General features: G+C 39.1%; 1 protein-coding gene across 1 annotated transcript; it reads right to left on the bottom strand.

Moving 5' to 3' along the window:
* Positions 1–14,908: 14,908 nt before the first annotated feature.
* Tmem106b (transmembrane protein 106B) lies at positions 14,909–42,073 on the bottom strand. The gene is made up of 8 exons (XM_038318735.2): positions 41,793–42,073; positions 40,012–40,233; positions 37,155–37,218; positions 32,579–32,738; positions 23,422–23,562; positions 23,145–23,194; positions 22,217–22,270; positions 14,909–20,485 (listed from the first exon to the last, which is right to left on the bottom strand). Exons 2-8 carry the CDS (start codon positions 40,229–40,231, stop codon positions 20,347–20,349), a joined length of 828 nt encoding a protein of 275 aa, XP_038174663.1. The 5' UTR covers positions 40,232–40,233; positions 41,793–42,073; the 3' UTR covers positions 14,909–20,346.
* Between the last annotated feature and the right edge of the window lie 21,200 nt (positions 42,074–63,273).

Below are 63,273 nucleotides of genomic sequence, written 5' to 3'. Positions count from 1 at the left end.
AATCCACTATGGCAACATGGTGAGACCTTGTCTCAAAATAAAAAAGGGGGAAGCGACTGAGCTACAACTCTCGTGGTAAAGCAGCCTGTGGGAGACTCTTGCTTCAGTTCTCACCACTACACAAGCAAACAATAGTTAAAAAATAAAATGTAAAACTGCCACAAAGCTGGGTACTGTGGTGTATATCATGGCACTTGGGAAACAGAGGCAGGAGGATAAGGAGCAGCCTAGGGCTGTGTGAGAATCTGTTACAAATAATTCAACAAAATATTAAATAAAATAGCTTGTCTTTTCCCTACATAGGAACAAAACAAGTTTCATAAGAACCAAGGATTAGCAAGAACTAGTACAATTCCAAGTTAATTCCATTGTCTATCTAGAACACCGTGAGGCAAAGGTACACGTAGAACTGAGGGAAAATGGTTTCCTGTGTCTTTGTGGTATGCCTGTAATGAACTTGTCCACGTTATGGAATCATCTACCCTCATGGAGACTCCACTGCTAAACCCATTCTTGGCTTGTGTTTTAAAAAAAAATCATAGAGCAGCATGAATCTATGAATCAGGTTCTATTTCAGATTTTCCAGCCCCTTTGTCCTATAACCAAATGGAGTACTGACAGAATCTGGACTCAGACTCTACTTTCCACACTCATTATTTACAGGTCTTCCCTCGTTTCCCATCACAACAGCATCCTAGACTGACCTTGGTCTCTTGCCAGCAGGACACTGTCAATGCCAAGATTAGTGGTCACCTACACTAACAGCGGTTTCTAGTGCATTACATATGTGGACCATCCTTGCATGCAAGCTAGCAGGAGACTCCAGGAAAGTGTTCAGGGGGTTGGGTAGGGAAATGGGTTTGAGGATTATGAAACAGATATTCTGTAGTTTTAGGTTCTAGGCACTGATGGCACGGTCCGGTAATGCACGATTAAGAAAAACTCAGAGTCAGAAGTTGGGGTTCAATCTGAAGGTCTGAAAAGCAAAACAGCCAGCCACTGGCTCTTACTTTGACCTCAGTCTGAAATGCTGATCCTACCTCCAGGAATCTCAGAACTAGACTGTGTGTTGAAAGCTGTTTCCTCCTGTTTTATAACCCTTTCCAGGGCTGGGATTAAAAGTGTGCACCACTATAATTAAAGGCAGGCACCACCCGGTTTCTATGGCAACTAGTGTGGTTAATGGGATTAAAGGTGTGTGTTATAAGCATATCCAGTCATTACCTGATGTATTTGAAAACTTGCAATTAGTTCAGGTTCTGCCTGACCAATAAAATATATTTTTTTTTCTGATGATTCAGGAAACTAATAGAAAAAAAGGTGTGTGTTTGTGTGTTACCATAACCTGGACTGTAAGGCCGACCAGTGGGACTGTTTTACTCTCAGATCTTCAAGCAGTCTTTATTTACTAAAATAAAAATGAAATGCCACTACAGTCCAGAAGGCAGAACACAGGTGTGGAGGTCGCATACCTTTGGACTATGTCCCCATCGACTTTGTATTGATGTCCTGCCATCAGTCTCTCTTGTTGTGTGACATTTTCCTGGAGACACACAAACAAGTGTCTACTCACTGCTGATAGGGAACCAATGGGCGACCAAAGTACAATTTAATCCCAGTCCAACTTGGCAAACAAATGAGTTTATTAGGCCTGCATACAGAACACGGGTGAGGGTTTGCTTACAAGAGTGTTGGCGACCTCAAAACATACACTACCAAAACATCTCACCAAAGCATGAACAATGACTCTCCCATAGCTATATAGATGGAGTCCCCCACTTCAATTAACTTCAATTCTTTGTAAACTCTGGACCCTCTTGAGACCATAAGACCATGTGCAGTTAGGGCAGGTTGCATATAGCAGAGAGAAGGAAATAGGCAGCAGTGACCTATATGAGAGGACAGTCAACAGCTCCAGCACTGAGTGCTTTTGCCTGTAATCTTAGCTGCTTTGATGAAGTTATTAATGAATAGCTGTGAACTTGGATGACAGCAATGTTCAACACCTGCCTTCCTGGGGGAAGACAAAACTCCAAAACTTTGTATGGAGCTGTTCTAAAACAAATTCCTCTCCTCACAAAAAAGGTGATCCAAATGTTTTTCCATTTCTTTTTACCCCTAGAAGCTTTTTCTGTCTGTGGGTAAGTGGTATTAGCTGGGGTAAGGGGAAAGGTACAGATGAAGATAGTTCTTGCCTTCACAGAATCCCTTTGGAGTTTTCAAGTTACAGGATGACGTTTCTGGCCATAGTGAACCTTTGCAAGGTGAAAATCTGGGTGTTCCATAAAGCTTGGTGAAAAGATAGTTGTGTTCTCTGAACTTTATTTTTAGCTATCTCAGCTGAAATATTAAGCACTATTATAATTCAATAGTTCATGCTAATGATATATATGGCTGTGGATATATTTCCAACTGATTGGTTATGAGTACTATAATATCATATGGACAGTGTTAGTGATGGAGGTGAAGAAGCATGGTGGAAGGCTTACAAGGACCAAATATGAAATTTATATCAAGTGATCAATTACACAGTGAAAACAAAATTTCTTCAATACAAAGAACTGCCAAAAACCCCTTCTGTCTCCTTCATAAGAAAAATAAAGCAAGTGTGTTTCCAGGGTCTTACAGACATTTGTATCAGAAATTTTTATTCCACAGTCTCATTTTCTTGTATTTTGCAGAGTAGAAATTACTTTTTAGAGGGGGCAATTAATGACCTCATTCTCTTTCAATACTATGATAGTATAATTATTTTATTATTTCTCCTGGAACTACTACCATATATTATTCCATATTTTATTTCTCCCATAGCTTTTCATAGAGTCCCGCCTTATAAAGTAGTCAGGAAAGATTTAATGCAGAAATAACAATGGAATACAATGCCTCTACTTATTCATTTATGCTTATATAACTTCGGAGGTGCTCAAAGGTTTCACAAATATTGAGTCGTTAAAGCATAGTGTCCCTGAGAGCTGCACTTGCTATTACCATTATGGTTTATTATTATTATTCAGACAGACCAAGTTTCCCCCGGAGTCCAGAACAACTCTTGCAGAAAGGGTTGGCTTTTTAACATTCCGCATCAGAGAGTCACGATTTAAGTTGTTAAAATTAACTCATTTTTCCTAGGATTGTCTCTGGTGAGATGTCAGGCTTCATCTGCTTCAGGTATCATGGCTGAAATAGTGCTTACTTGGCTCCTAGGAAATTTCTAGTTGAAATGCTATTTCTTCCCTTTTCAGAGCTACAAAGATGAGACAAAATGCTTTAGGAATTGAAAGTACTTGGTGCTTGAAATGAAAATTACTGATGTATTTGCTTGACTAGCATATGGAAGGTAGTGAGTTTGATCCTCACCACTGTGAAAGAACACACACTGATATACACTCATCGATTCTAGTCTCTCCCAAGAATGTGACAAGTCTATGTAAAGCACAGACCTCCATGCTTCTTTAAATTGTTTCTTCTCAATCTTGTTTCTACCATAATCACACTCAGTCCCAGTGTCAGTCCTAGACCTTGTCATTACCAATTTCTGGTATGAGCCCCCACACAATCTCAGTGTCCAATCTCCCCAGCATAATCTTTGAGCACCACCCACAGAGGCTTGCAAGCCTTCAACTTTCTTATTTATAAATGAACATCAAGCACCTAGTGTTATAAGTATAGTTATGCTGGCCTGCCCTGCCACCTGGGTACCCTGTCCCTTTAAGAGACAGGCTCTGCCCACTCCCAATCTCCCCTCCCCTCCTCTCAAGCCTCTTCTCCTCTTTTCTCTCTACCTATTCTTCTTCTGAAGAGGCAGCCTCTGCCTTCCTTCCTCCCCTTCTTCTCCCCCTTCTCTTTCTCTGTTCCACTCTTTCTCTCTCTCTTTCTCCCCCCATACCACCTCTCCTCCCATACCCTCCAGTACCCACTAAATAAAACTCTGTACCTAAGCTCTCTCCACAAGGCTTATCTGTCTGTCTCCCACTGGCTGTGGTCTCCTACCCTCAATGGAACCTGCCAGCGTCATCAGCTCCATAAATCCTAACACGCAGCCCCTACCATCATTCCCAATTATAGCATCTTCTTGACTTTTGTATTTTTCTTCCTTTGTCATTTTCTCTTCAGAAACCAAATTTATAGTTAAATCTCTTTCTCCAATTACATTGGACTCGAATATATGACTGGAGAGGATCACTGAATGTGCCTAGGAGACAAACTATGTTAATTAGTTTTAATTTTATGAATTTAATTTCATTAGTTAATGAAACAAGTGATTGGAGCAATCAGTCATTTACTTCCTGACTCATTCAACTTTCTCATTTCAAGAGAACTTATTACTTGTGGAATCTCAGGTCTGTTGGAGATGCACTGAGGATCTGAGTTTTGTAAAGAGAGCAGAGAATTGTTAATGTTTGATTAAGGGGGAGATACTAGGCTTAAAGGACTCTTTTCTTAAAGCCTGGGAAATGCTTTTCGATCCACACTCCCTGCTGGAGCTAGAATCTTCACCATAGCAAAGCACCCACTGTCTTTGTGAAGCGCTGCCTCATTAGACTTATCAGACAATGCCAATGGGCAGATGATAGGATGTCAAGAAGACATTCCTGCAAAGGGCAGCTGCCTTATTAGTCCTTAACTGCTCTGTGCTTTGAGCTCAAATCAATCCAAGAGCTACAAAAAACTTTCACAGTGTCAGCATAATGCACCTGCATTATCTTGTTGGTTTATAATTCATAAATGACATCCTAAATTTAACAAGCATGTTTCATGCAATATCAAGTTGTTTTTGCATAATCTTCAGTTGTCAGGCCAGTGCATCTCATGGTTCTTACTCTCTGAAAATCATTTGCTAATATGGAGGACAAACATTACAGCATTCTCAAGTAGAAAGCAGATCTTAGGCACCACATTGCTTTGAATTTTATTGGTTGTGAAACCTAAGTTTAGTTGATTTTTGAAATATTTATATGAAAAATATTTAGTCAATATAGCCAATTTAGATCAGTTTTGATTGTAATTGTGAACAATTATAAAACTAAGCTTTAGTGACTCTGTTGCTTACACTGGATGGAACTAAATGATGATATATCTGTCTCTCTCTCATATATATATATATATATATATATATATATATCCTTCATATATATTCTTCTTTTATATATGTATGTGGGTGTTACAGTGTTAAAGATAAAATCCAGAGTCCCTTATATATCAGATTGAACTATACACTTATCTCAACACTTTTTCTAAACATATTCAAATGTAAAACATTAGGACAACTCTGAGGCCATTTCTGAGGCCTCTCAGCAGTAGTGCTCCCTCCACCCCTGGGAACCAAGGACCTAACAACTATACATGCACGTATTGAAATATTGGGAACTTTCTTTTTTTTTTTTTCCTCATGGTTTATTTTTTTTATATTTGAAAATTTCCATCTCCTTCCCTCCTCCTCCCCCCTCCCTTCCCTCCTCCTCCCCCTTCCCTCCCCTCCTTCTCCCCCTTCCCTCCCCTCCCCTCCACCCATACCTCCCCTCCCTCCCTCTCAAGGCCAAGGAGCCATCAGGGTTCCCCACTCTATGCTAAGACCAAGGTCCTCCCAACTCCCCCCAGGTCCAGGAAGGTGATCGACCAAGCTGAGAAGGCTCCCACAGAGCCCGTCCATGAAGAACAATCAGAGCCCAGAGCCATTGTCCTTTGCTTCTCAGTCAGCCCCCGCTGTTGGCCACATTCAGAGAGACGGGTTTGGTCGCATGATCCATCAGTCCCATTCCAACTGGAGTTGGTGATCTCCCATTAGTTCTGTCCCACCGTCTCCATGAGTGAACGCACCCCTCTCGTTCCTGACTTTCTCCCTCATGTTCTCGCTCCTTCTGCTCCTCATCAGGACCTTGGGAGCTCAGTCCAGTGCTCCAATGTGGGGCTCAGTCACCTTCCCCATCTGTCGCCAGCTGGAGGTTCCCTCACGGTCCTGACTTTCTTTCTCATGTTCTCTCTCCTTCTGCTCCTCATCAGGACCTTGGGAGCTCAGTCCGGTGCTCCAATGTGGGGCTCTGTCATTTTCTTCATCTATCGTCAGGTGGAGGTTCTATGGTGATATGCAAGAAATTCATCAGTATGGCTATAGGAACTGGCCTTTTCAGGCTCCCTCTCCTCAGCTGCCCAAGGAACTAACTGGGGGCGTCTCCCTGGAAACCTGGGAACCCCTCTAGGGTCAAGTCTCTTGACAACCCTCAGGTAGCTCCTTAAATTAAGATATATGCTTCCCTGCTCCCATATCCACCCTTCCTATATCCCAAGCACCCCATTCCTCCGAGCTCCCCCCCGTTCTCCCCTTCACACTTTTCTCTCCCCATCTTCCCTTGGCCCAGTCTCGCCCAACCCTCAAGTTCCCAATTTTGCCTGGCGATCGTGTCTACTTCCAATATCCAGGAGGATTACTATATCTTTTTTTGGGAGTTCACCTTCTTATTATCTTCTCAAGGATCCCAAATTTATAGGCTCAATGTCCTTTAATTATGGCTAGAAACCGAATATGAGTGAGTACATCCCCTGTTCATCTTTATGGGTCTGGGTTACCTCACTCAGAATAGTGTTTTCTATTTCCATCCATTTGCCTGCAAAATTCAAGATGTCATTGTTTTTTACCGCTGAGTAGTATTCTAGCATGTATATATTCCACAGTTTCTTCATCCATTCTTCCACTGAAGGGCATCTAGGTTGTTTCCAGGAGCTGGTTATTACAAATAATACTGCTATGAACATAGTTGAGCAAATGCTTTTGTAGTATGATTGGGTATCTCTTGGGTACATTCCCAAGAGTGGAATTGCTGGGTCCTGGGGTAGGTTGATCCCGAATTTCCTGAGAAACCGCCACACTGCTTTCCAAAGGACCTAACAACTATACATGCACGTATTGAAATATTGGGAACTTTCCATCTCCCTGAGTCCTTGTGAATGTTCTCCAAATAGAACTCACTTATTGGAATAGGGGCAAGATAACACTTAGGTGTTGACTCAGTTCCTGATGTTTTAACTTAGTCCTTGGGAAGGGGTCAAAGTAACCCTCAAATATTTCCTCTTACCTCACCTGATCTGGCAACCACCCTCCAGCCCTGGCTCAGACCAATCATTGTTAATAGCCCTTTGAGTAAATCAATCCTACTAGTTGAAGAACAACCCCCGAGTCCTCCCCTCATTGTTTCTATGGCTTTTTGCTTTAAAAATGGCTTGTGACAGGCATTCGGGGTCTTTTGGCTTCTCGAATGCTGAATGAAAGACTCTGTCGTGACAGAATTAATTAAATCCTCTTGCTTTTACATCAACTGCAGTGTGAGAGTGGTCTCTTGGGGCAACTCCTCCTCTGGACTTCAGGGCCCAACACAAATATCTTTCTCTGGAACATTTCTGATTTGTATTATTTGAACATATTGCTTTGAAAATTATATATAGCCATATAAAACTATAAATAATTAAGAATGATGAAGAAAAATTAAAATTATACATAATCACCTTATTGAAGATATCCACTATTCTAAATGGGTATATATGCTTACGAATTTTGGTATTTACAACTTTCCCCTATGCCACATGGTTATGGCTACTGCTGTATTATTTCATAGGTGAGATTCCTTCTGGGATAAAGGAACTCTAAGATACAGGCTCTGGAATGGAATTACAGGGAACAGTTCATGGGTCTCCATGGGTGTTCCTAAGGACCCTAACTAATTCCGCAGGGGAGCTAGTGGAATCATTTCTGCCAAAATGGAATGAATGGCCAATCTCTACCAACTCAAGGGAAATTAAATTACTACATCCTATACGAGAAGTAAACCAAAACAAAACAAAGTAATAAAAGCATTTTTGCCCTCTGATTTCTCTGTTTTGAATCCTCACATCTCCAAGTCCAAAACAATGAAGAGTAAAATAGATCAAGAATATGAGTGGGTGTATGCTCCTCCTCCCATTCAGATAACTTCTGATCGATGAGGCCTGAACTGGGGTTAGTCAGGAGCAGCTTTGAAGTCAGGGTGAGACTGAAGTTTCCATTAAATGTTAAGAGATATTTATAATGAAAACACCTATTTTTTTGGTTTTTAGTGGAATTGCTTATATTTCTCCTAGTGACTTTTGGAGTTTTAAAAGATTTAGTTATCTTTATGTCTCTATGACCAGATACCTAAGAAAAGTAAATCAAAGAAGGAATGAATTATTTTACTGGGCCATGGCTTCCAGGGTTTTAATCCATGATCACTTAGTCCCTTGAGCTTGGACAGAATATCACAGTGCTGAAGGAGAGCTGCCCACTTCATGGCAAGCAGAAAAGAGGCCAAGGACACAAGAGTCCAAGACCCAGAACCAACTTCCTCCAGTTAGGCACTGTTTACTAAACTTCTAGAACCTTCCAAAATAGTATCAACTGAGGACACATGGACCTTGCGAACATTTCAGATTGTGACTATACCAGTTATACCTGGGTATTTAAAATGTAATGATTTCAGAGGTATTATAGAGTAAATGGTCCAAAATAATTTCATAATTAAGTTACCTGTTGTTCAAATTTCCCGGTATATAATTTTGCTGATTTCTAGTTGTGCTGCATACAAGTGAACAGAAGTTACCTGTTATCTTGCCCCTATTCCAATAAGTGAGTTCTATTTGGAGAACATTCACAAGGACTCAGGGAGATGGAAAGTTCCCAATATTTCAATACGTGCATGTACAGTTGTTAGGTCCTTGGTTCCCAGGGATGGGGGGAGCACTACTGCTGAGAGTATAAGCTATGCAGGTTTGCATTAGTAATAGATGTTATAGTAACATAAAGTGTAAAGTTCTGACAATGAACACTTTTGGGTTTAGGTAAAACTTCCTGAGTTACAGGTTACAGGTAACCACAACTATATGAGTGTTCATTAACACTGCTTATTGGTCAGGTTCTCTGTGTGACATCATTTTGCTTTCTGTATTTTAGGAGTGGGCTTGGCAAAACTTACTGTTTATCCAGAGATGACTACACTGAGTTTCTCTTGGGCTTCTCTATTAGTTATATTTCTTGTTGCTGTGACAAAATATCTGCCAAAAGCAGCTTAAGGAAGGAGAGGTTTACTTTAGGCAGCCAGAGGCTGTGAGAACATTCTGATAGGGAACTCATGGTTCCCTATCAGGAATATGGGGTCATGTTGTGTCCACAGTCAGGACACAGAGAAATAAATGCTGGTGTGCAGCTTGTCGGTTTTTGTTTGTTTTTGTTTCCAGTCTGGGATTCCAGCCTGTGGAATGGGACCACCCACAGTCAGGTTAGGTCTTCTATTCTCAAGCAAACATTTATGGAAACACTCTCTGAACTGTTTCGTTTTGTTTTTTTCCAATGGTGTGCTCATCCATCTACATCAACTAGACTGCAGCTAGTCTCTTGGGTGGAAGCAATTGACTCCATCAAATTGGCCTGTTCTTCATTGTTGAATGATGGGGAAAGGGTCCAGCCTAAGTGGGTGACACCATTCTTAGGCTGGTGAACCTGAGTTGTATAAGAAAGATGTCTGAGTAATTAATGAGGAGACAGCCTGTATAGTGACTCTAGAGCCAGTCTGGGCCACTGGACCAGTCCTTGTCTCAGAATAAGAATGGAAGTACAGCTCAGTTGTAGAAGGCTTGAAGGACAATGGGAGTCCCCATTTCTACCCCTAACATCCCACCACTGCATAACACTTGAAAGCAAAGGATTTGAATCTATGTGTCATTTTTAAATTTGGTCTTTAGTTTGGGCTAAAACTGTAATAAGCAAATAAGCACATGATTACATTACCTATTTCCTAAAATAAAAAGAATTGATCATAGTAAGAGCAAACACACATGGTTCTATGCTGCCTTCATGTTCCAATCTCTAAGCTGCAAAGTAACTTAGCCTTGCAAAATAATTACAGCTGAATACATCTGTTATTTGCAGGAATCTAAGTTCCAATTAATTCTGGCTACAGCCAGCTGACCTGGTTAAATGCCTCTGCAGCTCAGCTGGAATCCTATTAGAGTGAATGTTCTAAAACTTTAAATAGGCAGCTTATAAAGCAATTCAGAGAGGCAGCCTGCTGCCAGTATTTCTGTCTGTAGTTCTAGATAAACTAAATAGAAATGCTTATTGTGGAGAGAAAATGCCATTGAACACTTCTTCAATTTGAAAGTTAAAAAACAAGTTGAGTCTTTCTAGTACTTAAAAATCTTGGTAATGCATAGGACTGTTTTCTGTGGCTCACCTGCAGAAAGGCCATCTTTCTGGGCTCCTTGTCAGTGCTCCTGGTCACCAAGTGTGTCGACATACAATGTGGTTGTCAGGGAAATGTTGTCTTACTACTATTTATGGAAGGATTTATATTTTAAGATATTTGCCTTTTTTAATATTTGTAATGATAAAGGCAGTTTAAAACCCCAGAGAGGACTGAAGAGGAAAAAAAAATCGTACAATCTATTTCTAACAAAAGATGGAAAATACACAACGCAGCTTATGTCAACATTAGTAGGATTAGTAAGAAAAGTTATTTTCTCCACCATTCCATAATGTACAGCCCTGCTCAACTCTGCCACCCATAGCTTACACAGAAAATACGTGTTCAACTTATGAAGATAGGCCAATGAGGACGCGCGAATGTAGATGGCCATCGGAAGCTGGCACACTACTCACTACCTATAGAGCATCAGTTGCTTGGAGAGCTGTTTGACGCCTTAGCATCTTCTTTACCTCAAATCCCTTTAAAGCGTTGCTTAAGCTTAGGCTTGTTCATCACAAGACAAATGTGAATGGGATGAATAGAGGAGCATGAAGTCTTTCCCAGATGGAAAGAACGTGGGTCACTTTATTTTTGTATACTAAATTGCTCCAGCCTCATTTTTTTTTAAGATTTTTTTTTAAATAAAATTCTAAATTCATTAGAGTTTGAATAAGAAGAAATGCATGAATTAGGAAATATGTGACAGACTAGAGGGCCAATGACAAAGGGTCAGAGTTCTCTAGTAGGAACATGAGAAAGGAAAATAAATTATTTAGAGCTGAGGATGGAGCTCAGTGGAATGCTTGTCCAGCATGCATGAAGCCACAAGTTTAACTTTCCACTCTGCAAAAACAATAAAAGTGCCAAAAATTTATCTATTTGGAAATCCCCAGTTACATAACCATCCTAGTTGGCTACTTATTGGCTGAGGTTGTTATATTTATCTAAAATAAGCCTTTATCAGAAATGAGCTAACTTTTGTTTATATTTACAGTTGTGACCAGGGGAGATCTTGCTTCTATTTTCAATTTCAGTTAGAGTTTCCAACACCCTGTGTGGGGCTAGGGCTTGGCTCCATTCCCACCCCCAAAGCTAGTTTTAAAACATTGATTGGTTTTTTAAAGACATTTGTTTTTAGCTGTCTTCATTTAAATTTTGGAATAGAAAATGTGCATTTTTTATTTGTGTATTAATGTAACCGGACACTTTGCCTTGTAGTTAGTTGCTGCTCAAAGTTCATTGGGTCAATCAAAATCTGGTATCAATATCTCCCCATGTTAATTAAGTTCTCAAAATTCTAAATATTATAGTTAGGGAATATCAGAGTTCCACAAAAAGGGAGATTCTGGTATTACGAAATACCTCTGCTTTTAATAGATCTCACAGTGGTGGGAACAGACTTAAGTCAAAACCCACTTACCAAAGCAATGGGTCATTTTCATTATTAGTAAGTTAAAATTAAAACCTCATATCCAAAGGTTATGAAGCCATAGTGCTACTATTTAAGAAAGGGACGTACAAGTGTGGCTTTACAGGTAAGCTGAACATCATGAAACAAGTAGTACAAGATACTTTCCCCAGTTTTCCTTTTAGGATAGCCATCAACTTTTTCTTCCAAACTCAAATAGTATCAATAAACGGGATACAAACACAAATATATTATTTCATCCATTAGAATGACTGTGACTGATAGTACTCTATCACAGGCATCTAGATGACATGTTTGTAATGTTGGGGCCTCCTGATTTTGGATCACATTACAGACGCCACATTTTAAATTTTTTAAAATTGGGGGTGGGAGCTCTGAGGTTTAAACGCCTACACCATGTCTGGTGTTTCTCTCTTCCTACTGCCTGCAGATCAGGATCAGGTTCTCACCTACTTCTCCAGCACCATGCCTGCCTATATGACCCAGTGTTCCCTGGCACGGTGATCATGGACTAACCCTCTGAAAATGGAAGCAAACACCAATTCAATGTTTTTTGCTTTTATAAAACTTGCCTCGGTCATGTTTTATGCCAGCATAGTAACCAAAGACAATTACTGTGTAGTAGTAAAACTATGCCAGCAAAAGACAAATAAGTCAACCACATTTTATGTAGGACTAAGTCTTACAAAAATGTGAAGCACACAAATGTTACGGGCATCCCATAGTCCCAGGGATCTAAAAGCACATATTTTCTGGAATTCTGTAGGTGGGATATCTCACCAGGTTTCCCAGGCAGATCTCAAATGCCCAAGATTGAGTGATCCTTTGGACTTGGTCCCCTGAGTACTGGGATGAGTGGACACTTCTATGATCAAATTTATTTTAATCTAGATATGAACTTACTCAAGAGTCACTATTTTAATATTTTGAAAGCTATTGTTTGGAGGTTATGTTTTTAAATTAATTGTGACAAGTAATATTCAAATAATTTCATTTTAGAAAATTCTGTATCTGAGAAACAAAACAAAACACACAAGACTATCTAGGCAGAAAACAAGAAAGGAATTTCAGATATTTAAAGATTTGTGTGTGTATGTATGTGTGTGTGTGTGTGTGTGTGCACCTGAGCATATGCAAGTGTGTCAGGTGAGCAGACTGCATGCACATGTGGACATCATGCGACGACACTGAGTCCCACCCTACCACTCCCCACCTATTCCTCTGGAGACTGGGTCTTCCTGAACTTGCTGCTTATTTTCTTGGTTTGGCTGAAATCTAGCAAGCTGCAGTGATCAACCACGATCCCTCTTGCTGGGATCAGATTCTAATCCTCCGGACTGCACAGCAAGAACTGTTTGACACCGAGTCTCTCAAGCCCCAATTTCAGATATTTGAAAGTTTGTATTCTGTAAACATCTTTAGTGAAAGAGACCATATGTGACCATTTTTTAAAATCAATTTTAGATTGTCAATGTCTCACTGATAGCTCATTTATGTTTATTCTAAAGAGCAAAAATAATTATAAGACAAAGTTGCTTTTATTTCATTGGGAGAAACATTCTTTTACATTTAAGGTCAGGATTCATTTTGTACTTGACCTGTTCAGGGAGACGTTTTTAAAATGCTGTAAATAGTGTGTCCCATTCCTAGTACTGGGCTTATGAAGTAAAGATAAATTTTGCCAAGATTGTGACGGCTAAGTGCTTACAGCACTGGATTCAAAGAGCAAATTTTGACTTACGATAACACCATAAAATATAATGCACTGTACAAATTTCTGAAATTTTCTGTTCCAAGACTAAACATTAAACACAGAAAACTATTTCTTAGAAAGTAAAAATCACACTTTTCATTGTCATTTGAAAAGCTATTTGTGAAACATACATTTAAGCTTAAATGTGCTCAATTATGGTGTGTATGAAAACACCTTTCTTGATCCTTAAAGCTGTCTCTGGACGCTGGCCTTTTGCTCCTCACTAAATCAAGGCAGACATGACGTCACACATTGGGGTTCTAGACAATATGCTGTCTTGGAAACTAAAATTTACATCTTAAAAAATATAAAGACTTTGATCAAAGGAATTTACCGGAATAAAAAGCTTCATCAACTTTTTGCTTCTTCCTTATTTCACTTTTTTTTAATAACAGACTTAAAAAAATAAAACAAACAATATTTTCTTCATTACTCTACCAATATACTTCAGGGCACACCTCATCTAACATCAGCTTATTCTACTTTTTACAGCACTTTAAAAACTGTGCTTAAAATAAAAACTCTATGTTGAGAAAGAAATTTGAATACACATAGACATAAATAAATATTTGAAACATTATTAAATTCAGTTTAAGAGAAAACATTTTAGGTTCAAATACAACTTTTTCCTTCGTGATTAGGCAACTGATTTAAAAGTAGGCAACGGGGAAAGTGTTATCAACTGTGAATCCATTGGAAAGAAAGGGAGCAAGAAGTGGGATACGAGCTGAGCATTAGAAAAGATATAATGGAGGCAAGAATAAATGAATACAGAATTATGTATAAATGTACGGGACGAGTTCCCAGTGGAGACTCACAGGTAGACACAGGTGTAGAGTTAGGCTGTGGTGAACAGATAATTAATGGTTTCAACACCAGAGAAAGGACCTAGGCCTTTTTTTTTTTCTTAGAAAGAACAAGGGAAGAGGAGCAATAGAGATTCCATACATAAGAATCCAGGGATATTATGGGTAGAACTTGAGTGATGTGGGATTCCCATCTGTGTGCTGTGATTACCACTGATTAATAAAGAAACTGCTTTGGGCCTATACAGGGCAGAACACAGCTAGGTGGGGAAAACTAAACTGAATGCTGGGAGAAAAGAAGGGGAGGTGGAGTCAGAAGAAGCCATGTAGCCCCGCCAGAGACAGATGCCAGATGGAACCTTGCCAGTAAGCCACAGTCACGTGGTGATACACAGATTAATAGAAATGGGTTAAATTAAGATGTATAGTTAGCCAATAAGAAGCTAGAGCTAAGAGGGCAAGCAGTGATTTAATGAATACAGTTTCGGTGTGGTTATTTCGGGGCTTATTTGGGAACAAGTAAGCGGCCTCCATCTAAGCTTGAGGACAAAAACAGAAGCTAGAGTGGATCAAAGAAAGAGATGTCAAAGATGAGGCTCATGCTCAGATTCTACAAAGCTGAGGGGACTAAAATATCTATATTTACAAAATTTCAAGAGCATAAGCCAAATAATTCATTGATATAAATTTTATTTTTCATGCTAAAATGATTTTACAAATTTTATTTTGTCATACACAAGTATAAGAGTACCAGTTACAAGTGAATTTAAAAAATAGCATTGAGGGGCATGTCTATGCTTTTGTTCCTATTATAACCACATTTTCCTACACAAATGGCAATCTTAACTATAATTCAGAACTGAATTGTACAAATAATAAATTTAATATATGTACCATGATGTAGACCACTAAAGAGCAAGTATACAGAACATATTTTACATTTTCTATTCCACGATTTGAATTGACATTTAGAGTCTAGCCAGCCTCTGTGTAACAATACTCTGCATCTAGTACAGCCTGGCTTTGTTTCTCCTCATCCTGGACAGCACTAAGAATCACCCAGGACAGCTGATGCAGCATCCCCCCGACTTCTAGTTTCTAAAATTCTCCGTGAAGTGGGTCAATTTGGACTTCTACATGGTAGTAATATTACCTTTGGCCATTGGCACAATACTATTCTTTTGTGTTTTGCAGCATACAAAATATCCTGAAAACATTTTTCCTAAACACATTTCAATTAATGTAATTAAACAGAAGGCAATAACTTCCTTCTAGGATAGTTAGACTCAACTATGAAAAGCTTCTCATAATCTTGCTAAGCTATCTATGCAGTGCTTTGAGGGTTGAACACCAACCACATTATGTTGTTCAACTTGGAGGCTGTGCTAAATGTGCAAAAAAAAAAAAAAACAAAACAAACTAGAAATGGGATTGCATTGACATTTGAAAACATGGGAATTCCATTTAGTAACCATATAACTATTGGTTTTACCCAAATTAAAGATAAGTTTCAAAATTCCTCCGTGAAACCTGTAACTAAGCAAACCAAAGACACACAATGTAGTTCCAATTACAAACTGTGAATGAATATTGCTATGTAAGTAAATCCTGGATATAGAATTTAAATTTTTGATCAAGTATATCACAAATACATTCGTTTTGATCAAAAATAAAACTTGAATAATGGTTCTTACCCAACTATCTCAGATATATAATAATTTTTCTTAAAAAGTTAAATATCTTATTTAAAACCTAGTTTCACAAAAAAAAAGTGAGAGGCATAAAGCTGGCCCCTCTAAGATGTTCTCTGGGCCAAGCAACTGTTGTATTTCAGTGTTCTCAAACTCTTACCTAAAAGACCCAGTTTACCTTGTGATAACATATCAATAACTTTAAGATTAACCCTTATTACTTGCCCAAAAAGACAAATAATGTATTTGAAAACCTATAGCTTGTATACTTTTAAAGTATATGAATGGAACAATCTTTTAAAATATGAAGCATTGTCTAAATGTCTATTAACTTAAGCACTTTAAAAACCAAAAAGAATGGCAAGGACTCAGCAACACACTTGCCAATAAAATATCCAACATTATTTCCCAATAAGGCTAAGAACCAAAAAGGACTCATTAGGGCCAAGTTTCAAGTCTTCTAAGACATTACTTATCCTGTGTTTTGATGTCACCTCCTACCCCTTTGTACACTGCACTGCCATTTCCTAAGTGCAAATTTCAAGATCTGAAGTAAGTTATATTTTATTCTTGTAACTTTTTTTAAAAATAAAATAGCTACTTAAGCCCAAGTAAACAGGAATCAAAAGAAAACTGAGCACAAAATAAAGTTATGGTCTATTAAATGTTACCTCAATATGGGCTTTCAAGCAATTTCAAGGAAATTATCTCGTGTAATATTTTCACACTGTATCACAAATCTCAAACATAATAATCTTACTTATAAATAATTCACACTGAAAAGGTTTTATTTTTATTGGAATTTTTGAGGAGTATTAAACATTGAAACAATAATTAAGTTCCAGGGTAGTCTTTAAAGTATTCTATATACATTGTTCAATTTAGTTTTAGAAATATTTTAAATAGCAATTTGAAGGTACCAAAATCTTAGCCCCTATTAACTTCAAGAAATTTTATTCTATTTTAACATGCATTTGTGTGTGTGTTATTTATGTGTGCATATACATGTGTACTGTGTGTGTGTGTGGACAACAGAGAACAACTTGTAGAAGCTAAGATCTCCCCTTCTGCTATGAGATGTAGAAACTGAACTCAGGTCATCAGCCTTGGCAACATCTTTATCCACTGATCCAGTTTACTGGACACTTCTAATTTTTAACAGCATTAAGTCATGGCTTTCTGATAGATATTTTAAATAATAGGGCACAAATATGAGAGACAGAGAACCTAGTTCTGGCCATAGGGAAAGTATTTGCTGAAATATAATTTTAAAGCAAATCCTCTCAGCATCCTGCTGAGAAATCACATAAGAGAAGGAGACAGGAGAGCAACAGCAGGGTATTGTACACACAACACCCACACAGTCTGGGAGAGTACGGGATTAGAACAGAACAGAATTTACTTCTGAGAACATGGAGCAATACTATAATGTCTTCATCAAGTGTCTGGCTAGGTTATGAAGGAACTCATAAACATATATTCATACCCACCCTTTCTCCATGCCAGGTCAGACTCAGCACTGACCCAAGAAAAGCCAACGTCTCATTCATACTCCCAATGCTTCTACAGGTACTGTTCAGTTTCTCCAATACCTGGGTTCTGCTGCCGTTTGCTGCAGTTTCACTAATGACAGCTTTTTATCACCCTGGCCTACCCAGGAGTTACTTGACTCCCCTTGAACACTCAGGCAATCTGCACCTCTCTTCCTTTTATCTTTTACTTGGGTTTAAATTCCAACTGTTTTTTTAATGACTCAAATATCATTAAAACTAGACATTAAACCTAGATGTCTATACGCAATTGAATTTTTTAAAGTTAAGAAAAAACTGCAAGTGAATCACTGGGAGCAAAGTTGCTTCCAGTTGCTGCACGGTCCTGCCCTTCAGGCCTTCCACAGGTACTCTAGAAGAAAGTGAAACAGACTTTCTCACTTACACAGTGCAATCCCAGACGAAAGCACACACAGAAGGAACACGGAAGGTGACTACTATATGATGCATATGGAAAGATTGATTCTGAAGAAATGAATGAATGATGATTTTGTACACCATGAAATGAGACCTGAAGGGTAGGGAAAAGCACAACAGAAAGCACAGAAAGATTTCTTTACATTTTGTTTTTACACATAGAAAGTCACTAAAGCATCAACGTTAACTGACCAAACATTAAACTACATAGTTTATTGGTCAAGATGAGACATAGTCTTGGAGGCCTAACTACTGATAACAGTGATTTTTCAAGAAATAGGATTAAATATTTCTGGACAAAAGGAAAATCAGATGAGTCACAGCCACTGGTTACATTAAAATGAGATAATACAGATAATGAAGTGAGTTTAATACAGAAAGAATAAGCCCAACAGGACATTTGTGCAATTTGTGCAGACTGAAGGAGAATGAATGTGGAAGGTGGTGGGGGAGAGGATGACCAGCAAGCACAGGAAAGGAAAGCATCCATCAAAGACTGGTTTGACTGGAGAATGAATGACTGCAAATATGGTCTGGGTGTGACAGGAAGGCCAGCCTTGTAACCCCTGGGAATGTAAGACACAAAAAAATATACGTTTGTAATGTTAACTCATAGTGAGCAATATGGTATGGGAAAGACATAAATGTGCTTAAAGGGCAGGATTAAGCCATTAGAATTTATGTTTGATACTTGAGAATCAGACTGGTAAATAGGCTAGACACCACAACTAAGGTAGGCACTTGGGTATGTGAAAGGGAAAACCCAATTTCTTCAATGAGAAAACAAAAAGAAATTAATCTGGTGATGTGGTATTTTCCTCTATATGTTGTGAATGCCATTGGTTAATAAAGGCCTGCTTTAGACTTACAGCAGGACAGAAGAGAGCTAGGCAGGGAAAACAAAACTAAATGCTGGGAGAAAGGAGGTGGAGTCAGAGAGAAGCCATGGAGCCCCACTGGACACAAATGCTGAAACTTTTCCCAGTAAGCCACAGCCTCATGTGATACACAGATTAATAAAAATGGGTTAAATTAAGATGTAAAGATAGCCAATAAGAGGCTAGAGCTAATGGGCCAAGCAGTGATTTAAATAATATGGTTTCTGTGTGATTATTTCTGGGCCGAGTGGCTGAAATGCCAAGCGGCCCTCCTCCAACATCTGGTATCATATTTAGCTCCTATGATTAGTGTTATATTTCTAAAAGGGTCTTAGAGTTTTCTGAGTGAATAAGGTAAAGAACCTTATAGAAAATGAGGCTCAAAATTTGTCACAAGGTGAACACATCCATCATACTTAAAAATAGTGCTAGATGAAATTTAAAAAAGGAAGAATTATTTAACTGCTAGAAGCATCAAATCAGTATGATTACAAAGACTAAAAATTTAAAAGCAAACTACAGGTTTTATTTTGATATAGCTATCAATGTTCAATGAAAGCATTTCTTGAATAATTTTTAGTAAAAAATAATTTCCCTCCATAAAGCATTCATAAAATTGATGATAACTAATCATTGTGAAAAATATTTATGTAATTCTTAATATGAAAAGCAACATAAAAGTAAAGCATCAAACTGTTTTATTATATATCTATTTTATGCCAGATCTAACAAGTAGTCAGAATCTACTAATACTTTATAGATTTCTGAATTTCATTGCCTTGTTTTATTTTTTATGAACAACTTGCTTTACTTCTCAATCAGTACCACGTCTTTTGACATTTATCAAAGCTGTATAAAAGCCATGCACTTTATTTACAATATTGTACACAAAAGGAATATGTTTGATGATAACACAAAGTTCACGAAACTATACATGAAGCACATACTAAGAGGTTCTTACAAAGTGTAGAACAGAATTTTGCATACTGTTATGGTTGGTAAATATTATGCAACCATTAGCTAAAAATAACACAAAAACATGCAAATGAGTAGAATTTCAACAAACTAAAGGTTAAAAACATTTAGCTAATAGTTAAGTGATCATATAGTCAAAAGACTACCATCATGTAAGAATGGGAATTTATAAAACAGGTTAGTTTTTAAAAGTCCTCCATGACTTTCAGTAATTTCATATAAAAATCTTCAGAAGTTATTTTTCAAATAATGTTCATGACTGAACTATATTATCAATAGAGCTATAGATTAAGTCTATGACTTTTATATAATTATTTATTGTATTTAGAGGAAGTCTCACTTTTCATCTTGGGAACAAAGATAAGAAGAAAGCCAATCAGTTAACTTACAATCGAATAAAGGCTCCTGGTATGAGCAAATCATCGACACAGAATAAGAGTCCAGTAACCGCCTAAGGAGCAGATTCTGTCATCTGAGCCCTCAGTGTCCTACGGTACACTTTAGACATGCTCAATTCGAGAGGTCCTTCTAGGCAGTGCGTCCTCACTGACAGTTCTGAGCAAACCTGCGTGTGTACTTGCTCTGTCACATCTTCAGGCTTTACTGCTGTGGCTGAAGGACATTTAGATACTCAGACTGAGCCAACTGGTGAGTTGTGTTCCTTCCACAGTCCACGTACTGGTACCTCTCCTGCGATAACTGCTCAGAGTGTCCAAAGTACGTCGTTGTTACAGTTACTCTGAAAAGGGAAAGAGTGGAAAGAATATTCAAGTTGTACGTAAAAATTATCCCAAGAAGATTATTTGAGGATAAAAATCAAGCTAATATCAATTTATATTTCATGAGTTAAAACCCTAAAACTACTTACTGTGAATTAGAATGATCAGTTACTGATAATTTGGATTTGGTATTAATGATGACAATATTATAGACATGGGATTTTTAGGAAACAGTTCTTCACCAGATCCAAAAATGGTAACTGAGCAACCCTGTCTAATTATCTGCTTAGATAATACATAAAAATAGATAATAATATATATTTCTTTATAACTACATTAAACATATTTCTAAAATATATATTTAAAAGTATGTCTTAAAATATAAGTAGTTATTTTGACTAAAAGTAGTTTATTACATTTTTTTAAAAGGATCACATGGTTCCCTCATGATAGGAAAAATGAAAATTAAATGCTAATCAATGACCAAAACATCAAATACAACCAATAATATTTTATGTACCTAAGTAACACCTTATGGGAGGCCTTGAGTGCCAGCCTCGGTACCCCCTCAGGGCTCAAAATTGGATGTCTATGGCAAGCAAGGATCTGAGGGTAAAAAAATTTACTCAGCACATTACCTCTGCATCTTCTTTATTTTTCATGTGAGGAGTAAAAGTGAAGTGAAAGGATGCGGAAAAGAAGAAGCATAAGAAAAAGGAAAATAAAGAAGAATAAGGGGAAGAAGTAGCGAGAAGAAGGAGAAGAATGGAAGATCTCCACAAATTTTCTAGTTTTTACAGACATAGTTGGAAAATTCCACGGGCAAGGACAATGATAATATGCATATCAAAATCACAAAAAGGGCAGGTAGAACTTAACAAAGCAGTACTTTGGAACAGGTGACATGACCCAGGAAAGAGCCAGCATCCAAGGGGAAGTACCTGACTTTCCAAACCATTAGATAAAGTTACCAAACATCCCTGATTCCTGGATTTACCCATTCTCCTCATCCAAACTCTTTGGTGATAACCAGTTTGGTGGATGCCCAGATTTGGTTGTTAACAAAAGTTGGGGCATGCTCAGTGCCTGTCTTCTATAGAAATTTCTATGTGGTCTATTAGCAGGTAGTTTTGTGGGATTGGCTCTATGTAAATTTGACTAAAGAGGGACTGTTATTGCTCTAAGGCCTCATGGTGTGGGTGAATGGGGGTAAGGCCTTTCTGTTGCCTAGGCAGAGGTTACACTGCTGAGTTGTTCTGGAAATGAATCCCATTTTGAAGGGAATAATCATAGCTTCACAAGGTTTCCACAGATATGACAGCGACTTTTACAACAGACAAGTGTTCCTGCAGCTCTGCAAGATGGGAGTCCTATAAGTTGTACACTCGTGGGTCTGCCTTGCTGAATCTGTCAGCTGTACATTTACTGTAGAGTCCTGTGGGCTCCAATAATACCCACCAAAGCATTATTCTTCCTTGGTGCTGTAAGTTTACTTACCAAGAAGAAAGGAACAGCTGTTGGTCCACACTCTCAGTGTTAACCCTGCCTTCTTCCCATAATGCCTGCAGGTTTTTGACTGTGTCTCTGAGAAACTATAGCTAGCTAAATGAGAAAACATTTACATTTTACATAACAATCTTGTAAGGCTGAAGGCCCAGCTGAGATGGCCTTCATGGGGATGCATCTCATAAAAGACTTTATAAACTCAAAGTATTAGCAAGAGCTATTTTTGCAAACATGACCATACTTACTGCATCATGAGTACTATGTTGTGTACTTTGATGGAGGCCAGTGTACAGAAATCGCTGTTAAAGAAATTAAAATGGGAAGAGAAATGTTATTATATTAACTAAACTTCTGGTATACCTAATAGACACTGAATATCGATTTTTGTTTTATTTTTCCCCTTTGAGATAGAATCTCCCTATGTTATGTAGGTTGGCCTCAATAATCTTCCCTCTCTCATCCTCCTTAATAGCTGGGAATATGGGCCCATGTGTTCATTATTAAGAATACATAAGAAGTGCTGAAGAGATGGCTTTTGGGTAAAACACTTGCTGGGTAAGCATGAGGACTAGGGTTTGAATACCAAGCACTCAGGCTGAAAGCCAGGCATGGCAGGATACACTTGTAAATTCAGTACTACAAGCTGGGGACAGGATATTAGGTGCTTGCTAGCCAGGCAGCATCACCAAATAAATGAACTCTAGGTTTTCATAACAGACCCTAACTTAAGATAAAGGTAGAAACTGATAATGGAAAACACTCAACTTCAACCCTGGCCTCCACAAATGCATGCATGGGTGTGTTTATCCTCACACATGCAGCACACACACACACATACACAATATTAAAAAGTCATCAGAACTATGGGTTCATAAAAAATTATTATGCATTAAAAATCTCAGTACTCCTATATTAATATACCATGAATATATTATAACTAAAATAAGTAATATACATATATAATATATATTGTAATATATATGCAAAATCTTGGAAATAAAGATGAATTTCATGGGTACAGGTACATATGTACATTTTATGTACACTGTAGAGTATAAAGCAGCAAAGCACGCTTAGAGAACGGAGCAAAGACTGAAAATGTGGTCATTTTAATGGATAATGTTATAAAAATTCAGGAAACAAAAGATAAAGCAACTAAAAATCAACACTTACTACATGTAACTCATTTCCTCAGCAATAACTGTGGGTACCGTATAATCAATCTGAAAGTAAAAACAACGGAATAACAAGGAAAACATCAACAGAGGATAGGATTCAAACACTAATCAAAACTTTCCAAGAGTTAGAAATCTTTTCTTTAACAAACTTGGTTTATACTTATATGGAACACATGTCCAAGTCTTTGAGGACATCCCCCCTCGTTCCCTTTTACAATACACAGGGTGCAGAACTATCTAACTCTCTCAGACTGTCCGTGACTGAGGCTTACCTGCTTCATATCAAGTGGGCCAATATTAGTTATGTTGTTTAAGCGTGCTTTTCCAATAACTGTTTTTGAAAACTGAACTTGAGCAGTGATGTTTTCAACTTCAACAGAATAATAGTTATTGTTTGTTATATTTAGTGTGTTCTGTAAAAAGAAAGGAGGCAGACAAAACAAATTATCTTTAAATAGGCACACAAATGTGAATTCAAAACTATAGATCAAATGATTTTAGTTGTGACTATGCCTCATTTATTAGGTATATTATAATATTAACAAAATATTAACATGTCAAATTAACAAAAATATCAAAGAACATTTACAGAGATCTATGTGTATATGAAACACAAAATTCAAAATTTTGAAAATCAGACACAGAAAATATATTACATAAAAATATGGAAAATTAAATTTTAGAACTTTTTTTTTAGTTTTAGAAAAAGTTGGACCAAATGTAATTTTAAAATTTCATTTAAATGCTTATGCATTATGTGTGTGTGTGTGTGTCTACCAACTACATACTTAGTACTTAAAAAAATAAACAAACAAAAAACACAGTCTTGAAATGGAAATAATTGTTTTCAAATAGGATATCAAGTTTCAAAAGTCCTGCAAACTTTGAACTCACTAGGTAGCAGCTAAGAATGACCTTGAATTTCTCCTCCTAGCTCTACAGTCCTCCTAGGCACCACCAAGTCTGGTTTTGTGTGGCAACAGGAACTAAATCAGATCTTTGTGCATAATAGGCAAAAGATACTACCAAATAAGTGGCATTATCAGCCTGTTCACATGAAAATGGCATTTTTCACTTACATGCTTGTAGAGATATATACCAAATTAGCATGCAGACAAAAAGGTTAGATTAAAGTTTGTCACTCAAACTGGCTTCTACTTTCATTCTTTTGCCCTAACCTCCAGTGGCAGCATCACGGACATATGCTACCATGGCCAGCTTTAGTTTGCATGTTTTAAATTCACAACTATTTATCAAATTACTTTGGAAAATAGTCAATGAAAAAGTCTTTCATGCAGAGAAATGCAGTGTGCTCTCAGCTGAAATCTGCATGAACACTCTACAGCAACCACTGCTGCTTGACACTGCACAGCACATTTCTCCAGCACTTTTCTACTTTCATTTTTAATGATTCTCACTATTAACGCCTTTCTCTTTAAGAAATTTCTTGTAAGCTTTGGTAAAAGATAAAAATGTATACAATGGTAGCTATAATGGTCTGTCCTGTCCCTTTAAGAGATAAGCCATGCCCACTCCCTTCCAGTCCACGGAGGCAAGCCGATCTTCAGCTTCCAGCCTGAGTCCCTCCCTTTCTACCTCTCTCTCAAAGAGGCAGCTTCTGCCTTGCTCCTTTCTCCCCTTTTCCCTCCTTTCCCTTCTCTTCCATAACCCGCTAAATAAATACCCAATTTCTCTGTATGGCATGCCTATCTGTCACAGTCTTTCACCTGCCATGTGGCTTTCTACCTGGGACCCGGCTGCCCACTGCCTGTCGCCACTCGGGGACCTGCAGCATTTAACTTAAACCATTACATTGGTGCCATCTAGCCTGGTAGACTCTTCTGCTCGTCACCCAGGATCGGGATCTAGAACTGGGTAGTTTTTCCACAACCACATGTTCCATCTGCCTGAGCCCTTCGTTGCTTTCCATAGCTAAAAACATGACCAGACGACCAGGGTCAGTCCTCCCACACTAGCACTGCACACGCTGTACAGTGCATTAGACTGGAGGCCCAGGGTCCCTCAGATTTTTCTTTCTCTCTTTTCTTTTCTTTTCCTTTTCTTTTCTTTTCTACCACTTATCAGTGGTCCTCATTGTGAGAGACTACTCGGAGCGGCCTCTAGCCTCTCTGGCTTCCAAGTCGCCCGGACCGAAGCCAGTCAGGCTTTAGCACCCCACTTGTAGATTGAGGACACTTTTCTACAAGCCTGTGGTGTTTGCCACCATTTCACACCCCACCTATAGAGTAGACGTCCCCCTATAAGCCCTGCGGTGTCACCGTTTTTTGTGGGTTTTTACATTTTCAGCTATGGAATAAACCCTCACTCTGCTGGTGTCCTGCCAGCTCCACTGGTCCACTTTTCCTCAGACTGTCCCTGTCACAACTACTGCTGCCAACAAGACTGGTGGGATCCACGGGAGGCAGCTGTTTTCAATTCCAGCCTTTAGCTCCCCACCACAGCTTGTGGCATGGTGACTCAGCAACAGGGAGGAGCACGCCTCTAAGTCTCTCTTTCATATAACATGTGACCACTGCAATTCTGGCTGTCAGGTGACTTCACCGCCACCTTAACTGAGAGCCAGATCAGGTAATCAAGTTCTGCCATCTTTATTGAGGTATTCCCTGCCTGGTCCCGGTTTACAAGTTATTCAGGTGTGTACCTGCAAGTTATAAAGGTGTGAGGACAAATACACACTATGAAATTTCTCTCTCACGCTGCCTTCCATAATCTTAAAAATACTTTTCATTGTACAAAAACATCTGTTACAGTCATTCTGCTGCTGTCTAAAACTTCTGTTTTCACAAACCCAAAAAAATTCTTGTGAGCCCCAGGGAGCTGAATTGAAGGATTCACCTTAATCAGATCAGATACATCTCTCTCAATTCCCTGGTCCTAATTTTTTTTCCTAAACCTAGTTTTGTCCTCTGTTCTGCCAATACCTTAAAGAGGTATAAAAGACACCAGATATTTCCATACCACAAACACCAGACAGGAACAAAGTGACCAGCTACCCCAGGATGTGATCAGCACCCAGCTTTCTCAGGATCCCCTCCCCCAGATGATGCCTACAAATAATCAGGAAGCAGTCTTGAAAATCTGGCACCCCAATTCCTTTAACTTGTTGTGCCTAACCTCCCGCCATTTTATTATAAAAAAGAGATAGGAATGCAATGGTCTGCCCTGTCCCTTTAAGAAACAAGCCATGCCCATTCCCTCCCTCTTCTGCTGAGGCATGCTGATCTTCAGCTTCCAGCCTGAGACCCTCCCTTTTTCCCCCATCTCTAAAAGAGGCAGCTTCTGCCTTGCTCCCCTCTCCCCACTTCTTCACTTCCCCCATCTGTTCCTCTCTCTTTCTCTCTCTCTCTCTGCCTCTCTCTCTGCTCTTAGCTCTTCTTCCCTTCCAAAACCCACTAAATAAATATCCAATTTCACTCTGCATGGTGTGCCTATCCATCTCAGTCTCTCACCCGCTCTGTGGCTTCCTGCCTGGGACGTGGCTGCCTTCTTGGCTTGCCATGGTCTCTGGACTTGCTGCCTGCTGCTGCTTGGGAACCTGTGGCATGGTTTCATGGCCTGCTGCCCACTGCCACCACTCAGGGACCTGCAGCATTTTACTTAAACCATTACAGTAGCCTTAAACATAATAATTCTTAGGAAAAAAAAAAAAACCTGCCATCTTGGAACTAGGAATTCCATTGTGCCCATCTAATTACACCAAAATCAGGAAAGTTAGAGATTTACTAGACACTCTTGATCCCAAGGATGAAATGCCTACAATTCAGGTCCAGAGCCTGAGGCCATTAAGGGCAAGAGTTCAGTTAACAAATATAGAGAAATCATAATGGTCCAGTATAACGGGGAAGGAGTAAGACACCAGGACCTTCCCTTTTGGGAGCCTAAGAGGAGAACAGCAAGACTAAAAAATTGTAGTATAGTGTCTTTTCCCCAGAAGTCCTTTTCCCAGAGTAAGACTTTTGGATAAGAGTCTCCATTAACTGAGGGCTTGGGGAAAGACTGGCGCTAAAAAAAGCCATTTTCATTATCTCTGGCAAGAGAAACTTAAGGCCCTTTCGTTTTGTGCACACAGGTGCTTACCGTCAAGGTCAAGATTAGCTTCCTGAATCTCTGATTTTAGGTCACACCGCAGTTTTACATGACCTTTTTCTCCCATTTAATGCTACACACAATAAACTGTGCAGTCTTTCTTCAGTTAGATGCTGCTGGTAGCCATTCTGAGTCACCCTCAGATCAGTGTCCATCTCCTCCTCCTCCCTCACACCAACCGCACACATCCTCACTGGGACCTGAACCCTCTTGCCAAAGTAGGTTTCCAGCATTCATGTGTATCTGCCATGTAAAAATATCTGAGACATTTAAAGGTCTATATGGAGGCTGATTTATGTATTTTGTTAGCAATTGAATGTATTGTTGAGAGTTGAGAGTTAAGTCTTCAAAGTAGAATCAAGATCATGATGAATTACAGAAGTTTTCCCGTGTCTTGTAATAAAGACTGAAGTGTTCCATTAGTACAGTGTTGGTGACTGGTACTATGGCGCTATGATACATAAGGCGTTCAGTCCTTGCTCCTGGCTGACAATTTCCAGCTCAGTACATTAAATTATGGTTTTGTCCAACTGTAGTTGGCTATCTTCCAATCATGCTGATGCAGCTAATGCTTCATAAAATCTCAAAAAGGACCCAGATCACCTCTCTACAGATAAAACACGTGCTGGGGAGCATTACACACCCCAATTCTATAGGAACAGAAGCCACGCCTCTGCTGTTTACTCTGTTTTTTTATATGTCTATGGACCTGTAGCCCTTAAAATATCCTTTTTTAATGAACCAATAAATGCAAGTATATTGCTGCCTTTGTTCAGACAAAGTAACCAAACTAAAACATAGGTTATGAGACTACCAACTGATAGTGTACCAGACGTTTTGTGTGTCTGAGCCTGAAACTGGCTTCTGAGTAAAAATAAGACAGCTGGGACTGAATGTCTGACCCTGAGGTCTGAAGGTTACCTGCAGCTGGCCAGTGTCAGAGTTTATGAATTTAGAGGGTACTTGGCTGGTTTCTTTTGCAGAACTGCCTGCCTGATGCTGAGGATAAATCCTCTAAGTTGGGATCACAGAAGTCATGGGAGAGAGAACCCAGTTTTATTTTTGTCCAGGGCATCCCCAAACATTCTTAGCTACTATAAATGGCGGTATTCATTATTTTATACATTGTTATGACCAAATATCCAACAGAAAGCAGCTTGAGAAAGGAGGCCTTGTCTCAGCTTCTATATGATGAGACGATGGCAGATGCTTGAGAGCTGATAACATCTCACACTCTTAGTTAATAAGCACAGTTATGAGTATTTCTGCTTAGCTTGCTTCTCCTACTGATTCAGCCCAAGACCTCAGTCCTTAAGATGGAACTGCCTACACCTGAAGAGGGTACTTCCCACCTTAACCTACTATAGACAATCCCTCCCAGCACTACCCAGAAGCTTTTTTACTAGATAGATGTTTCTCGATTCTGTCAGATTGACAGTCAATACTAACATTCTCAAGTACACTCACACCCCTCATTTGAAGAGGCAGAACTAACACAACTGTGGTACTGTGAAAGGACCTCCTGCTTATGACCTATAGTCCTATCAGCCTTTTACTTCAGTGTCCTCGAGTGAAGCCTAATGTTCAACTTAACAGAAATTCTATTTCTGACCTAACGGTCAAATTCCTTAATTTCATTATGAGAATCCTTGCATAATTATTTAAAACATAGTAAGACACTATCATTTAAATATATTGGTATTTAAAAGCAAATAACATACTCATGAGAACTCTGCCAAACTGACCACAGCATCCACTGGGCTTGAAGTCATAAACAACTATGATGGCACAAGTGATTATATAGCAAACCATGCTCTTCTTAGCCAAACGCTAATAAATGTAAATGTAGATATAAGATCTGTAAAGTTTTTCAAAGTTTGGTGGATATATAATCCTTTTCAAAATCACATTTATGGTAAACCCACAGGCCATTTTCACATATTCTAACTTGAAACAATCAGATCACCACTTCAGCTTCATGGGGTTGTTTTTTGTTTTGTTTTGTTTTGTTTTGTTGATTTTATGAGACAGGGTTTCTCTGTAGCTTTGGAGCCTGTCCTGGAACTCTTGGTGACCAGGCTGGCCTCGAACTCACAGAGATCTGCCTGTCTCTGCCTCCTAAGTGCTGGAATTATAGGTGTGTGCCACCACTGCCCAGCTTCAACTTTATCTTTAAACAGAACTAAATAAAGGTTTATTAAAGGTGGCAGAATTTTTATTTCATAAAATGGAAAGCAAAAATACTGTATTCATGACATTTAATGTTTCAACTGTTAACCTTGTTAAGGATTACCTGGAGTCAAATATTGAAAAGTAAACTGACTATATTTTTTTCTTTCCCAGAAATTGTTTACTTGATCTTCCTACAAAAGACAACTTCAAATGTTAAAGATTCTCCACATACTCAAATATTATGGGATTATTTCCTAACATTACTGGCAGAACCAAAAATGGTAGTAGGACCAAAACAGAAAATTCAACGCTAGCTAGAAAGGATGAGTAAACCATCTCACAGCAAATCTGAACCAACGGACCCCCCCCCACCCACCCACCCATTCTGTCCACTGTGACGTTCCCCAGGCCAACGCCAGTCCCTGGCCCTGCAGCTGCTGGGCGCCCACCCCCAATCCCAGCTGGCTTCCACCACTGAGGGACAAATCATACCAGCCAGAACAGGCCCAGGCCACATAAGCCAGAATGGAATTCCAGCAGACTCCACAGGTCCAAACACAGTCTACACTAGTAAGGAGAACAGATGCCATAGGCCCACATACAGTCCACACCATCTGAAAGAACAGCCTCAGGAAGTCAGGCTGGTCCTAGGTACCCCAGAAGAAGACTCAGACTTTTCTGGAGGCCAGGTCCGATCTAGAAACCCCAAATGACTACCAGATCAAGGGATTTATCAATTACCAGAACCCTTGGTCATTAATATCTCTCAATATCAATGAACTCAATTCACCAATAAAGACACAGGCTAAGAGAATGAACATGAAAACAGGATTCATCTTTCTGCAGCATACAAGAAACACACTCAACATCAAAGACAGTCATTACCTCAGAGTAAAGGGTTGGAAAAGATTTTTCAATCAAATGGACCTAAGAAACAAGCTGGTACAACAAAACTAATATCTAACAAGATAGACTTACAACTAAAACAAATAAAAAGAAAAGGACATTTCATATTCACCAATGAAAAACCCACCAAAATGACTTTTCAATTTTTAACATCTATGCCTCAAATGCAAGGTACCTACATTTATAAAAAAATATTACTAAAGCTAAAATCACATAATGAACCCCACACATTACTTGTGGGAGATTTCAACAGCCCAATCTCACAAATGAACGGGTCATTCAGACAGAAATTAAACAGAGAAGTATCAGAACTTACAGATCTTGATTCAAATGAACCTAACAGATAAATACAGAATGTTTCGCCCAAACCCAAAGGATATACCTTCTGAGCACCTCAAAGAACTTTATCCAAAATTGACCACATATTCGATCACAAAGTAAGTTTTAATAAATACAAAAAAATTGGACTAACACCTTGTATGTTATCAGATCACTATGGATTAAAGTTGGAGACCAACAAACTGCAGAAAGCACTACAAACTCATGGAAATTAAACAACTCTCAATTGAATTACCACTGTGTCAAGGAAAAAATAAAGAAATTAAAGACTTTCTAGAATTCATTGAAAATGAATGTACAACATACCCAAATTATTGGGCCATAATGAAAGCAATGCTAAAAATAAAGTTCATAGCACTAACAAGACGATAGAAAGATATCCCATACCCATGGATCATATTTTAACATAGTAACAATGGTCATCTTAACAAAAGCAATCTACAACTTTATTGCAATCCCCATTAAAATCCCAACAAAATTCTTTACAGACCTTGAAAGAACAATACTCAACTTCAACTTTTTTTTTGAAAAGTAAAAATCCAGGATAGCTAAAATTATTATCCTGTACAATAAAAGAACTGCCAGAGGTATCACAATCCCTGATATCAAGCTCTACTAGAGTTATAGTAATAAAAACAGCATGGTGTTGTAATAAAAATAAACTGGTGGATCAATGGACTCTAATGAAAGACCCAGACAGAAATTCATACATCTTGATTTTTGGCAGAAATGTCAAAGCTATATGGGGAAAAAAAAGCACCTTTAACAAATGCTGTTGTAAATGTGTCCTGCACAAAACTCAAGTCCAAGAGGAACAATGATGTCAACACAAATCCAGTTACACTGAACTTCACGGAAGAAAAAGTGAGGAACAGCTTTGAACACCTTGGCACAGGAGACAATTTCCTGAATAGAACGCCAGTAGCATAAGCATGAAGACTGACAATTAATAAAGAGGACCTCAAGAAACTGAAAAGCTTCTGTAAGGCAAAAAACATTGCCAAAAGGACAAAATGAAGCCTACAGAATGGGAAAGATCTTTATCAACACCACAGCCAACAAAGAACTCAAGAAACTAGACATCAAAATTAAATAATCCAATTAAAAAATAGGGTACAGATCTAAGCATAAAATTCTCAATAGACGAATTTCAAATGGCAGAGAAACACTTAAGGAAATGTTCATCATCCTTAGCCATCAGGGAAATGCAAATCAAAATGACTCTGAATTACCATCTTACACCTGTCAGAATGGCTAAGTTCAAAACCACAAATGACAGCTTATGCTGGAGAGGATGTGGAGCAAGGGGAACACTCCTCCATTGCTGGTGTGAGTACAAATTTGAACAGCCACTTTGGACATCAACATGGAAGTTTCTCAGAAAATTGGGAATCAGTTTACCTAAAGACCCAATGATACAACTCTTGGGAATATACCCAAAGAATGCTCAATCATACCACAAAGACATTTGCTCAACTATGTTCACAGTGGTTTTATTTGTAATAGCCAGAATCTAGAAACAACCTAGATGCTCATTAACCAAAGAATGAATGAAGAAAATGTGGTACATTTTCATAATAGATTATTACTCAGTTGTAAAAAAACAAAAACTTCAAGAAATTTGAAGGTAAATGGAGGGGACTAGAAAAAAATTGTTCTGAGTGAGGTAACCCAGACCCAGAAAAGCAAACATTATATACTCACTCAAAAGTGAATATTAACTGGAGGAGGAAGAGAAGGCTGTTGTTGGGATGTAAAGTAAATAAATTAATTTAAAAAACAATGCAAATTCATGGAAAACACAGCAGCAATGGGTCAGCAGCAAGCATTCTCTGAGCAGAGCAAATGCGTCCCTGCTCAACACAAAGGATGGAGTGAAGGCCTTCAGCAAAAGTGTGCACTTACCGTGATATTTAAATATATGGTTCGCTTTTGTAAATCGTAACTGACATAGGCTGATTTTACGCCAATATACTTCACATCAATAGATCGAGGGAAAAGGAAAAACACAGCCAATCCAGACAGCAGCAGGCAGACAGATACAGATGCCATCACATACAGTTTTCTGAAAAGAAAAAGAGGGCTTACATATGAGCCATCCAAAATTACATAGAACAACATGTAACAAATTTTTATTTGAATTCTTCTGCCACATATTATAGCAGCAAGAAGAAACATTTGATTTTACCAAATTTTCACTCTAGAACTATTAACTAAGGTTGGTACTACTAAGTTAAAATAGTCTCCTTAGAAGATAAACTATTATTTTTGGAAAATGAGATTTCAGCCTTATAATGAATTATTTAGAACTGTATTTTCAATCCAGACTTTACATTAGAATCAAGTGTAGGGCTCTTTACAAACATAGAATCCAGGTGTCCATCTGAATTCATGGAAGCAGGGTTTGAACCAGACAGTCTTACTTCCTGCCATCATAAAACCGGGAAAGCTCATTACATAGCATAAACACATGGCTCCCTATCCTCATTAACTCTAGTCCTTTTAGACTCCCTCCCTAAGTACTTATGTACTCAGTTCAAAAACCATTGTTTACTTTAATCTACTGAGCAGCGAAGATGTTATTTATTCTGTTTTGCTTAGTATTAAGCATGTATAAGAGAAAAAAAGATAAATTACCTACATGTCTTTTCTATCCATATAACTCCTCTGAAATATGTATTTTCTTTCAAGGTTACACTCAAACTGTGGTTTCAGATTTCTTGTGCACTTCACTAGGCAGTGCTCTCTCTCCTAAGAGCCAATTTCATTCTGAGTCCCGCACTCCCTTCACCTTCCTGTAACCTATTCTTCTCTGTACTCTCTCCTCCCTGAAACTTCCTATGTCTCAATCAAGTTAACTGCATACACCTTAGAACAGCTGTTAAAAACTCCCTAATGACTTTTCTAGGTACTCTGGATTCTTAAGAAGAAGAAAGATGGCTTATTAAGAAGAAGTAAAGTAAATGAACAAAATTTCACTAAACTGCTACCACAGAGTTTATGCTGCTGTGTGGAGCAAACCAGCCAATTCCCACTCATTTGCTGGGGAATTTTTCACATCTTAGTAATAATGATCCCCAAGTAACCAATAAACAAACTCATATTTGTCATGCCTACATATACTCATTGGCACAAAAGAAATATAAAAATCATCGTTGATCACACATCCTAACTTTGTTGTATTTCCAATATTTCACTAGGTTGTTTTCTTTTTTTTTTTTCTTTTTTTTTTTTTTTTTTGGTTTTTCAAGACAGGGTTTCTCTGCAGCTTTTTTAGAGCCTGTCCTGGACCTAGCACTTGTAGACCAGGCTGGCCTCGAACTCAGAGATCCGCCTGCCTCTGCCTTACTTGTATACACACACACACACACGCACACACATTTATTTGCTTTGTGTTATTTGAGACAGGGTCTCAGAGAGACATAGGCCAGAGAATACCTTGAATTTCTATATAGCTGAGGACGGCCTTGAATTTCTGATCTTCCTGCTTACTGGGATTACAGGTGTGTGCCATCATGCCTGGCTGCTCTTACTGTATTTGAAAACTATCTTCACTATAAAGTTTCCAAAAGTGGAATTTCTGCACCAAAGACTGAAACCTATGTAGTTTTGCTTAGAAAATACAAAATGCTTATTCAACTAGCAAGACATGAGAATATTTTTTTTCAGTCAGTAGTGTCAACAAAACATGCTGCCAAAATTCAGGGCTTTTGCCAATCTGAGAGAAATTTATCTCTGTGGAGATTGAATTTGCATTTCTTTAAGGAACAAGCTGGAGTCTTATATTTTATTTATATTTTAATAAGTAATAATAATAATTAATAAATAAAGCTTGCCTGAAGATCAGAGGGTAAAAGTAAGTCACTAGAGGCCAGGGAGTGGTCACACACTTTAAATCCCAGGATTTGGGAGATAGAGATGGTGGATCTCTTTGAGTACAAAGCCACCCTGGGCTACACAAGACCAATGTAGAAACAGAGGTGGCTCACACTTTTAATTCCAGTACTAGGAAGTCACACTCCTTTAGTCCCAGCACTAGAGGGGAATATAAAAAGGGAGGAGACAAATCCTCAGGTTTCAATCTGTGGTAACCCAGCCTTGGTAGAGGTAAGACTTCTCTAAGGGTTTGGCTGTTTTGCTTTTCTGATCTTCAGTTGAAACCCAAAATCTGTCTCTGGTTCTTACTATTCGTGCTACAGTTTATTTTCCTTTATTTAAAGGTAATTTATATTGCTTTTTGTGAGGTATTTTCCACAGCTTCTATTTTAAGCCACCTTTGTGTAGTTGGCTTTTTTTTTTCTTTTCAAAATTTGACATCCTGTACAGAAGGGGGTCAGTCCTCTGCATATGATTTGTAGACATTACTTCTTGGTTTATCATTCCTTTTGTTTTCAACCTGTGGAAGTTTATCTATACTAAGTCAAATGTGCTTTTTCATTACCAGTAGATTCTAAATCACAGCTGTTGAAAAAGTTTCCCACTTTGAGATTTTAAGTTGGCCAAACTGTTTTCACCATTTTACTTCTCTGAATTTTAAAATAAAAGGCCACATTAGGTTTATATAAGGTTTGATTGATTTTAATTCCATGATTGCTAAATATTTTATTCAACAGCTTAGTTGAAGCATCATAGCCAAGAAGCGGTGAGCCTTCTGTCCCTTACTGATTAAATGAACCTCTTGTCTGGATGTTCAAAGGGTTTTTCTTCTTTAAACCTCCAAAGTCCCTGGTCTTCACTAGAATGTCTCTCAGGGTGTCTCTTCTGGTACTTAGAATTGAATAAGACCTTCTATTCTAGTCATGTGCCCCTCAAGGAAACAATTAGTAATTAATCCATTCTTAATTTGCTTCTGTGGGGTTGGAATTACATACACTGTTTTCCTATTTTCTGTCATTTTTCTCAAAGCTTTTTATTATGTACATGTGGTAGTTTGAATGTAACTGGCCCCCATAAGGTTACTGGGAGTGGCGTTATTATGAGGTGTGGCTTTGTTGGAACAAGTGTAGCCTTGTTGGAGGAAGCTTGTCACTGTGGAGGTGGGTTTTGAGACCTCATGTATGCTCAAGCCACACCCAGTGTCTCAGACTACTTTTTGTTGCCTCAGGTCAAGATGTAGAAATCTGAGCTCTTTCTCCAGCACCATATCTGCCTGCACACTATCACGTCGCACCGTGATGACTAAACCTTTGAAAATATAAGCGACCCCAATTAAATATTTTCTTTATAAGAGTTATTGTGGTCATGATGTCTCTTCATAGCATTAAAACCCTAAGATAGTATGCATGGTAGTTTTAATGAGAATGTTTGAATGCTTAATCATCAGTGAGAGGCCTACTAAGGATTAGGTGTGGCCTTGGAGTAGGTGTGGCCTTGTTGGAGAAAGTGGATCTCTAGGGGTGGGCTCAAACCAGGCCCAGTGTCTCTCTCTTCCTGCAGTCTGTGGATCTGGAAGTAGAACTCTCACCCACATCTCTAGCACCATGTCTGAAGGCTTGCTGTCAAGCTCCCTGCTATGTTAAGGGTCTAAACCTCTGAACCTGTAAAAAAAAAAACCCAATTAAATGTTTTCTTTCCTAAGAGTTAACACTGCCATGGTGTCTCTCCACAACAACAGAACACTAGGTCTCTGTTTACATGCCTCGTGTCTACTCCATTTCTTCACATTTCCTAGGGTATCGTATTTGCCCTGTGTACATCCAATTTTATAGAAAATGTATTTTTCTAGACATTGTAATGGGTGTGTTGGTTATATTTTCACATGCTCCCATCAATTTATCTCATTTCTGAACTTGTCTACGTCTAAGTTGTTGCCATATCTTGTAGTTTAAATTTTACATATATTTAAAGGTTCCCATCTTTTTGTGTTTCGGTTTTCAGCATGCTTTTGATTTGTTTCTTATGTTCCATACTGAGTAACGGGATGTGCTCAGCCCTTTCTGACCTTCTCAAGGCCACTGTGAGTTTTCTGCAATCTCTGTTCTTCTCATTGTAACAAATATTCTGAAAAAAAAAATTTTGCCAGGAGTGCTGGGTGAAGGCATCTTCTTTAGGGGTGAAGCATTTGATTTCTACATCAGGACTCTTGGGATCGTTACAGGCTCCCTTAGCTTCTCGTCAAATGTGCACGCATCTGCTAACCATGCTGCATTCTCTGTGGCCATTATGCTTTGGATTATCATTCTGTAGCCAGCGAGAACACAGAATGTCCTATGCCTGATGAAAATGGCCTGTGTACATGTGTGTTACTGCCACTATGTTAGGACTCTTAATAAACACATTTCTGAAGATAGAGGTGGCATGAAGTTTTCGAATCCTCATCTCAATCAGTAATTTTTGTTAAAGACACAGGCATATCATGATATAACCTAAAAACTAGATACATTTTTCTTCTTAAATGTCTTAGCTAGTGTAATTACTAATACAGAGTTTGAAAGTAAAAATATAGAAATAACAAAAAAGCAGAAATCTTATAATCACTTACGTTCTTCTTGGCCGTAATCGCTGATCACTATATGGGATCAATGCCACCAATTGGTTTTCTTGCCCTAAAGTGATAGATGTACATTAAAAATTCAATAACACCTGTAACTAAAAATACCATGGTGTTCTGCAAAATCTGCCTTCAAAACACCAGAATACTTCTCTCCTTATTTCTTTAAGAAGCTGTGATTTATACCTTCAAAAATTAATCCAAAAGTTGAGTAATAGAGAAGATACTATGGTTTTTCATAATGTCTAATTAACCAAAAGTAGTATAAATAATGAGGGCTCTGCTATCCTTTGATCCATGGGTTCTAAAACCAAATTTTAAAATAAAGCAAAACTGAAAAGTCATGACTTTCAGGAGATCTGAACTTAGGTCCACGCGTTCAGCTCCACTGTTTTCCTCAGTCCAGTCTGACTGAGGGTATAAGAAACACCGCCGCTGCCTTTTCCTGATCCCCAGTTATTCTAGCGCTGAGCCAAAACTGCTATTTAAGTCTTATGCTCTCTAAAGCTCACTGTTCTCACCTGCAATCACTAATTTCAAGAGATTCCCTAAATAGACATATTTCCTTAGTTCACTTGCTCTAAAAATCACAATCAAAACCCAACTCTCTTTAAACTCTCAGCATCACCTCCTTTATCTTCATTCTTGGTCCTTAATGTGATACAGGGAGAGAATGTCCCTAACAATGTACCTGGCAAAGGTACATTTTTACATGTCCTAAATTAACCTACAGGGAAGAAAACAGAAAAAGAAAAGAGATCAGTTCATTCAGCTCATGCATCAAACAAAGAAAAGGAGCAAGTGCTCCCTTTCCTTTCCTGTATGTTAAAGAGGAAGCAACCAGACCACACTGTTTTCTGCTTTTGGAACCAAACAACCAGACAGCAAAACCTTCTCTTTCTAGCCTCTCCCACTTTCCATGGGCTTCTCTGTTTTCCTGGCATCTTTTCTAGACCCAGATGTAAATAATTTATAGTTTTTCTCCCAGTATTTCACTATGGATTATCTTGGTCCCTTAGGTCCAGCAGACACTTCTCCAAGTGCTATTTGGCCATGCTGCTGAAGAGAATTTGTAATAGGACCAACTCTTTTACCTTTGGCTAATATCTGTAACAGCTAAATAAGCCCTTTGTTTCATAGACCCCCTCTCCCTCAGGAATTTAACAGTATCTACCCATCTACCTGCTCCTATGTCCCTCCTTGAAAAGCTCCCTGTATCCTCTACAGGGTCACCCTTCTGTACTAGGTATCATCTTCCTGCTTCTACTCAGGACACTGCTCTAATAACTATCTCATCTCCTGTGTTAACAGTGCGTCCCCTATGAAACACTTTTACCAGCATGCACACATCTAGCACACACTCTTCTGACTTTAGAACCTCCCAGATACCACCTCTCCTCTCTCCGATTCTAGAGCAAAACTCACAAAACCTATTTCTTTATTTAAGATGCTACATTACTCCCCCAACACCTTTTAGTGTGCATTAATTCAAGAAAAAAAATGGTCTACACATCCTCCTGCAACTACTCAAACTACTTTTTAAAGAAATCCTCAGTTGCCCCCACATCACAAAACCAACGGGCAGCCCCCAGGCCCCACACAACTTCATCAGTCATCACGCTAACAGTGGCTCTCTCCTCTTCAGAGCATTTTCCTACCTATCCTCTAGGGCACCAAAGACAGATTTCCTCCTTCTCTTGCAACTGTTCTCAAGTGCTGCACTGGCCCGAGTTCATGCCAAAGTCCCTTACTTTTTCTTCTACCCAAACTCTTAAGAACAGTGTTCCCATCAAGTTCCACTTGAAGTGTCACCGTACTTCAATGGCACCAGGTAAGATACACTCTTCAGCTTCAGACCCTTATAACTACCCATTAAAAACCTCACTTTGATGCCAAGCCCACATCCCCAAACATGTCTGAGCTCCTTACCTCACTTCTGACATGCATACTTAAATTGCTTTTATGCCTATTTTAGAAAATAGCTACTTCATTCTTTAAATTGTTGGATAGAATAAAAAAATCTTTGGGGTGTTTCTTGATTATCTACTTTCCATAACCCACACTCAGGCTACCAAAAAGCCTACTGACCATAGCTCAAAAGCATGGCTAGAAAGACAGAAATAGTATTCCTATCCTACCACACTGGTGTATTAATTTCTTCAACTACAATACGTCTTTTATTCTTAAGAAGCTACTGCCTCCAGAAAGATAAAACCACCATTCAGTACTCTATGCAATAAACTCCACTTAATGCAAGGCACTTTTCAAGAGACTCTGGAATTCCTCGTGCAGTCATTTTGTCCTTAGGGCCTCCCCAGGGTCACCCACTGTCAGCACACAGAGAAGTATACCACAACACACTTTATTATTTTCCTATCAGTACAACTCAAGTACCCTACAAATAGGAGTGAGAGAAGTATTTCCTTCTGTCTTCCCCATGACAAAGCACAACCTCTTTTTTTTTTCCTTACTTGGCTCTTCTTCATACACCATAGATTTCCTTTTTGAAATGTCTAAGTGGGACATGAAGAACTTATTGTTTAGATAATGAGTTACTGAATCATGTAACTACCAACATCCAATATGGCAAAATGATTGTGATATGGCTTCTAAAGATGTCAAAAAGGACTAAAGTCCTCAGTGGAATGACAGCGCATATTGGCTATTACAGCAGACAAGCATGAAAAAAATCAGGAACTGTCTGCTTTTGTGTCTTTCTGACTCAACAAATCTGGTAAGTTTTAACTTCGAATCCCTGAAAGCAGGATGGTGTAAGGCGACAGGCTCTGCGTTACTTGAGCAAATGTCTGGAATCCTTTAAGAGGACTACCCGTGCAGTAACACGTACCCCTAGGAATTCTTCCTGTTCCTTGGCAAGTGGGACAAGTGACACTATCTCTTCCGGTAAATTCCACGTACGGAAACTGAGAGACATCTCCGTTTCGTCCATCTTCGTTATGCACTTCGCTGCTAACCAATCCATTCCTCATATTGTCTGTCGACGTGACCCCATCATAGCCATCTTCTTTATGCGAATGCAAAGGCAAATGAGAAAGAGACTTTCCCATGTCTAATGAAAGAGAAAAATCTGACAGTAAATTCCAGGCTCGAAGTAATCTCATGGGATATTTACAGGGTTAGGTAAGTGCAAATTACTTGTGGGATTAAAATTATACTCAATCAAAATCATGTCTGACATGAGGGAGCCATTTCCTCGGACCCAGAAGTGCTCTTCTAACGAAACAATGTGAAATAAAATCTTGGTGATAAGAATAAGGGTCAAAATGGTGAGTAACATTTGGTAAAAGTTTACAGCACAGACAGACCTGAGGCCCTCTTAGTGTTCTTAAAAGAGATATATGTTCTTATTCTTAGTTTTTACAGAAACAAACAAACAAACATGTTTTAACTAGAAAGCACTTGGCACTAAATGTGAAATTAATTGCTGGCTTATTACAACCAATCGCCAGCTAACTTCACAGTGACATTTGACTCATTTAAAATTCATACTCCTTTAAGTTCCAAACTTGGAATTCTTGCATCAAACAACTGCAAATATTTACAAAAAGAAGAAAAATCTCTGAATCAGAAGTTTATTTAAGTCATGAATATTTTCCTCTAACAGTCTGGCAGTTAAGCAAATATTCAAAAATATTAAATATAATTTACAATATAAAATAGCACAATTTACTATATTAATGTCATTTTTAGGGTAACAGCTTAGATATAAAAGCTTACATTCCAAGGAAGAATAATTACTCCTACAAGTCATACAGAAATAAGTCCTCCAGATAGGTCATGCAATACATTAAAGTCCTACAATTTCATGACGGAAAGGAACATGAAAAGTCACATAAAACAACATCCTGGTATTCTGGAAAAAAAGTAATAGAAATCGAAAACAATTTTTCAAATGGTGCAACTCATTCTTCCTACGGTTAATCATGTATCATTTATCAGTTCCTAAATACCATTAGGCAATCATTAGATACCACTTTTAAATTATTTAATAAATAAAACTAAATAATTCAAGTTACCCCCATATGAAGGAAATTTTGCTTTTCAAATTTTGTACACTATTTGCTGAATTCACTCACAGTATAGACAATAACATTAAACAAAACATCGAGTAGTATACAAGAGTAAAAGGGTAAAATAATGAATAAAAGTATTTCCAAAAGTTTTATGCACACATTGCCTACCTAATCTCAAATAAATTAATGACTGACTTCCAAACAAACAGTATCCTAACTTGGCTCAATGAAAGCAAATTAGAGCCAAACCAACACACTTGCCAGCCACAGGTGCACAGGGATGAATTTTAATCATTACTGTTCCCACACAATGTGACCTTGGAAGCTATGCAGAACACTGGGTGCTTTGGGAATGACTGGCCTCGGCGGAAGCCGTGGGGTACACCCTTTTAGCTCTCTTAGACAACAGGGGTGAAAAACTATGTCCACTGAAGACAGCTAAGTGGCTTTTGAGATCCACAGCAACCTTGACATATTCTGCTGAAGGCAGGTTTAGGCACGCAGCAGATTAGGCAGTAACTTGAATCCTACGATTCGTGTCTAGTTTTTCTTCAAGGTACTGCCAAGTGTAAGTACTGTTATTTTGGAGACTTACTTGAGGTTTTAAAAGGAGTGCACGATCCCCTTCGCCTCCTCCCTGGCCTCAATGTTTATGTCGCGGTCTTGTGAACTCAATACGGTTCTCAGATCCAGGTCTGGAAACGAGGGTGGAAAAAAAGATAAATACAGCACAGCATCCAACAGAGATGTGTCACCAGAAGCGGGGTCAGTTCTGAAGGGCTGGGGAGGGAAGGGAACTAGAGCCTTTCAAAAGGCGACACAAGGAAATCCCCGGATGATATTAACATCCGAGCCACCTTGCAACCAGAAAGGGACAACCCCAGAGCCACTGGGCCGCCCAGATCAAGGGCCCTGGCGCCGCCCCAGCCGCAGCCGGCAGAAGGCCAAGGTTCCTCGGGGACAGCCCCGCACCCGGCGCGCCCCGGCCTCCCCACCGCTCGGGCAGGGGACGAGGGGCCCCAGGGTCCCGGTCGCTCACCCGCACGCGGAGCGCAGCGCGGTCCCGGGATGCTCCGGCGCGGGCTGGCCGCAGGACGGGGTCACGGCGTCCCCGGTCCCGGTGCGGGGCGGAGCGCCGGGCTGGAGCGACCGAGCGGGGCGGGGGAGGGGCAGGACAACAACCGCACCAGCTGAGCCCGGCGCCGCGGAAGCCTGCGCGTGCGCCTGCGCGGTTCGCCCCCTGAAGGCGGGGTACCGCCCGGAAAAGGGCACGACGCATGCGCTCTTCCTCAGGCCTGGCACTCAGAAGGGAAGCTGTCGCCGGTGTGGCCTGCCCTGGCTTTGTCACCTGTCGAGTCTCCAGACTGGAAAGTTTAGAAACAGTGCTACTTGCGCAGGGCTTACGAATAATTGATTTCCTCTTCTCCCCTCCCAGCCTGATTTCTTTTGTGAAGGGGAAAAATGTGCACCGTCACAGTTTTCAGAGGCCCAGTCGCCAATGCTACAGAGGCAGCCTCAAGCCTTCCTCCCTGGGGGTTAGGATGGGCTGGTTGGTGCACGTCTCTGACAGAGAGATGCACGCATTGTATTTCCTTTAGAAATTCCAGTCAGTGGCAGAACGACCCCCACCCACCCCCGCCGCCTTTGTTTGATGCGGTTTTGATTTTGTACTTAAGGTCACACTATTCTGTGCACGCAATAGGGCGTCTCTCCCAAGGCCCGTGGTCAGGTGAGCAGTTAATAGTCCTGAGGACCCCACCCCCTACTCGCTTACTCACTGCCCTTCCTTCACCCACAGCTAGTTGAGGCTTCTGTGGCTACTGCCAGCTTGGTTGCTCTTGAGACTTACTGTCAAAGGTTGTTAATTTTTCTTTTTGATAATCTAAAAATACAAAAGATGTCTGGATGGAATTAAAATCTGATAAATTGAAACCAAGAGCAGATAGGTTGCTCCAGGGGTTTAGCATTTTTCTGTAAATGGAGTTCCTGGTGAGATTCCTACAAAATTAACAGATTTATGGCTAGAAAGGGGGAAGCATCCACCAATTGTGCTAAAATTCTTGTTTCTCTGCTGGAAAAAGTCAGCCACCCGACTGGGTGAGGAGCTCTCAAATTTTTTGCTTTCCTAAACTGTTTTACTTGTATTTAGAAAGTAGCTTGATTTATGACCATCTTCTATGACTGTAATAATGTCATGAAATTGTTATCACGTTGGAACATGGTATGTGGGATAGCCGGAGTCTTTGGTTTCAGGCAATGGTCACTCATATTTGGCTCCAAAATAAACTCCTAGCCATTTTGAGGTAAGAGCAGTGGTTTTTGTTTGTTTGTTTTGTTTTGTTTTCTCCATCCACACAAGCAGTATGTTTTAAGATTATTTAAAAGCTTCACTTCCTTAGGTCTAGAAAGTCCACCCTGGGGAATTTATCCCAAAATTTAGTAAGGATTCTAAAATAAAGTTGTGTACAATGTGTACACATAATCTAAATTCCCAACAATGGGAACGGTGATTAAATCACACCACCAGGGCGGTGCACTTGGTAAACATTGTACTGATTACTTTTTAGATAGGGTTCATTGTGTCGCGGGCCTACCCTGAAACTTCCTGTGTACCCAGGCTGGCCTAGAACTTGAAGATCAGTCTTCCTTCCCCATCAATGCTTTCAGAGTACTGAGGTTAAAGGTGCACACCACCACACCTGCCCAATATATTAGATATCACAATGACTGCTTTCAATTAGGTAGTTAGAGCATAGCAGGCTTGATAATCACTGAGGACAAACCCTTCTTTCATAATTCATAGTATGTAAAAATCAAGAAGCACTGAAACTAGGACTTTCATTATTAATCAAAAAATGTTTTTTAGACCCAGTGTGGAAAACTAACATTCTGCACTGACTGCCTAAAACATCATAAACTCACTGGAGGCTTATTGATCAAGACTCAAGGAATACTGTCAGTGGTAGAGGGGAGGAAATATAGCACCATGCTGCTGTCACAAGCAGCCTGGAGAGTTCTTTATAGAAATCTCCACTCAGGTATAACTGGATCCCTGTCTTTATAATAGGGAAAATTTTCAATAAGGTCCAATATGAAGCCCATTCAAAGTGTATTAAATGGCTTTTAATACATACATTTTGAGTGTAGAAGTTAAAAGAAAATGAATGGGACTCAGAGAAAGGGTAAATCTCATCTGAGAACATCAATGTACACGTCTTAGGAGAGAGTCACACTTCATTGTCTTTACAGTGGCCCCATGGATTTGTTGGACTGGGTTTTCAATTATCTTTCAATACTCACTAAGGAATTTCAGTGAGATTACAGGGTAGCTCCTGTAGAGTCTGAGGTCGAGTTGCATCAGATAATATGAAACAACTCGCAGGGTTGTAATAAGTTAGTACATCTTTACCTAAAACAAAAGTCTTTTTTGAGACCTCCACAAAACATCAAAGAGTGAGATCATACATAAGGCATTATGTGTTCACTCTATTGGGAGTGGGTTGTTGTTTCATGTTTTAGGAAGAGTATTTTTTCTGTGTTTGCAACCTCACAGTGAATGTTACGTGTTCTGGAATCCTTAACTGTCAGCTCGTGAGAGCTTTAGGCTCCAGAGTAGGGAGCCTGTTATTTTCTTTCCCATGTCTCCATAATTTCATCTGCCTTTCTGTATTATTTCTATACATTGCCTCAATAACTTTGCTACCACCACCCTTAAGAGTTAATCAAAATGGACCTGGCAGTGACCTAAATAGGAAAACACCTTCGAGAAGCTGTTCCAGAAAGTTGAAGCAAACAATCCATTACTAAACATGTAGGTCAGCACAGTGGTCTCCCTAAACTCTGATAGAGCCTCCCTTTACAGCGGCCTTTTGGCCTTTGTCCATGCTTACTATTTGGAATGCTTCCCACTCTTCAGTAATAAATTATATCCATCTTCTATGCTCTATGTGTGTGTGGGGGGGCATCTGATTTCTTTACATGGACACCCAGAGCTAAGAGGAAGTTGGAAGGAGGTTATGGTAACAACTTCCCATCTCTTATTTCATCCATATTTGTTTTAAGAGAAACAGAAATACCCATCACTTGCCTTTTTAAAAGCTTCAAAAAATAAATATTGTATACAATGTTGGATTAGCACCTATTTCTCTGATTTGACCTGTATTATTTTCCAGCACAATTAAGTCCTTACTCAAAAGAATTTCTAAGTGTGTATTCAACATCTTTTTTTCTCTGTTGCTATTATTATTTTGGCACAGTCTTTGCCCATATTATTAGAATTCAAGTAGCAGTGAATCCCGAGGAGACAGTTCCTGTGGAGTCAGTGGTACAGCCTTCAGAGATAGCTTGCCTGGGCATAAAATATGCTATAGAGTATGTACCCAGCCTAGAAAGCATCAGGTAAGTACCATTCTTTACCCTTGTTATTGTTAGGATGCAGAAAGCAATCATGCTTGTTTTAAACGGTAACTATAGCAGCTATTAGATATTATTGTGAGAAAGCTTTTGTTCATAAACAGTGAGGTATTTTAAAGATAAATTGAGTGATAGGCCCGTTTTCTCTGATTTTTTTTTAATCATTAAAACACATTTTAAAGGAAAAACATTTGAAAAGTTTCTGGTCGATTGGCAGAGCTTTCCTAAATTCTGAGATGTGCATCTGTCCACATGCTATTAGGTACCGGGGTGGGCGATGATTTAATAGTGTGAGCTAGCCGAACAGAAGTTGCAGTCTGGTTAGATTCTCACGGGTGTTGAAATTAAAGCATTTCTTCATAAGTTCAATCTCAAAGCAGGCTTCTTCCTTTTGTGGTTTTCATAAGTTCCTCGAATGGGAATTACTCACATATTAAGAGCTGGCAGCCAAATTGCAAATGTCACTTTATTAGAAATTAGTTGCTAAAACCTTTGAGCATACAAATAATTCATCAATATTTTACTCTCCTAATTGTTTTGAAATTTATGGTTCATTGCTAATATGTGAGTTAGTCATAGTCTACACCTTTAAATTTCAAGCTGGTTGGGTAACATTAGTAAGGTGAGTTTACTTGCCTTCATATGTGTACACATATATCATTTTAAAACTCAATTCTGTGTATAAAAATCATGCACGTTTTGTTCTTCTGAGTCAGGCTTATTTTACTTAATGATGTCTCATAGAACAGTGGGACTTAAAGGAGTGGAGTGTTTCTGGAAGCATTTCTGGGATAGTTTCCCAGAGACATAACAAAATTATTATTCCCTGTGGTCTTTTGCCCTACATACTCTCATAGCAAATTCTTGGTTCCGTGGCTACAACTTTGTTGTCCCCTTTCTTTTCAAACCAATATCCTGTGCTAAATTTTGCAAATAATTCATCTCCTTAGAGTTTTAATTCATATCTCTGAACAACCTTTTTTTGCATTGGGATATTCTAGTTAGCCCCAGGTACATACATATTTTGTTCATGCCTACATAGTCTAATTTCTCTCTATGTATTCAAATTTTAAAACTAATGACTAAGTTTAAATTGATTTTCAACTTTAAAGGTCTGTCATAATCAACTAATGAGAAAATGTTGTGAATTAGGTAATATTTAACGAATGAAATGAATTTGTTGTATTCTGCAGTGTGCATGAAGTGTTTTAGTTCATCTCTTAATTTCTATAGGAAATCTATGGGATTCGTTCAATTATAATCTCACATTTATTTTAAACAGAGAAAATGCAGACAGGAGAGATCACTCAGTCTGTAAAGTATTCTTCCCACAAAAATAACTAATCTAGTTTCATTCCCCAGAACGCACAAGAAGGTTGGGCATGGTTGTTTGTATCTGTAATGTCAGCTCTGGGAAAACAGATGCTGGCTTTGACAAATCCATGAGGTCCAGATTCAGTGACATGCCTTATCTCAAAAGCTGAGTTGGGGAATGTTTGAAGAAGAATTCCTATATCCACCACTGGCCTCCACATGTGCAAATGTGCATACATGTGCACAGCAACAATAGGAAGGGAAGAAGATAGGAGGGTTCCAGGTTGTGCCTTTTTGTCTGGCCACATGGCTAGTAAAGTAGAGAAGCACAAGTTATTTCCCGTTGGGACATTGCTGGGCCTCATGAGGCCTGGGCATGAGGCCCAGTGTAACTTCCTAAGGCTAACTTGAGTTTGGTGAGGCCTGGCTTTCTGAGCCTAGCTCGAGTTTGGAAACCTGTCTCTGGCTACCTGACTTAGGCCTGCCTCTTCTCAGCCACCACTAACATGGCAGAATATTATTGGCCCTTGCTCCTTGCTCTGCATCAACCCATCCCTGGCTTCCCACCCCCTATCTCAGCCTATATAAGTTCTGCCTGATGCAATTAAATGAGATCCTGCTTCAGCAGACACGGTTCAGTGTGTGTGTTTCTCCCCACTGACCAGGGGCGACAAGCCCTGTAACTTCATGTCCTGTATTAAAGATTTTAATTTTAAACGATTCCATTGGTCAACTTCTCTGTTCTTATGCCAATACCAAGCCGTTTTCAATACTGTAGCTCTGTAATAGAGTTTGAAGTCAGGGATGGTAATGCCTCCAGAAGTACCTTTATTGTATAAGATTTTTTTGGCTATCCTGGGTTTCTTGTTTTTCCATATAAAGTTGATTATTGTCCTCTCAATCTCTGTGAAGAATTTTAATGGGACCTTGATTGGGATTGCATTGAATCTATAGATTGCTTTTGGTAGAATTGCCATTTTTACTATGTTGATCCTCCCAATCCACGAGCAGGGGAGATCCTTCCATTTTCTGGTATCCTCTTCAATTTCTTTCTTCAAAGACTTAAAGTTCTTGTCAAATAAATCCTTCACTTCCTTGGTTAGCGATACTCCCAGATATCTTATGCTATTTGTGGCTATTGTGAAAGGTGATACTTCTCTGATTTCCCTCTCTGCTTCCTTATCCTTTGTATATAGGAGGGCGACTGATTTTTTGGAGTTGATCTTGTATCCTGCCATGTTACTGAAGGAGTTTATCAGCTGTAGGAGTTCTTTGGTGGAGTTTTTGGGGTCGCTTATGTATACTATCATATCATCTGCAAATAATGAAAGTTTAACTTCTTCCTTTCCAAATTGAATCCCCTTGATTCCCTTATGTTGTCTTATTGCTATTGCTAGAACTTCAAGCACTATATTGAAGAGATAAGGAGAGAGTGGACAGCCTTGTCGTGTTCCTGAATTTAGTGGGATAGCCTTGAGTTTCTCTCCGTTTAATTTGATGTTAGCTGTCGGCTTGCTGTAAATAGCTTTTATTATATTTAGGAATGACCCTTGTATCCCTAATCTCTCCAAGACCTTTATCATTAAAGGGTGCTGAATTTTGTCAAATGCTTTTTCAGCATCTAATGAGATGACCATATGGTTTTTTTCCTTCAGTTTGTTTATATGATGGATTACATTAATAGATTTTCGTATGTTGAACCAGCCCTGCATCTCTGGGATGAAGCCTACTTGATCGTAATGGATAATTTTTCTAATGTGTTCTTGGATTCGGTTTGCCAGTATTTTATTGAGAATTTTTGCGTCCATGTTCATGAGTGAGATTGGCCTGTAATTCTCTTTCTTGGTTGAGTCTTTGTGTGGTTTAGGTATCAGGGTAACTGTATAGAAGACCCGGATCTTAAACCACAAACCTATGAACACCTGATTTTTGATAAAGGAGCCAAAAGTACACAATGGAAAAAAGAGGGCATCTTCAACAAATGGTGCTGGCATAACTGGATGTCAACCTGTAGAAGATTGAAAGTAGATCCATATCTATCACCATGCACAAAACTCAAGTCCAAATGGATTAAAGACCTCAATATTAATTTGAACACATTGAGATTGATAGAGGAGAAAGTGGGAAGTACTCTACAACAAATGGGCACAGGGAACCGTTTCCTATGCATAACCCCAGCTGCACAGACTTTAAGGGCAACATTGAATAAATGGGACCTCCTGAAGTTGAGCAGCTTCTGTAAAGCAAAGGACATTGTCACTAAGACACAAAGGCAGCCTACTGACTGGGAAAAGATCTTCACCAACCCTGCAACTGACAAAGGTCTGATCTCTAAAATATATAAGGAACTCAAGAGACTAGACGGTAAAATGCCAATTAACCCAATTAAAAAATGGGGCGATGAACTGAACAGAGAATTCTCAACAGAAGAAGTTCGAATGGCCAAAAGACACTTAAGGTCATGCTCAACCTCCCTAGCTATCAGGGAAATGCAAATCAAAACAACTTTGAGATATCATCTTACACCTGTCAGATTGGCTAAAATCCAAAACACCAATAATAACCTTTGCTGGAGAGGTTGTGGGGTAAGGGGCACACTCATCCATTGCTGGTGGGAATGCAAACTTGTGCAACCACTTTGGAAAGCAGTGTGGCGGTTTCTCAGGAAATTCGGGATCAACCTACCCCAGGACCCAGCAATTCCACTATTGGGAATCTACCCAAGAGATGCCCAATCATACAACAAAAGCATATGCTCATCTATGTTCATAGCAGCATTATTTGTAATAGCCAGATCCTGGAGACAGCCTAGATGCCCTTCAGTGGAAGAATGGATGAAGAAACTGTGGAATATATACATGCTAGAATACTACTCAGCGGTAAAAAACAATGACATCTTGAATTTTGCAGGCAAATGGATGGAAATAGAAAACACTATTCTGAGTGAGGTAACCCAGACCCATAAAGACGAACATGGGATGTACTCACTCATATTCGGTTTCTAGCCATGATTAAAGGACATCGAGCCTATAAGTTTGGGATCCTTGAGAAGATAATAAGAAGGTGAACTCCCAAAAAAGATATAGTAATCCTCCTGGATATTGGAAGTAGACACGATCGCCAGGCAAAATTGGGAACTTGAGGGTTGGGCAAGACTGGGCCAAGGGAAGATGGGGAGAGAAGTGTGAAGGGGAGAGCGGAGGGAGCTCGGAGGAATGGGGTGCTTGGGATATAGGAAGGGTGGATATGAGAGCAGGGAAGCATATATCTGAATTTAAGGAGCTACCTGAGGGTTGTCAAGAGACTTGACCCTAGAGGGGTTCCCAGGTTTCCAGGGAGACGCCCCCAGTTAGTTCCTTGGGCAGCTGAGGAGAGGGAGCCTGAAAAGGCCAGTTCCTATAGCCATACTGATGAATTTCTTGCATATCACCATAGAACCTCCACCTGACGATAGATGAAGAAAATGACAGAGCCCCACCTTGGAGCACCGGACTGAGCTCCCAAGGTCCTGATGAGGAGCAGAAGGAGAGAGAACATGAGAAAGAAAGTCAGGACCGTGAGGGAACCTCCAGCTGGCGACAGATGGGGAAGGTGACTGAGCCCCACATTGGAGCACTGGACTGAGCTCCCAAGGTCCCGATGAGGAGCAGAAGGAGCGAGAACATGAGGGAGAAAGTCAGGAACGAGAGGGGTGCGTTCACTCATGGAGACGGTGGGACAGAACTAATGGGAGATCACCAACTCCAGTTGGAATGGGACTGATGGATCATGCGACCAAACCCGTCTCTCTGAGTGTGGCCAACAGCGGGGGCTGACTGAGAAGCAAAGGACAATGGCTCTGGGCTCTGATTGTTCTTCATGGACGGGCTCTGTGGGAGCCTTCTCAGCTTGGTCGATCACCTTCCTGGACCTGGGGGGAGTTGGGAGGACCTTGGTCTTAGCATAGAGTGGGGAACCCTGATGGCTCCTTGGCCTTGAGAGGGAGGGAGGGGAGGTATGGGTGGAGGGGAGGGGAGGGAAGGGGGAGAAGGAGGGGAGAGAAAGGGGAGAAGGAGGGGAGGGAGGGGGGAGGAGGAGGGAAGGAGATGGAAATTTTTAAATATAAAAAAAAATAAACCATGAGGAAAAAAAAAAAAAGATTTTAATTTTAAAGGGATTGCCTCTCCAGCTTTGCTGGTTGCAACATACCTCTTTTTCTTAGGCTGGTTCCATTCAGTGTATGAAGCTCTTCTTGGGTGATGTCCCACAGCTTTGTTGATTCCAGCATCTTAGGGTCTCTTCTGCAACCCATACTTTACCTTCATAGTGCCACACAATGGCCTCTTAGGGTATCTTTACAGGAACTTCAGCCCTGCCATACAGTGCCTGGTCTTAAGATCTCCCTGAAGAAATCCATTAATCTTGCATCTTTCATGTCTCTGACATCAGTACCGTGTGGATGACAGCCAAGGTTCTGCTCCTCACTTGAGAGACCCTGACTTTGACCACACTAGCAGCAGCTTCTCATGACTTTGCTTTATATGAACAAAAGACTCCTTAGACTCATTCTTTTCAAGATTTGGACGAAGTTTTAGATGATATCTTTCCCTCAGCTAACTTTTCCCAATTTAGATTTGGAGATTTTTATCTAATGACACTAATCTTCTTAACAATTGCAGTCTTTCTGCTCTTTTCCTCCCCAAATTGCATGTTTTATCATTTATGCCCCCATTTGCTGCTGTTTCACACTGTAAACCTACAATAAAAAATAGTAGTAACCATGTCACAGAATCAACATTAAGTTTCCTTGAAATATTTGCTGATAAAGAAATTAGCACATTGACTTTATTTTAACCTTGGGAAAAATTTTTAAGATCTGAGCAGAAACTAGGCAAATTCTTTGCCAAAAGATCACATGAAAGGCTTCTTACCCAGTTGCTTCTGAAAGAGTCTTTGTTCTCTTATGAAACCTCATGAACTATACCTCCACTGTTCACATTACTTTCAACCTTACTGATTTCTAGGCTCCTTTTAGAATGGTCTATTAATTTCTGCATACAGTACCAAACTGCTTTTCTAGTCAAGTTCTAAACAACCCACATTACTCATTTTCTTTTAGAAATACAACAGTAACAACAACAACAACAAAAACCATGGTCAGGTTCTTCACAGTAAAAACACCACTATTACTGCCAAATTCTGTATTGGTTACTTTTCTGTTGTGATAAAATACCATTACCTGTTGTGGAACGTTCTTTTTGTACACTATGAAAACCAGATTAAGAGAATGCTTAGAGGATAAAGGACAGGGTCATGGGAATCAGAGGAGTCATCAGTCAGACACAGAACAAGTCGGACACATAAAATGGGATAGAGGTAAAAGCCACGAGCCTTGGGACAGCATAGATTAATAGAGCTAGGTTAATTTGTAAGAACTAGTTAGTAAAAAGCCTGAGCTATTGGCTGATCATTTATAATTAATATAAGCCTCTGTGTTGGTTATTTGGAAACTGGCAGGCTGTAAAGAAAACTCTGCCAACAATTACTAAAAACAACCTGTAGAAGAAATACTTTATTTTGTTTTACTGTTTTATAGGGAGAGTCTTCCAGTGGGGTGAGGGGAAAGGTGTAATGGCAGAGAGCTAGAGCAGGAAGCTCACTGATCTATTTTTATATACACATAGAAGTAGAGGAGGCAAGTAGGCTATAGGGTGGGATTATAAATCCTCATATCTGTCCCTTTCCACCAAGGTTCCAACTCTTCAAGATTCCATAATCACACAAAACAGCACTACCAACCAGAAACCAAGTATTTAAGTACATGAGCATATGCCAAATGTTCCTCATTCAAACTATTACAACCACCCTGTTTGTTTCGAGTATTGAAAATTATTCAAAATTTATTCTTTCTTGGAGATTTTCTCTTAGGACAATAATTACATCCCAGGGTTGGCATCTTGATTATTATTTTATAGCATCTTCCTTATTGTACTAGTCTTTTATTACTGTAGCCAAATATCTGAAAACACAGAACAAGAAAGATTTGTTTTGGCTTATGATGTTTCAGTCCATGGTGGTATGTTCACTGTGCAGGTAAGACCAAGCATCATGGTGAAAAGGATGTAGTAGAACAATTATGGCTGTATGCATGATAACTAGGAAGCAGGGGAGAAGAATAAAAAAGGAAAGAGATAAGAACATGGGAATCTTCAAGGTCACACCTTTAGTGACCTACTTCCTCCATCTAGAGTCCACTTCCTAAAGTTTCTATCATCTTCCAGAATAATGCCATCAGTCACAGACTATATCTGTAGCACATGAGTTTGTGAGGAATAATTTATAATTGAACCATAGCTAAGTCAGAGAATAAGAACAATCTCAGATGAGATAGCCAACTTAGTAAGTAAAAATTATTTGCTTAATGATGGGGGTACAGTTGAAAAAGTGTCATTTGCAGCTTTGATTTTGTGTGAACATAATAGTACACACTTAGAAAATACTACAAGAGAGACTGCTGCAATCTGTGATAAATGCTATTTCCTACTGCTCCTAAGCCATAGTCCTGTATAGTATGTTACTGTACTGAATCCTGACAGCTGTCAAACCATGATAAGGTGTATTTGTGTATAGATCCCTACCTAAACATAGAAGAGATGCAGTAAAAATAATAAGTGATTAGAATCATCTAGTTATATTATAATATGGGATGGCTCATATATATGATTTGTTGTTGACCAAAATGTGAGCTTGATTGCATTCAAGTCAAATTCTAATAGCTGAGGAAATACGGACAGGGCAAGACAGGCAAAGGTTCTTCTGTCCTGTATTCTTGCTGAGGCCATCTCAGATTTAACTAGAATTTGAACTTATCGATGGAGAAACCCATGGAAAAATTAACCAACTCTACTCTAGGGATATAAGGTCAGGATGTGCTTGATAGCTTATCTTAGCCTGTTTGTACAGAATCCCCTCTAGCTATCCTCTCATCTTAGCTTCAGTTCAATTCCCTCTTTCTGTGAAGCCCTGCCCCCTGAAGCTGCTGAGCAATATACCAGGACTGGTTTTATGGTTCTCCTTTTTAAAAAACCCCTGTTCTGGACACTCAGAGTCACACCCCAGTCTGTTTCCAGCAGATAGAACAAAAACTATCAGTTGACTATACACTGTATCTGAGTGCTCATCTGTGGTGGACCACCAAAACCAAATGGGAACTGACAAGGTTTATTCTCCCAAACTGTAACAGTTCAGAATGTACTGAGCCGTCTGTGAAGGTAGAGAACAATGGAAAGCTTTCATGTCTTCATCTGGGTAATTCAGCAAATTCCCAAGTTTAGCAAAAGTACTTTCAGTTTCCAGAATTAAGCAAGATTGTTCCTCTTAAGAAACAGAAGATGTCAGGAAGAGACAATCTAGATGACAGTCAGAAGCCCCGGACATAGATCCATCCAAGAAACAGTTAAGATCAAGGCAACATGTTTGAGCAATGTTATGGAGTAAGAACCAACCCAAGAATCGAGTACTGTAGCTAACCAAGAGCCTGCAATTCTGATGTCCTTCCCACGGAAGATCAGAGTCATTGCTTGAGTACAGCGAAGTTCAGAATACATGGAACAGGAAATGATGGAAATGAATCATTTGTGGAAGAAGATGCATTACCAGATGTGACACTCACATCTGTCAAGTAGATTTGTACAGCAAGAGCACATCACCTGATGACAGAGTGAGTGTAGGCGGGGAAGAAAAGAAAATATTTCCATTCTTTCTGTGATTATCAGCCCTGCAGATTAAGGGAAACAGTAGGTACAGATATCCTGAGGAAAGTGTCTTAAAATTATTATAAAGTAAGAAAAACACAAAGTCCAGCTTTCTAAGTAACAAGATGCTGTTGCTTTAATCTCACATTTTAAAACCTGATTTTCAGAAACAGAATCAGATCCAAGAGATGAGGACACAGATAAATAAACTCAAATCCAGAAAGCATTGAGAACTCCAGGGAGCTAAGAGATTTGTAGTTGCTTTAATCTTTAGAGCAGTGGGAGGCAGAGGGACGCTCCATAAATCGGCCAAGGGAGACTGATGGAATCTTTACTGGCTATGTGTGGGCTGGAATGAGGGATTGCAAGTCCCCAGAGCACCAATGCTAGCAGCCACCTCCCAGACCTTTCCTAGAGGCTTTCAGAAGGGAAGTGATCAGCTGTGTTTTGTCAAAGGCAGAGTTAAGGCAGGATGACGGAACCCTTCAGCGGTGCTTCCTGTCTGAAGGTTCAGGCAGAGTGGCAAGGCTCAGAAATACAAGCAGGCTAGGATGCACGGTGGGCATGTTTGAACCTGAGGTTTGAGGTAAGAATGTGTCAGCAGTAGAACATAAGGTACAAAGAGAACTCCAGCGCGCTGGCACCGCTTCTGAGAAGGCAAGCGTATTTGAAACACACGGCAAACTGAATCAAACTAAAGCATCAACAAATCAAAGACTCAGCAAATCTAAAGATTTGATTGGCTCAACTTTCCTAACAAGAAGCCTGATTTAAAAAAAAAAATGGGGCGGGGGATGGTGGCATACGCCTTTAATCCCAGCACTCTGGAGGAGAGGCAGGTGGATCTCTGTGAGTTTGAGGCCAGCCTGGTCTACAAGAGCAAGCTCTAGAACAAACTCCAAAGCTACACAGAGAAGCCCTGTCTCAAAATAAATAAATAAATAAAATAAAAATAAAAAATGAGGAGGATACTTTTAAAGACACATCACCTACTGTGCTTTTTAAAAATACAATATCTAGTATTCAATAAAAAGTATGAGGCTTATGGAAGAATAAGGAAATGTGAGAATAGTCAAGAAAGAGCAGGTAAAACTATCACAGAATTGGCTCACACTTAAAAAAAGCTAATATACTTTAAACTCATTTTTGATATCTTACAGCACCTACAGAAAAAGTGGAAAATATGTGTTATAACAGATGGTATTTTTATCAAGTGAAAAGCAAAAGGTTTGTAAAAAGTTAAAGGTTTAGAGGGATGGCTCAATGGCAAGGAGCATCTGAACCTGAGTATCTGCCCACATCAAAAATTCCATGTCTGTGTGCCACCTGATCTCCAGTACTGTGGCAGGGGAGACTAAAGACCACTGGAACTCGATGGCTGGTAGCTCAGCTCTGTTGTTCTGCTTTCTTTCCTATAGTGTGGCTCTCTTGCTTTTGTGATCTGCAATATCTGTATATTATATGAACATTGAACTGTTTGAGCATTAAATTATTTTCTAGCAGGTGTATATCTTTATCACAAACATACCACCACACTCACAGTTCTGCTCCATGAAACTCAAGACAGATATTTCCATTTGTTGTTTAAGACAGGGCCTAATATATATTCTAGGTTTCTTGGAACTTACCTTATAGCTCAGGCTGTCTAAAACTCACTATGTAACACAGGCTGGCCTATACTTTAGTGTCCTCCTAACTTAGCCCCTGGAGTGCTAAGATTACAGGCATGTGAAGCCAAGTTTAATATACAACATTTGAAATAAATATTAACATTGCATACTATAAACCTGAAAGAAATTCCTTTTTGAAAAGTGAAGAAATGAGTAATGAGTATGATTTGACTTGTATTATATTTAAATAGATGCATTTTTCCTGTATAACTGGTCTGATCTGATAAGAATTATAAGAAACTGTATAATCCAATATATGTGGTTAATGTTATGAAAATTAGCGTGTAAGTCTTTTTTTTTTAAATATTTATTTATTTATTATGTATACAATACTCTGTCTGTGTGTACGTCTGCAGGCCAGAAGAGGGCACCAGACCTCATTACAGATGGTTGTGAGCCACCATGTGGTTGCTGGGAATTGAACTCAGGACCTTTGGAAGAGCAGGCAATGCTCTTAACCACTGAGCCATCTCTCCAGCCCCCCCTTGGCTAGCGTGTAAGTCTTTGTTCATAATTAACTGTTTTTCTTAACTGCTTTTTAGATCTGGTGGTAGAAAGAATCTGAGAGAAAACAGTGGTATCTACATAACATAGAATTTAAAAACAACAAATACACATACGCTGATTCCTTAGAACAACACAGTTTTCAGTAGTTTTAAATCTGATATTGAATGATAAAGCACCATGCCATATAAACCTTAATCTGAGAAATGAGTTGGAAGATTCTTAGGAACGCAGCAATAAAGGAACGAGATTCCTGTTCTACAGACTTGCTGGATTAATTCCACATAAGTGTGCCTTTCTGCTCAGCTGATTACATTTGGTACAGCTTTCATCCCCCAGCACCTTACCCTGAGTTATAGATCAGAGTGCTTGTGAGGCTGGATAGTTATCAGGGTCCTGATACTGATGCTAAGAAGTCATACTGCAGGCAATGCCAGCAATGAGCATTGTACTAGTACTCTGACCTTCCTTGTATGTTCTTCTTGGCACTAATTCATTTCTGTTCTATTTTCTGCTTGGAATATGTTTATCATCTTCTGACTATGCTTCCCCTCACCTTTTTTAATGAATAATCATTTCTCCTACTTAATGTCACACACACAACAGATCATCAATTCCTCATTTTATTATTGGAAGAATGAATTACCTATATGGAAATACATTTTTCCATATTTATATAGATTTTTTTGAACAATTTACTTGATATAATTACTCTCATGATATCAACCGACCTATTTCCAGTGACATATTTTGTAGAACTCATGGACTGCTTGGCAGAATGACTTTGAATCACAAATGCAAAAGTAAACAATACATAGAGAACATTGAACAGACTTTGGCACCAGCCAAGCAAGTCAGTCAGAAGGAGTAATCTGCTGTTTGAATGTACTACCCAGTGACTAATGGAAAATTACGGAGATCACTTCTCACTTTGACATTCCGACAAGGTGAGGGTTTCACAAGAGATCAGGCATAAGTATGTAATAACTAGAGCACTCAGGCAGAAAACAAGCCTTGGAAAAACAATGTGTGTCAGGAGGTTCTACTTATTCTATCATTTCTATTCCTGTCACTAGAATTTGTCTGGAATAACTACTCACAGTACATTTTTGTAAACATTTCTTGGAAGGTTTTCTTTTCTTTCTTTGGACAGGAACCTATTAGAACATGTATAGCAATGTGTTTCCAGTTTCCATTTTATTAGCAACCTTCTTCTTATAATAGATGATAATTAACACAGAGACCCACAGCTGGACAATGTGTTTCTCATCATCTCTATACATCTAGAAAATCTAACTAACATGACTACAAGATTGGCTATTAAAGATGATTATTAATCTTTATTTCTTAATTATACATACATTTTTAAATGAGGTACACAAACACCATACCGTCATCAAGAGCAGAAATACACATATAACAAAATTTACCTTAAATTTGTATCAATAAACCAAGATCCATAACAATGCAAATATCTATAGTATATTCCCCTTTATATGTAAACAAACATTTATAGACAATATTTGGGAATATGAGCATAGTTCTCAAAACTTCTTCCTGCTGTTTATTGGGTGAAGTATTATTGGGGATGTATTTACAGCAACCTTTCAGGGGGTCTTGGTGCATAAAACCATATTAGTCTGGAAGCAATCCACAGGTTCTCATCCTCTGTGGAAACAAACTCTTTTCCAAAGCAACAAATCCTTATACCCAAATTCTGAAGTCAAGATACCTTTGTAATAAACATGCTGGTTTAGCTTACCAGTCCATTTAATGAAATGTATTTCTCTACTTAGCTACTTCACAGGCAAAAATTCAAAGAAAACATAATAATATGCATAATCCAGACTCTCTGTGAAATTTTCATCTTTACAAGGTTTATTTTTCTGTACTGTCTCTTTAAAGGTTTTTTATAAACCATTTACTTCTTTTTATAACTCTTTATACTCTTTTTCTTTTCTCTCCCAAGCCTATGTACATTTTCTAAACACTGTGATTCATTTAGAGTTCTTTTATGTCTGAATCGGTCCTATTGTGTAGCTGTAATTCTTGTGTGTCTTGAAGAGTTTTTAAAATGGTAAGCAACTTGGTTGCAGTAGCTCTGGATACTGGCTCTGCCTCTCTCCAGTTTTAAAATGGTGGAGGTTCTGTTACTGCCTGCTCTGAGATTGCCAGGTAGGAACCACACTCAACACTTTAACTCTGAGAATGAGCATGAAGCACACAAACCATTTGTATCTGCATAATAGCTAAATATGTCATACAGAGCATTGCATGGCCTGGAAATATCTCTGTGTATGGCAGCAGAAATCCACCATGCTCTCCTGCCTGTATACTCCAGGCAGTCCTGATCCTGCCAAGGTGGTGAGCCCTGAGCTGCAGGTATGGTCTCAGCTAATTTCCCAAGTGGGAATACAAGGACCCAGGCCTACAAACCCCATCTAAGTGCTCCATAGCTGAAACTTCCAAAAGAGCCACAGTCGTTAGTGCTGGCAAAGCAGGAAGCTGCAGCCATTTTGAAACTGAGGCTTTTTTTCTGCTAACATTGAATCAAGAAAATCTCTCTTAAAGCAGCTGCAGCATGCTGCCAGCAAGCAAAGCTCATTCAAGGAAAAAAATGCAGTTAAACTTTGTTATTTAGTGTCTAGAGTTCCTTTGCAAGACCTCTCAGGTTTTACATGGATTTAGTCTACCACATTGGCATGCCAATTTGCTGGAGGAGGCTGCTAGTTAGTTACCAGCCACTCAGCCCCAAAATAATCACACAGAAACTATATTATTTGCAATACTGTTTGGCCAATAGCTTAAGCGTATTTCTGGCTAACTCATATTGTAAATCAACCCATCTCTATTAATCTGTGTATCTCCATGTGCCTGTGGCTTACCAGGTAAAGTTCTGTCTGGAGTATGTCTCTGGCGGGGCTACATGGCTTCTTCTTTACTCTGCCTCCTTTCTCCCAGCATTCAGTTTAGTTTTCCCCACTTACCTCTGTTCCCCTATAGCTCTGCTATAGGCCCAACACAGTTCTTTTATTAGCCAATGGTAATCACAGCATACAGAGGGAAATCGTACATCTCAGAAAGAATCTAAGAGCAAAAGGTAATGTGTGACTCCAGGGAAATGACATTATTCGGATAAAACATGGTTGATACACATATGAACCCACAGAGACTATGACACATCATACACAAGTTCAAGCCAGACAAATCTCACAGAGAAGTGAGCACAAAGCCCCACCCCTAACTAAGATGCTATTTTCAATTGATACTTGCAGGGAAAGGAAAAAAGGGTTTTGTCAGTAGAATCTGACTAGGTATATCAATCATACTCCAGGTCAGACCCTTTGCCCAACACAAAATGGACTCTGTAATACATTTTTGTGAACATACTTAATTCAAGTCCTCACTCATTTAAATCAGAAATTAACAATGATTTCCATTTGATATTTTATGATATAGAATATGAACCATTTAATTCCTTCTGTTCCAGATTCTGAAATCTTCCAAATAGGTTTTGTTCACATACAAATATTTTTTCATTTTGATATTTTCCATTCTAAAACAAGTCAAATATAGATAACATCAAGAAACACATACAATAGAAGATATTCCTAATAAAAAATGACATACAAAATTTCATAGAATAATGATCAATTCTCATTTTAATATCCTAGTCCTTAATCACCTTTGTTCATCAGAGAAAGCAGAATAGGGGGCAGGGAGTTCAATTTTGTTCAATATGTAATTATAATTTAAAGAAATACTGTGGTATAGTAGTTAAGCATAATTTAAAATGAAATTGGCTATTATGAGTGCTTAGCTTATATTCTTCCATGCTAATCAGTGGGAGGAGCTTAATCCAAAATGTTTCCATCCACGTACTAATGTTATCTTCTGGATGATAAACACTTCTCTAGCCTCCAGGACAACAAGCAGAAGCAGGAGTCAGCCTCATCTCCATTGAGCTTATACGTGTAGGAATGAGGGCAAACTGATAAAAGCAGAACAAAACAGAGTACTGCTCTAAAAATGTCAAGCACTGGTAAGCTGTCCAGAATAGTGGAAGTCAGGTCAAGAAGTTAAAAAGAATGATGGATAGATTACTATTTTATGTGAACCTTGGTGAGAGACACTGGTACTTCAATAGGGATCTGATTAAAGGGAGGAGCCTGACACATACTTCTTTGGAAAAGAACACCAAACAGAGGAATGGTGATGCCTTTGAGGTGGAGAATCAATACGTCCTCCAGCCTGGGATTAGAAAGAACCTAATGTGCTTGATGAGTGGAGAGCAATCAAAGCTGAAGTCAAGGAGTCTTATTACTTCTTATTACAAGTTGACCAGGCCTTATTACTACTGGCGCAGTGCTGTGGGCGACCATGGGAAGATTTAGTCTGTGGAATATTATGATCTGATCTACACTTACAATAATGAGATGGTTCTTATGTAATAGTTGTTATGTTCAGTTTTAAAAGGTCATTTGAGTAGAGCAGCTATGGACATATACAAGGGCTACATGTTAGATAATTGCTGGTAACTACTTCATCCTCAGAGCAATCCCCAGTTGGCATTCTGTAGGAGCTGCTCTATCCTTAGACCAGCCTCCAGCCAGCATGCAGTGAGAGTTGCTTCTTCCTCAGAGCAGCCTAGAGTAAGTACATAGAAGGAACTGCTCCATCCTCAGAGCAGCCTCCATTAAGTACACAGTAGGAGCTGCTCTATTCTCAGAGCAGCCTACAGTCAGTATCCAGTAAGGAGCTGAGTTCTCATTAGCAGAGATGAAAGAAAATGAATTCTGCTCACAAACTATTTTCAGAGACATTTTCCCAGCCCAAGAACACAATCAGTTTGGAAAAACCTTGCTGACATGTACATTATAAAGCCCTAAGCAAAGAGCCAGATAAGCCATGCTTGAGTTCTTGACACAGGAATATGGCTTAGCTGCTCAGCTATAGTAATACCTTTATATTGTAGATGACAGATGATATAGTTTTCATCAAAACTATAAGTAGTTTTAGTACGCAGAACTAGATAAGAAACCATTTAGAATATAATGTCCAAGAACTGTCAATAAAACTCTAAATAGATTCCTTTTAATTTACAAATTTTTAAAAGGTCTTAACTGCTATCTCTAAAGCCTAAATCCAACTTCTTAGAAAAGAAAATCTTATTTTCCAAGAGTAGATAAAATGGCTACTTATGAACAAAGTAAGTGTAGCCCAAAGAATTCAAGATATCTAAAGTAAGCATGTTGGAAAGACTCAAGAGAGGGAGTATGCATCAATCAGGGAAGAGCCAGGGCTTGTTCTTGTTTTGCTCCAATCATATTGATCATAATACCAGACTGATGGAAAAATGACAGTTTCTTTACCGTTGACCTGTAAAGAATGCATCTAGCCTCATTAATATAATATTCATGACCCCACAAAGTGATGAATGTTAATATACAGAGTAACACTCTGAATCCCCAAGGGAGTCAAAGGAGGGATATTTCATTTATCAGGAGAACTGACAGACCTCATGGTCCTATCTCTGTGAGGAGTGCAGCAACTCCATGTAACTCTGTAATAGAACATCACTATCTTTCTGCCAAATTTCCATCTATGAAACATTTTTGCTTTATTCCCAGTACAGTAAGGGTCAGGTAACAGTCTACCCTAGTTCAGGAAATACCATCTACTGTATGCTGTGCAGTCACAGTTGCTATATCGTAGTATGCTTGTGAATGAAGTTAAGCTAATCCGGCTTTATCATGTGCTAGCCAGTGTCTGCAAGTTGGGACGAAGCAGCAGCCATTGACCTTCTCAGTTCTCTCCTCTGTTAGCTGCAGGTGTAATATGGGATGCTGAGGAGTTGGGGCTGCAGTTATTTTTTTCTGGATGCTATCTATAGTTGCTCCAAGAAAGAAAGAGCTACAGACCAAGTAGGGGCATGTTGAAAATATACAGATAGAGAAACACTGCTTCTGTTTCTATGGAATAAGTGTGCTTCATCAATCAAGAAAATGCTTGGTTCCCCTGGACTAAATACAGTATGTAATGGATTAGAAAGATTTATATATCTGAAAAATTCAAAGTAGTATATTCATTTTCATGAAGAGTGAAATTATACTGAAGTTGTAATCAATTAATTTAAAAGCCATTTTTATGCGATTGTCTAACAGAAGCAGGACATGAAGGTGCATTATTCCAGGAAGCAGGCAGTGCCTGAACAGTCTCAGCCAATTAGTTTACAGAGGATGACTCGTGTGTAGTCAGTCTGTCTTTTATATTATCTTAGCACCCTTGTTTACTATATTTGATAACATACATTTTGACTTGGTGTCCTAACACTACAGGATTGTGATACACAAAACAATGGCTAGAATGTGAAGGGGGGTTGCTTGAGAACCTTGGGAAGATAGCACATGGACACTCATCTAATCATTGTTTTCCTCCCCCA

Source organism: Arvicola amphibius, chromosome 2, assembly GCF_903992535.2.
Source record: "Arvicola amphibius chromosome 2, mArvAmp1.2, whole genome shotgun sequence".
Classification (NCBI taxonomy): domain Eukaryota; kingdom Metazoa; phylum Chordata; class Mammalia; order Rodentia; family Cricetidae; genus Arvicola; species Arvicola amphibius.
The sequence above is the reverse complement of the archived record's forward strand: the minus strand, read 5'-3'. Positions and strand labels throughout refer to the sequence as shown.

Coding starts and splice junctions, on each gene's coding strand:
- Tmem106b (XM_038318735.2), bottom strand. CDS start 40,231: ATGGGAAAGTCTCTTTCTCATTTGCCTTTGCATTCGCATAAAGAAGAT. Junction 23,563..32,578: donor CCATATATTTAAATATCACG/GTAAGTGCACAC, acceptor TTCTTTTTACAG/AACACACTAAATATAACAAA. Junction 23,195..23,421: donor GCCCACTTGATATGAAGCAG/GTAAGCCTCAGT, acceptor TTTTACTTTCAG/ATTGATTATACGGTACCCAC.